General features: G+C 43.7%; 1 protein-coding gene across 8 annotated transcripts; it reads left to right on the forward strand.

Annotated features, from left to right (window-relative positions):
- Positions 1 to 14130: 14130 nt before the first annotated feature.
- Positions 14131 to 58341, forward strand: fign (fidgetin). 8 transcript variants are annotated; one of them, XR_014123444.1, is made up of 5 exons: positions 14131 to 14274; positions 15232 to 15266; positions 37422 to 37530; positions 39261 to 39304; positions 39911 to 40013. XR_014123444.1 is itself a non-coding variant. In XM_081713574.1 (4 exons), exon 4 carries the CDS (start codon positions 50364 to 50366, stop codon positions 52539 to 52541), a length of 2178 nt encoding a protein of 725 aa, XP_081569700.1. In that variant the 5' UTR covers positions 14131 to 14274; positions 15232 to 15266; positions 42159 to 44034; positions 50356 to 50363; the 3' UTR covers positions 52542 to 58341. The 8 variants fall into 8 exon arrangements, 2 of the variants coding, with proteins under 2 accessions (XP_081569700.1, XP_035391766.1); XR_004777091.2 differs by lacking the exon at positions 37422 to 37530; XM_081713574.1 differs by lacking the exons at positions 37422 to 37530; positions 39261 to 39304; positions 39911 to 40013 and adding exons at positions 42159 to 44034; positions 50356 to 58341.
- Positions 58342 to 72089: the final 13748 nt, after the last annotated feature.

Consider the following 72089-nt stretch of genomic DNA (forward strand, 5'->3'; position numbering starts at 1 on the left):
CACACACACACACACACACACACACACACAAATACACATACATACATGCCACACAAATTGTCATACGCAGTGAACACTAAATGCCCCTGGCTCAGTACAACACAATCATTGAGGTTTCCAAGCGGATCTGACAGAGGAGGTGCTCAGTGCTCAATGTTGCATATTTAGAGAAGAAAAGGAAGGTTTTTCTGGCACTCTGATCCAAATAGCTTTTGGCTATGTGTGTGTGTGTGTGTGTGTGTGTGTGTGTGTGTGTGTGTGTGTGTGTGTTTGTGTGTGTGTGTGTGTGTATTTTGACAAATTAAAATATTGTGTTGTATTGGCTTTGTAGCCCACCACTTTGGATTTGAAATGATACAGCAACCATGAAAGTAAAAAACAGATTCACATATTTTGTTTATATTTATGACAATTAATATATCCATAAGTAATCTGCTATATTTAGCACTTGATTGGAATTCCTTTTCATTCAGTGCCAGCATGATGTCTGTGACTACAGTAATGCTATGTACTACCTGGAATGCAGGCATTTTCAGTCACTCCTTGTGGCAGGTGCTTGCGTTGAGTACATCTGGTCTTCTGCCTGACATGTATGCATGCATGTTGGCGTTCAAGTCAGCTGACTGATATGGCGAGTAAAGAACTCTCCATGTTTGGCCTACACCTCTATAAGCTTTGCATGCACTTGTTAGGAAGATGTAACCTGACATTCTGTTGTTGAGGATCATTGGTGATTTGCATCCTGTGCTAAACTGTCTAGAGGTCACAGGTGTATTCTGCTCCTTATGTCTTTTGAATAACCTAGGTATACCAATTAGCTTTCAATTAGCCTGTAATTAATGTTTTTTTTTACTGTTTCATTCTTTTTTTTTTTGTATTTTATTATATTATATTTTATTTATTGCTATTATGTCTTTCTAGAAAACACTTTCTAAACAGTTCTTAAAGTAAAAGTTGGTAAGATTGAGCAAAGTGGACTAGCTTGGAACAGTGCAACCATAGGCCCCTCCCCTTCCCTCTCCAGCCCCGCCTCCAAAGCCCCTCCCAGCATAGGAGGTTCTGCACGTTGTGAAATGTCATTGCTGGCCAACAAGCAGAAATAAATCTTTTAGACCTGAAAAATAATCTACAGTAATATATATTCTGTATAAGATCAAGCACACACTTAAAGAGCTAGATGTTTCTTTGATAACAGAAACTAATAAATAGTGCTAAATATTCAAGAAACCACTTATGGGAACGTTTAGCTGTGAGAGCACAGACACACATAAATACCAGGAAATACACCAAACCGAGACGGCTGTCTGGGAGCTTTACAAGGATATGTTCACCAACATCCAAATAAAACAATGCTAGCCATTAGTCTTAGCATGAGAAACAAGTTAATGGTAGAGTATCTGTTTCGTGTACTACTGTCAGGTCATAGTGACAGTTTTAGCAAATATGGCAAGAAGTTATTTCATTAAGGGTTAACTATTGCTGCTTTATCAAAGCCCTATTTAAATAAATCATGTTACTATTGTTGTTTTTGTTGTTTCTGCTTTACACTGTTTAACATTTTATTTTTCTTTATGATAAAATGTATTCTTTAGATCTCTACTAAGAGGGTCTTCTGCGTATTATATGACATTGCCAAACTCACCACTGTGTTATTTCTTCTTATCAATGTATCAAACAGTTGCTTTTAACACCTTGTGTTTTGGCTTTGTCTTTATTGATTTATCCTGAGGTTTTTTAACTCTCATATAGTCCTGCTTTACTGGCATTAACATGACTTTGGTCATCATGTTAAGACAATAGCAACAGACAAGAGGCAAATGTAACATCTAGAATCAACTCTAAATCTTTTGTTAGCTCTCTTATACTTGAACTAATTATGCAAGGACACAGAGCAGAGCCAATAACAATCAAACAGCTAACTGTCCAATTACATAGTCTTCTGGTATGAGGGTTTGTATAAGGTCTGTGATTCTTGTGAAGTTTCACCCAATATAGATATAAAGGACCTTGAATTATAGGCAACATTTTGCACTTTGAACTCATAATTATTGTTTATTTAAAGTCCAGTGTGCTGGAGTAAAGATGTGTCACTGTCCAGTTAATGAATATATGTACAGCACATGAAATACACTATGCACAATGCTTATCTCCATCATATCATATCTGGTATGGGTAGAATTATAGCAAAATGACCATTTGTTAGTGAATAACTTTGTGCTGTTGCCAATATGATGGATGAGCCATAGTTCTCTGTAACTGTCTGTGCACTGGTGTGCAGCTGTCTAGGTTTGGGGTCAGCTGCTTCTCAGCAGAGAGAGATTTTAAAGAGAGCACTGAATGACTTCTGCTTAGGCTCAGTGGGGGAAACACTGTTTTTTTTGTGTGTGTGTTTGTGTGTGTGTGTGTGTGTGAGAGAGAGAGAGAGAGAGAGAGAGAGAGAGAGAGAGAGAGAGAGTCAGTGTGAAACACAATTCGGGAGGAATGCATGTCTCTCCATACTCATGCACGGGTGCTCTGGGGGCCAGCAGGGATGATAATGGAAGCAGTGGCGGCTGTGGCCGTATTGATTGCTCAGGCCACTAGTTTATTGTTCTAAGGAGTGACCGGCAACAACCCGCAGGGGCCCAGCTCTTCCCGGCTCCGGGGCCGCGTGTGCGCGGGACGCTTGAGCCGGCTGTGTAATTGTTTGTGGTGTTGGCTGGGCTGATGTTGGAACCCCACAGGGAGACAGGTTGCTTCAGCCTGTGACCTTTTCTCTACTGAGTCCAGGCCTGATCCACAGATTGAGTGGAGAACATATCAATGTAGCCCTCTCCGTCTGCTCTCCAATTAACACACACACTCATAGGTACACACACACTCACACATAGAGGCTCTGTCCCCGGGTTCAGGGCAAGATAGCGGAGCAGGAATACAATAGATCAGCTAATAGCTAATCATGGTTCTCAGCTCCCGGAAGCAAGAAGGAATGAGACCTGTGTTTATCCTGTCTGTCTTTTAATTGGGCTTGAACTGGATATTGCGGATTTGCAGTACAGACAGGTGCAGGAAAGATTTTGTTCTTTTCTTTCCGTGTGTGTGTGTGTGTGTGTGTGTGTGTGTGTGTGTGTGTGTGTGTGTGTGTGTGTGTGTGTGTGTGTGTGATTTAGGAATTTCTGTCCCATTTATTTTCCATTGTATGATCTCGAAGAATAAAAAATACTAAGATTATCAAAAAGTTGTAGTGCTGATTTATTTATTTAGTTATTTATTGAGAAAGTAATACAATTATGGGACTAGTCACACAATTAACCAATGCCACAAAAATAATCTATAAATGATCTATAAATTAATAATGTGATTTTTGGATGATTATGAGTGTTCCAAGTTATTTCATCATAAGGTATATGTTACCTGCAGTGTAATTGGATGAGTTTTATTTCTATAAATAACAGTTATATACTACTACAGCTCATTTTCCAATTCGGTGTGGTCTGATATGAAGAGTAATGACTCGCTCTGTTTCTAACTGCTCTTTACCTCTGCTCTTTTGCTGACAACCATGTAAGCTGATAAGAGCCGACATTTCTCCTGTAGAAGTGTACGTCTCACTTGAGTGCATGCGTGTGTGCGTGCGCACATGTGTGTGTGTATGTGTGCGTGTGTGTGTGTGTGTGTGTGTGTGTGTTTGTGTGCGTGTGTTTGTGTGTGTGTGCGTGCCTGTGTTTTTTTCTCCCAATGCGAGTGTGCGCTGAGACCTGTAGCTCGTCTGGATCTCACCCACCAATAAATGTAGATATCCAGCCATCCTCAAATGAGCAAACACAATTTGGCAAATAGTACAAAATGAAATTGCACGTCGCAGGCTGTGCAGTCGTCCTCGGGCTTTCCCAAGAGGCATCTCCCCCGGGTCCCCCAAGGAGCCGGGGAGTTCGGCTTCATCCCCGCGCGCATTATCCGTGAGCGAGCGAACTCTATTTGGGAATTGGTAAAGCACGCGAAGAGAAAGAGAGAGAGAAATGAACAGCACGGCAAATTCCATTTCACATCTGAAGTGGCAGAGCTGCAGAGAGATCATTTGGTTTGGAGTGAGTAAACACAGAGGACTCCATTGCCTGCAATGACGCGGGTAAGTGTGTGTGTGTGTGTGTGTGTGTGTGTGTGTGTGCGCGCGCACAGGTGTGTGTGCATGTTCGTGAGACAGAGAGGAAACGGTGAGCAGGAAGTATAAGAGTTATGTGAGGAAATCCAGTGTGGCAGAAAACAAGCATTTTCAGTTCAAATGGAAGAAGTCTGTTCATGTGTCTGCTCCTCCATTTCATCCTGCTGCATTAGAGAGAGACCAGCACCGCTCACTGTCTGGTTTTATCAAGACCAAAAATAATACTGTTTTGCACACGTACACGCACACACACACATTCAGACATGACACATGCATGCCAAACCTTTCTCTATAATGCAAAAGAAACAGGAGGCTCGTGTGATTTCTATGTCTGTGCCTAAGCACAATATACTGTCCTGATAAACATACATGTAACAGAGGAACTAGATAAAAGCACTGCAGGTGAAACTCTGTCTCCATCTATAGCTGATTTAATCACATGATACATACACTGATTAATGGAGACACAAAGAGATCAAAGCAATCATACATTCTTATGTATGTTCACAAAGAGAGCAAAACATGTGAATATATATGTACTTGCAGTAGTAGCTTAAAATGGACATAAAAGGATTTGTGGCTGATTTATGTTGGATTATGTCTCAGAACAAGTTGCTCCATGTATCGCAAACAATTGCATTGCAAAACCTCAAACAATGCCTTGTGTAGGGCATTATTGGTTTTCTTCATAAAAGACATCTATATTTTCAAACGGTCATTTCATGCCCGACATCGCCTTATTCGAATTACACATCTGATATTTAAATCAATGTGATTTACATATCATCACTCAAGTCATTTCAGTATGCTATAACCCCCCCCTGCTCCAAGTCCCCAGTAAATCTCATCTATAAAATGTTTCTTTTGCTGTGTACTAATCGGCCTGTTTGAATGCCCAGTGATTGACCACGTTAGTGTTAGTGGAGAGTCTTAATCGTGGTGGTGGTGGAGGTTTAGCCGGTGATTCACTGCTTCCTTTTTCCCCTTGGAGAGCCGACTAACTCTTCCCAACCCCATTATTTTAGCCAGAGCCATTCTAGGCTGTAAACTTTCATTGCTGGAAGATTTTAGTCTGCACCTACGGAAAACTTCTTTAAGTATTTTTATTAGGAATTGATGGCAGACATGTGACCTTTTCTGAAGCACAAAAAAGATATGGAAATGTCAATGAGCAAACAAATATTTTATGAGTATTCGAGTGTTCATACTTGTAGCGTGCTTAAATTGATATGGTTAGATACAGTTAACTATTTAGATATTATTATTATTATTATTATTATTATCATCATCATCATCTTTATTTATGTATTTATGTATATATTTATTTCTATTTTTACTTTTATTTATTTTTTGTTTGTTTAAGGTGGTTATTTTTTCATCTTTGGTGTCTTATGATAACTTGTTACGATACATAACAGAATTATGGGCCAGACATGTTTTACTGCAGCAGTGCAGCTCTGTAGGAGGCATGTGGAGTGTAGCTATGGGCCTTCCCTTCACATGGTCCTTGCTTTCCCAGACATGCTCCTGGTCTGAGCAGGGCAGGAAAGAGAAAAGCGCTAATTGAATGACCTTGGTATGGGGCGGCTTTTCACAAAGAGACCCACTCCAGCATCGGAAGTTGCAAGAGGGAAGGAAAACTGTGTCTTAGTGGGTTTTTCAGAATTCCGCACTTTGATCATGTCTCCATGAATACTGACAACTATTTTGTGGTTAACAGTCGTGACATTATTCAGGGCTCCTTCTGGACAGGTTTAAATATTACAAGCCACTCTGAACATGTCTGAAACTCACAAAAGAGTTGTGGCTGAACACACATATGTAGCTCACCTGGCCAAGAATCAGGCTTCAGACCACAGCAAAATCTGGCTGCATGTTCACAAGGCTTGTTTTTCTTCACACAAAAAGGAAAAAGAAAAAAAAAAGTTATGAAAAACACAAATATTTCAAAAGAAGGAATTAGAATTAGATGAAACTGCACTTTTCCATTGTATGACACTAATTACTCCAAACTCTTCAGCATAGCTCAAAGCCGGCATCTTTCCCAGTGCGGTTCTGTTTGTTTTCTTTCTCTCTCTGTCAGCCCATTAAATAAATAATGCTGTTCCTGTCTGCATTCCTGGTGTGTGCTTTTCTGGGCACCTCTGGGGGTGTATATCTGTGAGATATAGGATATATATTTTTTCTGAGATTAAGAGATGAGCGGGGAGGAAGGGGAGGGGGAGGAGGAGGAGGAGGAGGAGGAGGAGGAGAAGGAGAGGGTGAAGGCCTGGCTCCTGCTGTCCGACAGAGCAGGGCTGAAATGGCAGATCCATCAAAGCAGTGGAGCCTGTCTCACCTGGGGTGGGCTTGCTCACACTCCACTGAGAGTCCGCAGCAGAGAGAGAGAGAGAGAGAGAGAGAGAGAGAGAGCTGTATTTGTGAGCTTGAATGTGAGAAAAACACCTGTGTGTGTATTGCAGAGACTGAAGGAGAATGAGAGAGAGAGAGAGAGAGAGAGAGAGAGGAGGGGGTGTAGCGTGCTGTCCGTTGGCACGCGGCCAGACTACACTCAACAGCATTGTCCTTCACCTTCCCCAGCAGCAGCCTGACGTGCAATTACAATAACTTTACACTGACCACTTGGAAAACGTGCCAATAACAAGCGCTTTTGTACTGCCCATGAAAGCGCTAAAACTTTAATAGGTTTGGTCTTAAAACTATGGTATGTAGATTTACGCTACTTAAGAATTGTGAAATTTAACCTGCAAAATATTTTTTTCTGTTTCATTTTTCAATACTTTGCAACCAAAATTGTCCTCTGAAAAATGAACCCCAGGTTCTGAGTAACCAATCAATACTGAATCAATGACGTTGCAGGGGTAATTCCTGCAATGACTTGTAATGTTCCTGATACACATTACATATCCACATTTGGATCTTCGTGTGTCGCTACATAGTTGTAATGAAATTTAAATAACATTTCTGTACGTTTATCTTCAATAAATAGCTGTGCAAAAAAAAACAAACTGCAATAGCTTTCCTTTACTACCCACCTCAGATTATCACACTGCCTTTCAAACAGACTTGGGCCTCAGGTAAAAAACTGAAGTGAGCTATATGTGATTTGCTGTCAAAATAATATACACACTCCGCATTTCTGAAATATCAAGTCCAATTTGCATTTGATCTCAGTGTTTGCAATGAAAAACATCACCTACTAAAACCAAGACCATCACCATCCATCTGTGTGGGAGTACATTGACTTTAAAGGACTTACTCCAACCCTGCACCTCTTCTGTGCTTAGTTCCTATATGAAAAGCAAATATGCTTGCCTACAGACTAAACAAAACTAATTACTATTATTAACAATAATTAATCATGTTAGAAATTCTAATGGTGATTCACTATCGGCATTGCAATTTGGTCCAAACCTTAATCCATGTCCAGGAAACCGGTCCAAAGAATACTTGTCTTAATAATAAAATACTTACTTAATAATAATTCATCATTATAATAGAAATTCCAATGGTGATTCACCATCGGCATTGCGATTTGGTCTAAACCTTAACCCATGTTCATACACTCGTGTGTGTGACACAGTCATGAGCAAAATGTGTGGCCACTTCAAACATCTGAAGCTGAATATCCTGCTTTCTGCAAAGTCACACCAAAAAATTCATTTTGTATTTAACATTCATGCTCGATACTATGGGAAAGTGACAATTGCTTATCTCCATGGCGATCAATAATGGCTGTGGGTTCAGGGTGTGGAGGGTGTACGACTCTAATACAGAGAGGATGTCATTATTATTTTCTTTCTCCTAATGATGGTCATTATGCATGGCTACTGATTGAATTTCATTTGTTACCTGCATTTGAGCCGGAGTAGAATAATTACCATTTAAGTGTCTCCATTAAAATTCATACATGAATTTCATGGCCAGACCTCCTGTTAAAAATAACTAGAGTATTCTTTGCATGTCAAATGAACTGCATTTCAACCCAAGCCTGATTTAAATACTTGATTAAAGAATACCCTGTCCACACTAATTATGATTTCTAAGAAGATGCTTGATGATCAACTGAAAACAACTTGTAGCTCCCATGTCCTCGCATTCTTATTTAATATTTAATTAAAATGGATCTGCTGGTAAAACACAATCAATATCTAGCTTTCGGTCTAAATTGCATTTCCAACCTCCTGAGCCTCATTCAAAATAAACATTGCTATTTCATTATGACCAACATCGTCCAGAAGCCTTGTTCTCTTCATGGTCACTGCGTTGTGCTGGTTAAATTCAATAGTTATCAGAATGTAAGATGCCAGAGTTACAGAACAGTGTGGGGGGGGAGGTTAATAAAAGCTCAGGCAGGTTCTGTGGGCAAGCAGAATATGGTCCATTCAGTATGGACAATTTAACAATGAGGGCCATTGAGGTACTATGGTGACACTCGAGAGTAAAAGTTCTTAAAGGATTCTTGACGGGGTTATGAGGTTCAGGATGCGAGTGTGTATGCATCAAACAACTCCTTTTCTGCTTTTTCTTCTGCACAACAATGACCCTTTGAAGTTTTAGGAGTCATCCAGTTATGTATAAAGGTAAACATATAATGTAAAGTTAGTGATATAACGGTATACTTAAAGAAATCTAGTGGCTATGGGCACACAAAGGTGTAGGTTCATGGCTCATGGAATAAACTAGTGTCCTCCAGAACTATTGGCACCCTTAGTAAGGATGAGCAAAAAAGACCAGTGAAAAAAGAGTTTTGTTTGCCTGTTTCATTTTACAGGATAGGAGTGATCTAGCCATTTCCTTACAACAATCAATGGAGAAAAAAACACACATATCACAATCAATTGGAAACCCTCCCTTTTCCAACATAACAGCACTAAATTTTCTCTTATGATGGCTTGAAACTGAGTTGTTTGAAACTTCCATTTCATCTTCAAGGTTTATAGCTATTGTCTGTTTTGTGATGGTAGAAGACCTCTGATTTTCATTTAATTTGCATATTCTCTGATGTTTTCCATGTCGTTGGATGAGTACAGGTTTTTAAGGCTGCATGTCACACCAGTGAACCCAGAAGCCATCGTTACCTGCTCAAGAGTTCTTAAAGATTTGGGTGTGTTTCGAAGGTAAGCCATGAATAAGAATATATTAAATGTGTATTAAATATATATTCAAATGAATTTCTAGTTGCTGTGTTGGCAAAAATGTTTTTAATAAGAGTTTAAATAATGAATCTGAATAATTTCACTTCCTTGAGATTTGATATTTTCACTGAAAGACCAAGCTGCCAATCATTAAAGGTTTTTTTTCCTAGCCTCTTTTGCCCATCTTTACCAAGGGTAAATCTGAAGGGCAATGAAATATTAAATGTCGAAACCACATAGTCTCATCCTCTATGCTCTGTCATTGCACAGATTACAGAACCCATTAAGGCCAGGTATTTCCATTCTTTATGTCCTTAACTAAATACAAACTAGATACAGGTGTATCTACCAGCAAACAACATGGCTCAAGCTGGGCCTTCTTCCTATGAGACTGCAGCATTGCAGAAAGACTTTAAGCTGTTCTAGGGTATCAGTGTATCGGTTAATGCAAATCCTGGTAGTGTTGATTTTAAACTCAGCCGAGGAACAGAAAATTATGTAGTGCTGAACCGAATCAGAATGCCTGTGGACAGGTATAATAGCCACTCTGAGTTTGTGTGTGGGCTGGATATAGTGTGGACACTCTCCCAAGATCTCTGCCACCTTTATGAATCTATGCTCTTTTATCCCCTCACTGGATGTCTTCAGTACCAACAAGAACATGCCACTTCTTGTTTCTCATTTCATTGGACTCTGCTGCCGTGCACGTCCGCCCAAGTGGAATTAACTGTGTTTGTGTTGCAGGTAAATAAGGCATGCAGGGCCTTAATACAGCCAGAAGCCCAGCTGTGGCCGAGAGCCTACCCCACGGAGCGAGGCGAGGACGAGAGAGTGGGAGCTATAGTAAGACCTAATCAATCAATGCCAGATTACAGCTAAAGCCACTTCCATACCCATTAAAGGAGGACAAATGCAGAATTGCAACTGAACAACTTCTAGTTTTAAGCCAACAGTGGGACTTCCTGGTTATTTATCAAAGTCATTGCTGGTGAGCCAGGCTGCCTGGCTGCGCGATTGTTGTTCTCAGTAGAGAGAGGCGAGCGAAGGAGCCTTGCTGAAAGGCCTGTTTATGCCCTCAGCTCTGCCGCTGTCAGCTGGCTGGAATTTACTGTAAATCACATTGCTTTTATTGCAAGATTTAGTAGCTTATCCTCGGCGGGCTCCATTCACTTCGAGCTTGTCCCCATTAGGATGTTAGCCTCAGACCATAAAGGGATTCAGCTACACATCATCATACAATGTGAAACCAAACCTTTCATTTCTCTGCCTCACCCTGCTGTCGTCCCCTCCTGCCCTCCTTTGCCATCTTTCTTTTCACCGTTTCCTTGTCTCTTCTCTCGCTGTATTTTCTCTGTCTCCTTCTCTCTCTTTCCCCCCTTTTCTCTTTTTTTTTCTACATCCTCCTCTTTTGCCGCCTGCCTTTCATTTCTCCTTTACGCCAATTCTTTGGCAATCGCTGAGTCCTACGGCCAGAGACTCCGAGGTGGCTACGGCCTCCCCTCTCTGAACTGTTTCAGTCAGTGTTGCTTTTCTTTCTATTAATGGACCTTGGCTGTGTTTTTTATACAGATCTGTCAGAATGTAACAGTGCTGAAGCGCTTGCTTTTTTAGGCACAAAATGTTATGACTGGTTTTACCTCTCAGATGAAAGAAGCTACAGCATTTCCAATTACTGACTACAAACTCTAAGTGATATAAAACTGGACGTTGCCCTGGAGACCAATAGATTAATATTTTATTTCTGGAATGAGTAATGTGAAAATTCTTCCTCTGAATACACAGAAATATAAAAATCAACAAATGAGGGAAAAAGAGAAACTGTTGCAATTATCTGAGGCCTACTAATACATGCATACCATTGCTTTTATACCCTGCAGATTTAACAACACGGTTGCACAACTAAAACATGCTTCATAAAATCTAGAAGGAAAATCAGAACTGCATTTTTCCCCGCTCCTGTGGTGTTTATAATGGCACATCCTTTACATATTAAACTATATATATTTGATATTGTGACTACAAAATCAGATCCAAGCTTGTTGCATGATTAAAATACAACTGATGCTTCCAAGAAAGAGAATGTCAGAGAGAGAATTCAAATGTAGAACTTTTTTTTTTTTTCTCTCCATGGTGTGCTGTAGATATTATACTAAAACCAAATTAAACAGTGCAAATCACACATTGGGCTTTGTGAAAACATGCTGCCTGTTTGTTTGGTTTTTCTGGGGTGGTTGGGTTTTTTTTGTTTTGTTTTTGTTTTCCAAAGTGTGGGTTTTCCATATGAGAAAAAAATCCCTTAGTCCAAGCCCAGATGAAGTGATGGGGATGACAGAGTCCGCAGGCAGAAGGTTAAAAAACAGTGCATCACGTGACTGGGCAAAACCCTAACCTTGTTCCTGAGGAAACGGACAGTTTCGGTTGTGGCGAGGGTGTGTGTGTGTGTGTGTGTGTGTGTGTGCGCGTGTGTGTGTTGGAGTTGAGGGGGACAACCATGGCAACACATTCCTATCAAATTAGAGCCTGATGCAGTGTGTACACAGCCCTGATCATTACTACTTAACTGGTTAATCAGTTGAAATCCATTTAGATAAATGCTGTTCTTAATCACAGCTTTGGGATGCAACTCAAGAACAAACATTTAGTGTTTAATGTTCACTTTTCAGGCTTATGCCATTTCCATATTCAATGTGAAATATGTATCTCAAGTACCAGGAACCAGGTGTGATTACTCTGAAAATATGAATGGCTAAATTTGATCATGTTACAGTCATTTTTTCGATTTACATACACTGATTTTATTCACCTAGGTTTTCCCTTAGGTCTGGTAAACTGTTATACCCAACATCTTCCCTAATTTCAGTTTTTTGTGTTTTCTTTTCAGGCTAGAAATATTTCAGACAAACAGACAAAAAGAATAACTTCACATCTAAACATGAGCTGTTTGTGTGAGTGTGTGCAATGTCCTTATCATCCACCACAAACCTTCACACACGTGCACACACACACGCACACGCACACGCACACACACACACACACACATTCTGTCTGAATATGATTGTGGGTGTGTGTGTCTGCGTGTGCGCGTGTGTTTGTGCGTGTCCGGATGATGTGTGTGTTGACGTGCCGTAGCAAGAGTTCAGGGAGGCAGCTGAGAAAAATAATTTAGAATGTCCTGCCTGCTGACACAAGGACAAAAGGCACAGGGAGAACTTTCTCATATGTGGCCACGAGACAATGGCGGCGGCTCAGGCTGCCACTACACAGCGGTTGTTTTCTTGCTGACCTCTCGTCCTCAGAGTGATGGCTGGAGGCGTCGGACAGCCGGCTGCTCCTGCATCCACCTCTCCAGCGCTGCCGCGGCCCCGCACACACCTAGAGGCATTCCGCCGCTGATGAGCAACATTTTCCACCACCGCCAACATCTCGAGCAGGAGATTAATAACTGTCCTGATTGCATCTTGTGTGCTGGTTGTCCTCTCTTGCTGACTCGTTCCTGTTGTCTCATTCTATGGCTTTTTCTCCTTCTGCCTTTCACTGCTTCTCTCTCTCTCTCTCTCTCTCTCGCTCTCTCTCTCCCTCTTGTACAGACTAGTTTACTGCTTGCTGTCGACTTGATTTCACAGGGTAGCCTAAACACCCTGCCATACATCCGCTCTCCCATTCATTACCTCCACATCGCTCTCTCCCCTTTCCCAAAAAGCAAGGTGTGATGGGACTCAATTAAATCAAGATTAGCTACAGGAGCAAAAGAAGATGGAGCCCAGGGCCCGATCGGAGCAGCCGGGCTCCTTCGCTCATACCCAGGACCTGTGCAGTAATTATTACCTTGGAGTAAGGTGGGCAGTCGTTTGTTAGGGAGCCCAAGTGGACCAGCACTGGGTGCCCACGGGCAGGAGTTCTCCCCAGAGTTGAAGGCTGCACTGGAAATGGCCAGTGAGCTCGCTAGGGAGGGGTCAGGGCCAGATCAATGCATCACTCCAAGGCTCCTGCACATAGAGTGGAACAGGCACGGGGGAACGCGGGTGACACTCTTCACAGCATGTGTCTAAACTCACCTTCTCACCTTCTCCAGCTTTCACCGAGAGGTGTGTGGCAGTCAAAGCAAAACTCCGAACTTCAGCCAGCTAGACAGATAAGACAGATGTATGAATGTGCCCTGCAGTGACGTATGAGGTTTCCTCCACCACTGTCGAAGCGATGGATAAACCTGAGCATGATCATAACATTTGCGATTAGATGTCAAGTAAGCATGGTATGAATATCATAAAATGGTTATTAGAGTAGTTCAGTGATGAAAGATTTCTCGAGACATCTCCTGTGGTCTGAGCTATGAGCCAAGACCGCTTCACTGTGAGTAGCTCCACCGCGCATTTTTAATCTATTACTAAATTGTTACTACATTTGTTTGTAGTTCAGGCATCATTATTGTCACATTTTGGAAGTACATATCAGGCACTAATAAATTGTGACACAACAGACGATGATATATCACAATATTTCTTTTGGCTTACACCGAAAATTACATTGTTTTTAAAATACATAGGCTCAATTCAATGAAAACATTTCAGCATCAGAGTTCTGAACTGAGTTGCTCTATGCAATTAATCTGTTTATACATATTAACTCATAATTCAAAATAAATGCAACCTCTAAAAATGGGAAACGCCGTAGCCGCTTATAGACGAGTTTTTTCTTTTTTTAACTCACTTCACGGAAACCTGTGTTTAAGTAAACCTCGCCGTGACCCGGGCAGCCTGCTTTGAATTTGGCTCTCTGGCAGAGCGCATGCGCAATTTGCAGCGTGTTGGCTTCTGTACAGCAGCTGTTTAGGGTTTGAAATTCCAACATGGCAGAGCCAGTGGTCAGTCTTCCCCTTACTAACTTGGAATGGTTTCAAATCGCAAGCATCTGCGCTTAACCCGCACGACCATTCATCAGCGAACCTGTCGGATCGATGTTGCTCTAACCTCTGAGGTGATCCTGTCACACACACAGGTAAGAGTTAATCCTGCTATTCCAACGATATTAACAGTCTAAAAAGCATCGGAGCTGCTGGACTACGGAAGAGCGCTTGCTTTATCGCATAGCATGCCTCTGAGTCGCTCCCATGCACCATCCAAAAACTGCAGATCCGTATCCGAGTCCGGAATTGAATTTGATATAAAATAGGTTTGCGTAGATTGTGGAAGGCAAAACGCGCACCTGGGTGGGTGAAGTTGGATATCGCCGAGTGATAGTTGGATTGTACTCATTATCATAGCATTAGGTCTTTGATGAGAAAGTAAGAGACGGGTGCGGTTAGAATTGTTTCAAAGTAACTTTTTCTGGCAAAAGGCTGGTCAGTGCATGTAATATTATTCCCTGAAAAGTTTTCCGTTTTTCTCATGCCAATTTGGCATTTTGTGTTACATGACTGTTTAAGGGCAGCGGTCGGCATCAGAGTGTAATCTGTTTTTAAAGCTAAGGACGTTATGCTGAGGGAGTAGTAGTTCATAGCATAATTTGATGTCGGTTGAAGGCGATCACTAATCTATCTCTATCCCCGGTAGTTTTAACCAGACGGTGGAGCAAACTGACATGAGCTTGCTGTCGTGGTCATGTGTTTTTATCCGACCAGTCTCTCCCACTCTCCGTCGCGCTCTCTCTCTCTCTCTCTCTCTCTCTCTCTCTCTCTCTCTCTCTCTCTCTCTCTCTCTCTCTCTCTCTCTCTCTCTCTCTCTCTCTCTCTATCTAAGCGTCTCTCCTCTTACATGTTATCCAAGAGCTTTTGTTGGTTTTGCCTTTTGCTTAATTATATGCATGTAGGTTAAATGAATACCTGACGAAAAGGCCCCCGTTTCACGGCGGTGAAATTCGAGAGCGCGGAGGAAAAGTGGCTGTATTGAAAACCGACCTTTGGAATTTCTCCTCGTGAAAATTCCGATTCTGTTTTTTCCCCTTTCCTTGTTTTAGCCCGGCAGAGATGATCAGTACCACCGGTGTGTATGGTAGGTTTATGTTTGTGTCATTTCAGTAGACTAGCATGTCTTTAGATTTCCTCAGGTCGCATGACTGATTTAAATAACGAAAATAATGTGTGTTTATTGAAACACTAGTGATAGATACCTGTTTGAATGTTTTTCCAATCGCAGATTTTAGGACTGAAAACTATTTGCAAAGTGAGCTTTACATTATTTTTATAAACTTGTAGCGTTAGTGAATTACTCAAAAATATAGACATAATAATAATAATAGCCCAGTAAGTAATATGACATTCATCACATTAATCATAATGTAGTTTGTATGTTTTCATGTGCGGTTGTAGGAGTCCAGTTTCAGTTGGGGACGTTAAATACATTTCGGAATGTCATTTTTTATTCTTTATTTTTTTGCCTTGACAAGTTGGCATGCGTCTTTAGCGTTCTCACTATGCACACAATGACGATTAAGGGCACATAGTAACCGGAAAAAGCAGAAAAACTCAACTCTCCAGATTTGGAGATGGAATGAATAGAAGCCTCTTTCAACTCATTGTCATTATAAAGCCGGCAGGCCTGCAGTCGTATTACACTTCACTAATCCTTATGAATTTGGAGAAACAAAAACAGAAAATGATTGTTTACTGCAAGTTTGTGTAAATAAGTTGTTGTACTTGCTTATTTGAAATAAGCAACAGTGTAATGTGTGTGTGTGTGTGTGTGTGTGTGTGTGTGTGTGTGCGCGTGCATTTTGTGACAGACAACTTTCCTAGCTTTTCTTTTTAGATAGCAGTCATTAGATATTAGAAACTCTCTGGGCAGCACCAACCTGCAGCCAGTGTTAGAAAAGGTCCCTGTGCGGCTGCATTCGCATATCCGAGGCAGAGAAAAGTTAGCAACAATTTCCTGAATGTGGCACATGCATTATTCAGCCTAGCAATGGCGCTTCATCCATCACCAGTGCAGAGCAACACTGCAAAGCCTTTTGTAAAGAGCAGGTTACAGTATGCACGACTGTGTGGTTCTACATCTCACAGAATTTCAGATGAATTCTCCTGTTTCCTTAAAATCTTGCTTTATGGAGGTAACGTTCATTTCTGTGTGATTTTCTTTCTTGCTTGATGCCTGTTTCACCATTTAATATGTCACACTTGGACGTTTTAGTATGACAGGAAGTCAATATTGTTCTATTTAGAGTTACAATACTGTTATAACAGTAATATTTAGTGTTTTAATTTTTCAGTTGAATAAAGTCATGAATCTGATTAGCAATTTCGTTAAAAGTTGTTGGAGTAATTGTGGAGAGTGTTTTGCTGATATCATCTGTCTAATCTTTTTTTTTTTAACATGTATAGGTTAAAACCATTCAATTGTCCTGAAAGCATATTATTGCTAGGTGATAATGAAAAAGTGATGTGCACATACATAGCATTTACATTTTGTTATTTAACCACACAATTAAAATAATCAGGCATAAACTCAAGGGTGTTTGCCGGTCCTCTTCAATAGGGAAATGTACATTTACATTTACATTTTGTATGCTGAAGTGTTTTGCTGCGGTGCATTTTCATTAAAGTAAGCATCAGCTTTTTTTTCCCCAGCCATTAGATGTATGATACCTGTGCTAGTAAGACAGATGCATGGTTAGTTTTCGTGAGTGTTAGTTGAGAAGGTCTGCTGGCCTAATTTAAGGTGTGTTAAATGTGTAAAGGTTCCCTGGCTGTCCAGCCTTGTGATGTGGGCGTGTAACCAGAGAGGGTTGCGTTTTGGATAGATGTTTGGATGGTTTGAGGCTTTTGTAGTTGTAGCACCGTGGGGCAGGTCAGTGGGACGTGGATGGTCCGAGCAGGGCTGTTTATTTTACACCTCTGGGGGGTGGAGCCACCGTGCTCTGCGAGGTCAGGCACAGTCCTGATTTATCCCCGGGTCCTGCCTTTATCAGCACGTTAAGCAGAGCGTGCGCTTGATTGGGCGGGCGGGCGTGCGCCCGCGTGTGTTGACATGAAACCTCATGTTGAGTTTTACGGTGTGCTTGATGACAGATGCTAACCCCTCCCCCTTCCACCACCCTCTTTGCTTGATGTGTCTTGTGTTGACATGCTCGAGCAGGCGGCCTTGGGAATACACACCTATGGAATACACACTGCTGCAGCGAGCACAGCTAGCCTTGCTGCTGCTCCGCTAGCGTGTTGATGGTTGTGTTGCAGGACATACTGAGAATGTGCCAGCAGGTGCTGTGGAGACTCTCACACACCGCTTTTCTTCGTTAGAATTTAATGACCTACTAAAAATCAGTTGTTCATTTATCGCAATGAGGTATTTTCTTTGGTGTTTCAAATGTGATGGACATTTTGAGAAGTGGTTTAGGAGTGGGTTTTTTAACAGGCTTTGTTTAAAGTAAAAAATACACCTTCCCTCGTGACTAGCAGGAGTGCCATTTCTGCTTGACAGAGACAAACGGCAGATCATGTCTAAGATGTTATAAGACTCACATCAGGTTTTAATGATCCCACTATAAATTCACAATAGAAAGAAAACCCCTCTCGGCAGCCGCACGATATAGTTATTCTATATTATACTCTGCTTTTGCCCTATATAGCATGCTTGAATGCTTGAGTATCTGCATTATTTTACATTCAAAATCTGTTGCATTTTTTTAGGAAATTATTATTGGAACTGGTACAAATGTAATATTTTTGAATATGGATGTTTTTATATATTTGTCCCCCTTAGTTGTACTATTTGTATTCTATTTTGCAGTTGCACTTATACACATTCATGTTTGCCCATCAACAACTGGTGGACTTTGATGGTGAATGTTGTAGTGGACAGTTGTGTTCATCTTTAGGTTATATATTGATACATAATGTAATATTCTAATTTATATTCTGATTGTGAATATTTGACAGGACTGTGTATAATTGTTGTGGTCAAAAGGAAATTTGCCTTTTTTTTCCCAAGTGTGAATAACGAGTATGAATATGAATATTAGACTTCACTACCACACACACACACACACACACACACACACACACACACACACAGACCCAAAGACATTCACATACACACCCACATACAAAAATAGCTTTTTATTAAACCCTTGTTTGGTTTAAAGCTGTTTCACAAATTTTTTTTTTGTGGGAATGTGTCCTCCTGTTGTTTTCAGTCCCGAGAAAAGTAGACAGAAACCAGAGGCGGAATTTTTTACGTTTCACCTGATCCCTTTGACACTTGAGTAAGGTGACATACACATAAACGGTGTTGGGTTAACACTTTCCAGAGTCAAATTTACATCTGTAGGAGTTAATGTAATGCTTGTGATTTTGTGTACCTGCATCTTAGGACTCATTTGCTGGTAGTTTGGTTAAAAGAAATGGAGAAAAGGCAGCAGTATGTCTGTGCTCGGCGAGCAAGCACCGTCTTTCCTCTCGGGATTGTTTGTATAAATGAGACTGACAGTTTTTATCTCAATCTAATGGTGACAATTAAAAGAAGCTTGAGACTAAGGCTGCTTGCTGCTGGACGAGCACCTTGGGAGATCTTGGGGGCTGTTTCAAATTGATGAAACACTCATCCGCACAGACGGATACATTTGTCAGTCTCTGTAACAAATCTTATTCGCCCCCACTCCCCTCCCATCCCCATTCCAGACAAAGCCCAGCTCAAATGAAATCAGTACCGGGTTGTCATCTTTAAGCAAATATGTTAAGTGTTGTCTTGTGTGCTTTTCATCTGAAAACGAAGGAAAAACCCCTAGGGAGAGAGACTCATGCAAATACAAATCCCATTTCTACAACAGGAGGGCCCCTCTCTCACTCCCCTGCCCGTCTCTCTCTCTCTCTCTCTCTCTCTCTCTCTCGCTGTGTTTCTCTCTCCCATGGCAGCTGGCTGTGTTATCTTTGTGCGTTTCTGAGTGCGCTGTCAGTCCTCTCGCTGATCTAAGTTGGGCCGCATTAGAAAGTGGTTGCAGCTGTCTGTTGCTATACTGAGAGATGTGTGCTCTGCAGCAAAGATGAAGGACCTCGAATCCTTGACATGTTCCCTCTGCTTCCCCCTCCCCCAGACTCCCTCGCGCACACACACACACACACACACACACACACACACACGTGCGCACACGCACACACACGCATACACACACGTGTGCACGCACGCACGCGCACACACACACACACACGTGTGCACGTACGCACGCGCACACGCACACACACACGTGTGCACGCGCACACACACACACACACACACACGTGTGCACGCACGCACGCGCACACACACACACACGTGTGCACGTACGCACACGCACACACACGCACACATACACGTGTGCACGCACGCACGCGCACACACACACACTTTAGCTCATTTGGACACATGCTGTCTGTCAGCTCTCAGCGAATTTTTTTTATTTTTGGTGCCTCACACAATCCTCTCTGCGATTGACAGCCTATGGGGGTATGTTTTCTGTTTTTTTTAAAAAAAAAAAATGCATATTGTCCATTATCTGTGCTGCGTTCACATGCTCCTGCTATGCTTGCCACGCTGTTCTGCTGTCCAAGCAGAGATTATCTCCAGAGTCATGGAGCAGAGTAGAATTTCTCCGCATGCTTCAGGCCCTCTGCCGTTCTGGGAGAATGATGCATGAGCACTGAGCGGTAGTTAGCAAACAGTGGCAAACAAACTGTCAGTTAGGCGCTGTAATTAAACAGATCAAACCAATTGGTTATGAAGTGTTATGAATTTTAGAAGCATTTGACTAAGCAATTTAGTTCCAATTGTGCTACTTAAACTGATAAGAGCCTGCTTAAAAAGATAAGAATATCAGCTTATTTTTGATTGATCAAACATTGTCTTTGTACTATAAGAGTATTGTAAATGCTGCACAAATGCATCCTAGAATGATGAGGAGCTAATGTCAACAGGGCTTGTTCTTCTACCTCTAGATCAGAATGTTTAATCAGTGCCGAATGTGATATTTCACAGAAACATGAACACAATACTTTGTGCACTCGAACATAAACAGAATCCTGTGCATTCAAGCTCATCTCAGGGCGCCAGTCTGTGAATAAAGGTCTACTCTGATTTGTTGATTGGTCTTTTTTTAGCTCGTTACTCAGCATTGATCACTGTGGCTGGTAGTGTAATTTTAATTCACATTTTCAAGCAATAACTTCACTTATCCTTATTTTTTTTTCTTTAGCTCTACTCATACTTTTGGTGAGATTTTGTGGGCTTCCCATGTAAAATGCTGTGTGTGTGTGTGTGTGTGTGTGTGTTGTTACATTTTTCGATCAACAGCTTGATCCATAGCTGCATGGCAGTCTAGGGAGAGAAGCACTGAAATCCATAGCAGTAACCATGATTGACAGATTGCCATAAATATGTTGCTGTGCACACTAGACTTCCATTCATTACAACGCATCGCCAAGGCAACACAACCTGACAGCATCATAACCACAGCAATCATGTTAAGCTGACATCAGGATTTGAGCTGCTCACATTCCAGTTTGGGATTTTCCTGCTTTCCACGATGGATCGCATCAAACCGATGATGAGGACAAAGGATGTCAGAAATAGATGGTGTGGCATTTTATTTAGGAATAATGGAGCATTGTTAGCCAAGTTATATTCGGTCTGAAAGTCTGAAACTGTCAAAGTGCGACAGCTTTCTCAGTGGTACATGCCTCAGCATCATCAACAGACACAACGTGTTATTTAATTTCATAATGTTTATACCGATGGACCGGGCAAAGAATGAACAAGCCAGCGGGCTTTTATGGATTTTGCGCACAGGGAGAAGTTGTTAGTGCGGTTCTTGACATAAGTGAGGTAGACCATTAAAACCAAGCATAACCAAAGTCCTTAGCTCTGGTCCCTCCTTTTTTCCCTTCTGGCAGCCCATACAGTGAGCTGCTCCTCACTGGATCTATCTCCCTGCCCATAAAGCACAGAGACAGTGGAGAGAGTCTGTTGGGGATTGGTTTAGAATAGCCAATCCCCAGGTGGGCAAAAATAGGTGTAGGAGTGATACGTTTAATCTGGCCTTCTCTAAGATATCCCCCCTGCATCATCAGTAATTAGCATACCCCCAGTGGCAGGAGCTGAGACAGCTACCTAAATCACAGATGTCTTCATTTCCCCCGTTTACATTCTAATTAGGCGTTACAAACTTTTTGATTCTTAATGGTCTTTATGAAGGGAGATTTTATCCCTTTTACTTCAAGAGGAAGCAAGCAGACACGCAGAGAGAATGAGGGAGAGAAAGAGAACGTCTGTCAGGAGACGGAGCTTTAATTCCTTTTCCTCTTTACACAGCTCTCCTCTTGGAGATGCATCATTTTTTAAATAATTCTAAGCTGAAAATAATTATTTTTGCACTGGCCTAGAGAACAGGCCTAGTGCTTTTTGAATATGTTTTTGATGCATGGCCCGAGAAGCCACGTGTTGTGCCAATGATGAATTCGCGGGTACTATTGTTTTGTGAATTAGATTTTGGAATGACATTGGCAGCTAACCATGAAATTTTGTGATGGCACAAGAGTGAAATCAAAGCTTTTTTTCCTGGCCTGATCAGGAAGCAGTCCAAAAACAGGGTTTCTTTTAACCCTTGTCTTGTGCCGGTTGTCGCCATTTAAAGTAATTCCTGGCATGTTGTGGAAATTTCACCGGTGTTTGTTGCTTGCTTAGGGCTCCCCCTGAATTGTGAAATCGAATGACTCGTTCACAGGTCCACCAAGACCTGGCCCACTGCAGAGCAACTGTTGCTATAGAGTGCGGCACGTCAGAGGTGCAGGTGCATTGGCCGTGGCAGTCTCTCTCTGCAGGAATATGTGCTCTTATCGTCGAGGAGCCTTGAAAAACGAGACGCGTGTTTTCGGCCCTCCTTCAAGGCGTTTTGCCGTGCGCTCCCGAAAGCATTTCCGTGGCTACTGAAGTGTGTGGAAACGTAAGAATACAAGAAATGAGAAATAACGAAATGATCACAACGTTGTCTGGAACAAATGTGGTCTAGTGTTGACGCAAGCACCTTGTTTTAATTTAGTTCTATTTATTTATTGTTGGCTGTCTTCCTTGGTCACATAATGTTCATTGCATCCTTGCATTTGTTTCTGTGTTCCATCTTCTATGTATGGAAAAAAAAAATTGAGATTGATGTAAAATTGTCAGACAGCTCGTCTCTTATTGCCTAAAGGGTACCCTGCAAAAAGTCACCTGGTTTCTTCCAACAAGCGGCGCTTGCTTTTATTGCAGGGGGCTAAAACCACTTTTCTGCTGTTCATTTATGTGATGTTTCTTGACATTTAAATTCATGGAAGGCCTTGTAAATTACACTAAGCCAGGAAAAAAAAAAAAAAAAAATGTGGCTGCAGAAGATCACAGCCATTCCAAGCTTAGCTTTGAGAGTGAATTATATCATCTAATGAGAACATAACATTGTAATTAATGTATTGAAATTAGCCTCTGAGAAAAATTGTCCATTGATATGCATGACAGAAAACATTCATGTGCTTGAATGAGAGTGCCAATATTTTGGCTTCCTTTTTCCTCATTCCTCATTGGCAGAGGCAAAAAAGAAAAGCGGAATCCTTCAGGAATGATGAATTGAGTCATCACGTTCAGCGGCTAATTGTCTCAAATTGATATTTTGATGTACTACTAAAGATCACATAAAAGCAGTCAGATCTTAATTAGGACGATGATCATAGGGAGATGCGCGCGATTGCCCGCCCCGCTCCACTCCGCGCGCCGCCACGCTAACTTCCCACCGCTCCATTCATCCTGGACGGGGCCGGAGGGCTGACAGGCTGGCGAGGTGCCAGGGATTGACGGAGAGAGGCTCTGGGGCGCGGGGGAGAGGTGCCGCGCGCCGCCCGTCTGAAGGGGGTGCAGGCCCAGTGGAGGGCCAGAGAAGCTGGAAAGGGCGGGGCAGAGAAAGCTGCTGGTAAACCGCCATGTAGGTTTATGGTGTAAGGCCTTCTGACGGAGGCATGCCGGAAGCTTCCGGGAGCCTCGCAGAGAGATCAGCGCTTAACGTCTACGCTCGGACGCGCGAGAGCTCTTGGAGTGGGGGCTACACCCGGCTAGAGCTCCGGGGCTGCTGTCAGGATCTTTAGACCAGCGTGTCTAGGTTTCTGGGTGCTGTCCTAGGCAATTTATGCTCCAAATTAAAAGAGAGGAATGGAGAAGACAGCTTTATGATATCCGCATAACCTTCCTATTTGATCGTAAAATAGTTCTTGTTTCACTGAAATAAGTGACGCTCGGGCAGGTTTGCATGTTGAATATTTAAACGCCTCCTGCTAACAGGCCGTGGCCGTGTGCCGAGTGGAGTGCCGCTGGTGGTGGAGTCCTAGCAGCGAGCTGTGGCCGCACCAGAGTTCCTGCCTGCCTGGTCTAGCTGGCAGCTCAGACTGGAGCCTTCTGAACGTCGGCTGGTGGGGCGAGGGCCCAGTGCTAATGATGGGCCGTAATGTAATTATCTCATCTCATCCGTCTGCGGAGCAGCACTTTTCAGCTGTCGCGCTCACCGGCACGCGGCCGACCCCGGCTCACCCCGGCTTTTTACTGCCCTCCTCCTCTCTCGCTCCCTCTCTCTCTCTCTCTCTCTCTCTCTCTCTCTCTCTCTCTCTCTCTCTCTCGCTCTCTCGCACGCTCGCATTCCCTCCTGCTTCCACGCCGCGGCTTAATATTCAGCCTCCGCTGTGCTCCCCGCGCCGGTGGGTCCTGTCCGTGTTTGTGTCAGGATCCGGAAAGGTACTTTTCAGGTTAGGTGTGTGGACCCCCCCCCCCGCCCCCCGAGGCTCTGTGATTGTTACGTCGCAGAAGGTGCTTCTGAAGGAGCCTTAAGAAGCAGGCATTGTGCCAGGAGCGTATCCTGTCATGTGGGCGGTCACTGACTTTAGTGACAGTCATGGAGCAGGAAGTGACTTGCATGTTTGACTTCAGCTTTGTTGAAGAGAGAAGGATCTCTAGACCAGCATTTCTGCCGCCACAAGGCTTCACTTCTTCACCTCTCCTCACCATGTAACATCTCACACCTACTCCTTATTTTTAATCTGATACTCCCCAGGATAATCCACCAGTTGTTTATAGACGCTTCTAATTATAGAACCTCTGAGATGCTTTGAACCATTTACTATTCAGGAATTTTTAAAACAGTTACCATTTATTACAGTGAGATGTAGTTTGCATCTTCACAGAATTTACATTTAACCCTGGCTACCTGGTTTACTGATTAAATACCCCGTTGCTCATGTGAGGACCAATGGAAATATTTGCTCGACGCTATTTGCATCTGCTAAAATCCCCATAAATTATTAAAGCAAATTTGCATAAGAGAACGCTGTATAAGCGTCGCGTGTGCCCGTGTCGGAGGAGTGTTCCTCATGCATGTCCTCCAACTGAAGTAATTAGAAAGTAAATGTGCATTTGATGAATTTAATTGTTGAAACTGCCCTGCATGCATTTTTTGTGTATGATTATGCATTCATATTATATGAGCAGCAGGGATGAAACGCTGGCCGTTGCGTGCCCTGTCCACCTCGGTCCACTCCTACTTTAGTGCCAGATGAGCTTTGTCAGCCAGGGGACATTTCACCGTCCTACAAGGGATCAGTTGCATTCATGCGAGCTGTGGATTTCTTTTCCTTATTTTCTGAAGCATATACTCATTAATTGTTACTAAACAAAAGGCTATTGGTTTGTGAGTCAGTTGATTAATTATGGCCACGTTTAGGGCTTCGAGCCCCAGCCGTGGAGGGCTGTAATGATCATTCCCTGGGGTCCTGGATGTGTTTTTATTTTTCAGAATGTCAGAAGAACTGCCCCCACCCTTCCCCACTGCCCCCTCCTTGCTCCACCACCTCTCCATCCCTCCCTCCATCTCTCCCCCCTGATCCTTTTCTCGTTCCGTTTCCTCTTGTCACTCCACTCTTTCTCTCTTTTTTTTTACTGCGTTTAAAGAAGTCCTGAAACTGACCCTGTTTCCAATTTGATTTCAAATGAGCCTGAAGGTTTCTCTTAATGAGATTCTCATCCAAACCACTATATAATGTCTGTACAGTATGGCTAAATATAATCATAAAATGTGTGTGTGTGTGTGTGTGTGTGTGTGTGTGTCATATACATGCATATACATAGAGTTAGAGTGAGTGAGTGAGTGAGTGATTGACAAAGGAAAGCCGTACTGCAGTAGGAAAACCATGAAAGCTTTAATGGAAAGCACGGATCAGAGTATGGGTTACTGGGTTACTCCAGCACAGCCATGCTCAGTAGGCTACCACACTTGTATACTTGGAGGTGATGTTTCAGCGTTCCTGTGCGAGCTACTTTACACTGCGGAGGCGGAGTGTAAACATTTCCTTGCCTCTGAGGTCAATGAAGAACATGGTCATTAAATACTTGCTGCTGTGATTGTTACAAGCTGCGTGTCTAGTACAAGTGATTGTTTGATTTTAAAGATATAAACACATACCAGAAGTTGTCATTTTAAAAAATAGCCTTGAAATAAAAATCAGTTTAAAAAAAGGAGTTTATTTTTGTTTTATATCATTTTATTGCCTGCCTTACAGCAGCTTACTGATCTTAGCTTTCTCTCCTTTTTTTTGTTCCTTAATGTTTTCTCATTGTGTTCTTGCAATTCAATCTTGTGCTATAGCTGTCTGAAACTTCCTTTTCATAATTACTGAAAATTGAAGACAGAGAAGGTGCATTATAGGCAGTTGTGTGTGTGTGTGTGTGTGTGTGTGTGTGTGTGTGTGTGTGTGTGTGAGTGTGTGTGAGTGTGTGTGAGTGTGTGTGTGTGTGTGTGTGTGTGTGTGTGTGTGTGTGTGTGTGTGTGTGTGGTTTTCCTTCAAGAGATGTCTAAAAATTTCCTTTGGTAGTCATAGTTTGTGTAAACCGATAAGATAAAGAAAAGGGGGCATCATTTTTATCAGTCATTTGTACAGGGCACATAATGTACATTGTTGGTCTAGTGTTGCCCCTTAAATTGCCCAGTCTCCTTTAAGAATAAGCTTGTTTAGAATGTGGCCTGCTTGACAGTGCCTTTAAGTGTCCACATGGAATTAGATTAATTTAAACGAGAAAGAGCAAATGGGGGGGAAAGCAAGCGTTCATAAGGAGTCCAGCCTCATCCCCGAGGTTTATGAGGGCTGACGCCTCCGTTGTGCTAATTATCAGCGGAACGCCATGGGGAGTAATGTTGACTCTGCACCATCCAAAATAGCATCTCCACAAGAGAGCGATGCTCCACACCTCTGAGCTCAGCTGCTCTTCTCTGGCCTTGAGAGCAAGAGACAGAGCGAGAGGGAGAGAGAGAAGAGACTGAGAAGAGACAGAGAAAGACTGAGGAGAGGAAAGAGAGACTGAGAAGATATAGAGAGACTGAGGAGAAAGAGACTGAGAAGAGACAGACAAGCGAGAGAGGGGGGGAGAGAGAAGGAGAGAGAGGCCATGATCTGAATCACTGCTGTGAATTGCTCACAGTTTAAAAGATTTCATATTTCAAGTAAACAATGAGCCTGAGTAACTGAGTGCTTGGCTGAAAGATGAGGGGCAGACCTCGCTCTACACTCTCCTTTTCCCCACTGCTAGCTTAGGTTTTGGGTTTGAGTTCTGGCCCACAGAAGTAGCTTTTTCCTTCATTCCAACCCAGTGCGAAATTTCATTCCCCACATATTTTTAATGTTCCCAAAAGCCTTTTGCCTCTTTGTTTCCATTATTCATTTCAAAGTTATGTGGCTGGGAGGCCAGGGGGGGTGAAAAATAATTTTGTGTCTGACGAAATTTATGTGGAGCCAAGTCAGCGCTTTATGCAAAAAAAAAAAAAAAAAAACCTCACTCTGCTTCGAGAGACTGTGGGGGTTGTGCAGGAGGCCAGAACATGCTCGCGTGTGTGTGTGTGTGTGTGTGTGTGTGTGTGTGTGTGTGTGTGTGTGTGTGTGTGCGTGCGCACATGCGTGTATGTGTGTGTGCGTGCGTGTGTGTGTGTGTATGTGTGTGTGTGTGGCAGGCTTTTGTGTGTGTGTGTGTGTGTGCGCGCATGCGTGTGTGTGTGCGTGTTTGTGTGCAGGCCTGTCATGCTGTCACCGAGTCCTAATGCCTCTCTCGAGGGGTACCTGGAGGAGAGCCGTACCCAGCCGGGCTGCCTTTAGCGGGGCGCCGCGGTGACACCGGCTTCCCACCGAGACTGAAGGTGTCACCGCATGTATGTAAACCAGTGACAGATGACTGCAGACACACAGGCTGCGGGATCGAGCGTGGAGGGAAACTCTGCTTCTCATCTCCCTTCACTTGCAACTAGAGCACTGACAGAGCGAAACAAAACAGTGAAGCCCTGTGCCTTCCTCACACACACACACACACACACACACACACACAAGCTTGCAGCGCAGCCCCGATTACAAGCCGATTTTGACTACAATCTTGCTTAGAGGCATGTAGATTTGCAGCCGTGTTGTGAGAAAAGGGACCTGGCAGTAATTGCAAACGAATGAGGATTTGGCGAGTACGGGCCTCGGGCGTTTTTTCTGGGCCAAAGGTCACAGCGGTCAGTGTTACACTCTCCTCAGCCTTACTTCAACCTGCTCTCTCTGGAAATAGAACCTGCAACATCACACCGTCGCCAGCACCTCGCAATACAACCTCTCCGTTGCCCCTAGGCTGTGCGTGCGTGCGTGCGTGCGTGCGCATATGCGTGAGTGAGCACTGTCAGTCTCCGCTCTCCACGTAAGAAGCGAGTGCTTAGATTGAAACCTCAAACCAAAAAAAAAGATATTTTAACTTTAATGAGATGTAGTATTGTAATATCTCTGACCCATAATCTTATGTTATTCTAAAAACTGGCCAAAGATAACCTCTTGGACACGTTTAAATTTCAAATAAAAATTTTTTTTTGAAGATTAATCTGAAGTATCTATTAGCAAATGGCTCCTGAAGCATTTGCACACCAGCCTCGCTTTTCTGAGATGCGATAAAAAGAGGCCCCATTGTGTTTAAGGAAGAAAGATAACACTGTGGACACTGTCCAGGCATGACAGAGACCACCATTCACGTGATGAAGGCTAGCATAATGATGAGCGCTAAAAAAAGAAATTCTACACTCTTAAGACCACATTACAGTTCTCTGGATTCGTATTGTGCATGTGAACAGCTGCTTCATTTAAATTATTGGTTAATTTGCCATTAATTTGCTTCATTTGGTTGTCTTTCAGTCTCTGTTTATTACATTTTGATAGATTTTTTAATATTGTTCACCACTCCTCCAAACTGGGCTTCAGAATCTTGTAAGAAGATTATTCTGTTTTCACAGGTCTGTTTGACAGGCTGTGTCAGATGAACTCCTCACTCCTCACAGGCTCAGTGGACCTCTAAAAAATAGAATTTATAAGTATAACATATAAGTTGCATAACATAACCAAAAAGAAATTGGTTAAATATTTTGTATACAGGTCTATGCCTCTCCCTTTCTATTATCAGAATACTGATTGTTGTTTTATGTTGCCAGGGACATCTCTGCATCTCTGTTTGTGTGTGTGTGTGTGTGTGTGTGTGTGTGTGTGTGTGTGTGTGTGTGTCTGTTTGTGTATGTGTAGTTTTTTTGTTTTTTTTTCTTAACAGGTCACGTTATTTTTAGTGGCTTGCAGTGCAAGGAAACGATTCTCATTTGAGCAGCGGCTGACCCCAGGTTGTGTATATTGATGAGTGGGATTTGTTCCTTAATAGAATTGTATCTAATTAATTAGCTTATAATTGGGAGAATACAGAACATGCAAATCCAGCACATTCAGATTCAATCACTACTTAACTGCATAAATAATTGTACATTCATTTGGTCTTAATGGAAGGTGGCCATTCTTGAAGGCCTTTTGTAGTTTATTTGAGCTGATAATCAGTAGCGAAGTGAATGCGTGTTTGTGTGTGTGTGTGTGTGCGCATGTGTGTGTGTGTTAAAACCAGTTTAGTAACCGCACATCTTTTAACATTTCATTACACTGTGTAAAGACAAAGTATTACTTTCTTTGTGTAAATGTATTTGTATGTAGTCTGCTGACTGCACCCTGGGGAGGAGGTAAGGCACCTGTTACATTCGGCCATTTGCTTTCTCTTCTCTTAATCACAACAAACCAATTCTTTTTCTTTTCGTTATCTTCTTTTTTGTTTCTAACCCATGTTTTGTTTCTAAGCCACCTCCAGTGCCTGGTCCTCACGGTTCGCTCCCCACAGTCTGGCTGTCCTTCAGGACTTACTCCGTCTAAAAGCTCTCACTTTACTGGCATTAATAGAGGCTGTGAGGCGACCCAGCGTGCTGGGGACCTGTTTGGCTTCCCCCCAGCACCCTGTCTGGGGTAAAGAGCCATAGGCCGAGCGACTCTGTTCGTGATCCGTTTCATGCACAGCAAGAAAAACTGCTTGATAAGAAGTGGGCCCACTAAATAAATAAATGAATAAATATTTTCAGTTCAGTATTTATCCACTCTGAAGTGCAGTTGTGCTGTTAAGCGGAGGTTCGGACCGTGGGCTGTGATCAGAGCCCTGCCAGGAATGCACGCTGACGCTGCCTTTGTGGCTCTTAAATAGAGCCGAAAGTGGGGTGCAAATGAACGCTATTAATATTTATTAACACTCTGGACCAGGAGGTTAAAAGCAGCATTTTTGTTTGGCCGTTTGATTTATTGTGCTGTTGATGGGCTACGCAGACAAGGGGATGAAGGTTGGTCACTCTCTGACGTACTGGTAATAGGGATACATGTGTCCATGCCGTTCTGAAAACGTCACATTTCGTTATGCACATGAGTTGGATACTTAACTTGATACTTAAGGTGATTTGTAATTGATTACATTTATCAGATGCTGCACTTTTAAAACTAAGTTATATTAAAAGATGCTTCTTGCTGCAGGAAAAACAATAGTCGTTTTAATATTATAAAATGTGTGTGTGCGTGTGTGCATGTGTATGCGTGCATGTGTGTGTGTGTGTGTGTGTGTGGTGTTGGTCAGCATGCATGCTACATGTGCTTCTGAGCATCGGCTCTGAAATAGATCTTTTCTGTCTCGTCACATCGATGCAGGATGACGGATGAATCCAGACTGCAAGGTATCACTCTCAGAGAGAGCGAGAGAGAGAGAGAGAGAGAGCGAGCGAGCAAGAGAGAGAGAGAGAGAGAGATGGATCAGTATATTCCAGAGACCTGTCGCTCAGATGAGTGGTTCTGCTGGAGATCCAGCATGTCGCTGGGCCTGCTGAACACGCTGAGCTGGAGGACACTCCAGGAGAGACCCACATGTGACAGGACAAGACTTGTGAAAGCTATAGAATTTGACCACCTACGAAGCATTGCCACTCCTCTAAATGACATCGGTATTCTGAGACTGCATAGAGCGGTGAATGGAACTTCTGTTTGAACCGCTGCTAATGGGCAGCTCCTTAAGTCTTTTTACATGTGCTGGTTATAAAAAAAGCATTAATTAAATGCTGCATCGGTAAGCTTAAAGGGTGATCTTGGATGATAAAACACTTGGTTGATAAAGCACTTGGTAGCTTATCCAGACCGCTGTGGTGAGACCCACCTCACCACAACCCTGTCTGTAGCATATTGTTGGACAGCAGCTCCGAGCTCAGATCTGTATTCCCTGACGTCTACAACGTGCTCCTCTGTTCACGCCAGGCTACACCGTGCCAATGGTTGATCCGATTTCCCATAACACCCCCCCTCCGCTCAGCAAAGCGTACCACCCCCCCCCCCCCCAACAAACCCCACGAGGCAGCGTTCCCTCACTCCAGTAACTTTGTCACAGTGCAGGCTACAGATTTCTATTTCATATTGACCAAAGATTGCTTCAGTTGCCTCATTCCACCTTTTGAGCGGCCCGTGTTCCTCGCCTGACCTTCCCCAACCACTGCAGTCGATAGTGACCGCCCAGCACCACACAGACTCCAGACGGCGCGCTGCTATTTACAGCCAGGCGTCGTGCTGGCCTTCCCTTTTGTCTCTCTGCTCTCAACGCCCAGCCGTTCAATTAAAGCATTATCGGGATTCTTAATTGCAGTTTATTTGTACAGTACTTGAAACCCAACGTGCAGGCAGCCCACCAAAACACATTCAGCTTTTGTTACTCACTTGCTTACTATTTTAACCTGGAATCTGTTTTGTCAGGTGTGTCCTGCCATGATTACACTGAGAAAAAAAGAAATAAATGAGACGTGCACAGGTCCCTCGCTGCACATTCGCACCAAACGTGTCCTACTTGTTAATCCACTGTAAGCAGGCTTGAGTGTTAATGGGAAGAAAGCAGGGTGTCATTTTGATCTATGGCCACTGCCAGTAATTCTACTCTGCAAGCGTGTGCCTCCTGAACAAGCCTCGTCAGGCTGCACTAGCCAAGGGAGTGAAAAGAGCTCTGTTCACATAAGTGACAAGTGTCTGCTCCCAACGCCTACTAGTATATAGTGAAGAGCTCGCCTAGGACCTTGATGGGTGGCATCACAGAACATCCGCTTGGATATAAGCCTACATCTAAATTGTAAAATATGTAAATGACCCGTTTGCATTTGCATATATTGATCTTCCATAGTGTCACTTCTCCCACCGTTTTAGTAAAGTGAAACTTGTTCCATTAAAACTTGGTTAACTCCTACAGCACATCACGTGTGTCTTTTCTGTGATATATACAAGCTCTTACAAAGCTCATACGGTGAGTCTTACAAATCATATGAATGCAGTCAGGTTCTTCTTATCTGCTAGTTTGACTGATCAGTCGAGGGTGAAGTCGGTCAGTCCCTTGTTCATTCGTTCTTTGCTCTCTAGTGATCAGCAGATGACTGAGGGAGGCTAGCGGTCTGTAGCTTGGCCAGACCACTGAGGCCGTTTAAATTTCCTTTAGACATCCAATAGCCACAAAGCTCTGCATTTTTCATAAGCCCCAGGACCGTCCAGTCTCCACATCTTTCAGTTTTTATTAGTCTATATCATGGAAAATATTCTCTTAAATAATGATCACTTTTATTAAAAAAGACTAAATTAGATTTAATTCAGAGACCAATCTATAAGTAAATCAACTTATTGGATTTGAAACTAAACAGTGACATTAAAGTGCAGAATGTCAGCTTTAATTTGAAGGTATTTACATCTATATTGGGTGAGCCATATTGGAATCACAACCCTTCTTATACATAGTCCCACCTTTTTAGGATACCATACATAATTGGACAACTGAATTCGCTCGTTTCTTGGCTAGTTGTGTGTTCTTGCATAATTACTTTATGCGGAAGAGTTCCACATTATATATGTCAGATTCAACTATTTAGTTAAGGTTGTTAAGAAGCAGGAAGAATGCACTGGTAATCTTAGCAATATCAGATAATCTGGCAAACAAAGGGAGACCACAGCAGTACATAAACGAAGAATCAATAACACCGTTCAGGTTGTAGGCATAGACATTTCGGTGACTACCACAAAGAGATGAATATGCCAGCATGATATATTTGCTACAAGACACAGACCAGCTGTGTGACTCAAGAATAGAAAGGCCTAGTTACACATTGCTAAAAAAAAAAGACATAAAAGGTGGATTTGTGAGCCAGCCTTGTGGACAGATTAACGTGCACCAGGATGATTGGGATTAGAAAAATGTGGAGGAAGAAAGGAACTGCTCATGATGTGAAGCATGCCATCGCATCTGAAGCATTCTGGAACAATCTAAAGCATGCTACCTCATCTAAAACACGGTGGTGTGGGTATGTACAGCTGCAAGTGGAACCAGCTCATTTGTTCTTTATTGATGACAGGACTTGCAGGTGTATTGCTGACGGTGTGACTGCTGTCTGTCGGAATTATACAGAAGCCTCTGATCTGAGTGCTCAGATCTGAATGAATGCCTTGTAGCACAGTGGAATGCACTTAACCTTGCAGCATGACAATGACCTGAAGCACATTACTAAAGCAACTATGGAATTTTTTCAGGTCCAAGGAACGGAATGTTCTCGACTGGCCGAGTCAGCCACCTGACCCGAGCCCCAGTGAGCATGCATGTCCTGGAACTGGAATACAACAAGCCCCTGAAATAAGTAGGAACTGAAAATGGCTGCATTACATGGCTAGTATGTGGATTTGCAACCATGAGAATTTGGTTTAAGATGATGTTAATTTATCCAATTACTTTTGGCCTTTATAGAAAAAAAGGGCTATATTATTTTACTGTGGTTTACCTGGCGTAAGATAGAAATAAGATAGATAGAATTAAAATTGATATTCTATACTATAGCTTTATTGTCAAGGTTACAGTTTAAATCCAAAACTGCAAAAAAAATTAAAGGTAGGCTGGACTGTACAGACAGACAACATTTAAGTTGCACATGCTCAATTAGAATGTCAGAAACCCAACAAGTCTCCCCCAGAGTTGCTCTCTACACTATTCAACACCTTAAGCTCATTGTTCAAGTGTTGCAGAAATACAGTGTTTTCTCGAATGCAGCACTCAGGAACTGCTTGGTTTTCCAAGACCAAAGCCTTCTCTCGGCACGGATTACAGTCATGGCTTACATAGCCACGCATTGCATTGTGTAGCACCTTAATAAGTTGCCACACCGTAGGCGTTAGAGATGTATTTCTTCATATCACAATGTTTTCTGGCAGTTTTACATTATACTGCTTGTATGTTGATATTTTCTTTTATATTTTCCTTTTTTTGAGGCCAGCCAGAAGGTTACTGAAAAATAGATGTAAGATGAGGTTGACGGTCCATACAAGCTTTACTCACCATACTTATCGATGTCATCAGGAAATTCTTTACATGGACTCTTACCAACTGCTAATAAACACAATGGGCCTTTTTTATTTCTGGTTATCTGTAGGTCGGAATAATGCAACGTAGTCTATATTAGTATGCCATATTATGACATTTAATAACTGATTCTATTTAATAAATAACATGCAATATATTATATTAGCATATCACCAAGGTCAATCATATGGATCTGAAACCTTCAGCTGAGTTTGTGCTGATAATCAAGAGATTATAGTGGGTCACACGCTTGCAGCATCTGCTGTGGCGCAATGGCTGCAGAGTTCATTTTGGGAAAAACATTTAAGTGGAGCATTTGTAATGTTTATTTAAATAGCAAGAGTTGCAGGTCTCGGTCCAGATGGCCATGTACTGTCTGGTTAGGAAGGAGCTGTGGCCCCTCCTCTCAACACGCCCTGCACCTGGAATTTAACTTTGAACTAAGGATTCCTCTCACCTACATTTGGACACATTAAAGAGAAAACCAGGATAAGGGACTGCTGGGTATTGTATGGCGGGGGGGAGGTGATAACCCTATGTTGGGTTGTTTCTTTCACTGCGGATGCTTGTGTCAGCGAGGCAGGCCGTTAATGGCCTTCGGTGCACACCACACAAGCTGCTTGGTAGCCTAATACAACTCCATTATTCGCTCCTCCTATTTTAACACCTGCAGGGACAGTTAGCTGACTCTCGTGAGATTTTGGAGGTGGGTGTTTGACCTGAATTGGTTAAGTGCATTAAGTGCATCTTTTGCATGTCTTGGATCTGAACTCAGCTGTGACCATCGTCGAGTGAGAGCTTTGAGTTTTCTCTAAGCTCCTTCAGTAGGAGTTTACAAAAAGTGCAGTGTGTCACTCGAATGGTTTTATTAATTACATCAACAACATATTAACGGGAATCGGATTATCAGATTCAGGGTTTGTTTTTCCACTTCACAGTCACTTTTGTTGCGGCGTGTGTAATGGAGGGTGAGTGTGAAGTAATCCTGGCCCTGAATCGGACCACTGAACGAGGTAATGTGCTCATTTGCAGTGGGCCGGGCCTTTTGGTTTGTCATTCCAAAGGTTCCTGCAGCTTTTGCATTTGCAGAGATGTGAAGAAAGGCATCAAATTGCACAACCTGACAAGTCAACTCAAATGGTTTGAAGAAGCCAATTCCCTTAAAAATTTGTATTGACTCAAACATTTGAGCATAAGTAATTTCATAAACTGAGAGTGAACCATACAGATATCTACTGTTGTGTAAAGCTATATAAATCAAGTAAATTATAGTAATTTCATTCACGCTAAACTTAAAATTAAGCAATCTGCCTACCTTATTAAAATGTAGTAATTATCACTACTGTCAGTTATGTAAGGTTAACTTCAAAGCTATCTTTATGAACACACATGAGTCAAGCTTATCACAGCAACCAACACAAAGAGAGAAGATTGGAGGAGCAAACCCCACCCCAATATGCAAATAAGTCATACCAATAGCCAGTTGTCTCTTTCATTCACTATATTTTCAGGTAGTAAATAGTGATTTCAATAATGTGTCTACAGTTTTCTAAACTTATGATTGTGAGATTATGAGTGTGATATAAACCTATGACATTAACTATAAATGACCTTGATTTTCAGTACACAGCTAAACACATATTAGTTCTCTCATTATGGTGCTAGGTTTTACCCCATAACAAAAAACATTTCTATTTGACTGTGCTGCGAACCGCAAAAGAATAAATATGAATGTGTACCTAGCATGGGGGATAAAACACTTCCAGAACATCACTGTTAACCAGTGAATAAATTATTCTATCACCTAGGCCCTCAGATAAATATTGCAAGCTCTGTGGTTTAATAACATGGAAAAGTAGTCTGATAATAAATAGTTTAACATATTTAATCTTGAAAAGCAATCCATTACCTGACCTTTTTAATAGCCCATAAAGTAAAATAAGATGAATTAGTGAATATAATACATTTGAATATGTTCACCTTCATTCAAAGATGAAAATTCTTACATCAAAATAAATTTATTTATTGATCATTTCATCTTTGAGTTCATTTAACAATATTAACTTATTTATTTTATTAAGCTGTGCTGTTTCTACCATGTAAACACATGGGTCACTATCCCAGCTCATCTCACCAAAGCAATCCTGGATTTATGTAACAGAGAAAATCTTGCTGATATGTTTGAGTCGTGATGCATATGTTGAACTTGCTATATTGTTACTGCTGTTGGTGAAAGAGTTATTGATCTCTGTCTAGATGGCCCCATAGTTACATGTACACTTGAAAAATCAGTGAAAGCACCTGTCTTTTTTATATGCTAGAGCTCTGTTTGTTTCGCTTGTAAGTGTCTCTGGATAAAAGTGTTTCTTAAATCAAGAAGTGTAAATACAGGACCCGGGAACTCTTTTGTCTCTCCGCCCGTCCCTCATCTGTTTGTCTAGTGGTCTTTTGGGGGGCAGCAGGTTGGATGGGACTATGAAGCCAGCAGGTTGGCGTGGTGCTCAGCCATCCTCTGGGAGGGGTGGGGGAGGTGGGCAGGTTGTGGCTTTGGGACCGGGCCCTTCGGCGAGGGAGTGGGGTTTGGTCAATGAGGCTTCATGTGGCGAGGTCACCATCCTGGACTCCTCTCCTTTGAAGTGTGTAAGTGAGCCCTAGAGACATGGAGTGCACAAGCGAGAGAAAAAGAGAGAGAGAGAGAGAGAGAGAGAGAGAAAGAGAGAGAGAGAGAGAGGGAGGGAGAGAGAGGGAGAGAGAGAGAGAGAGGGAGAGGGAGGGAGAGGGAGGGAGAGAGGATCTTCAGACCAAGTTTACTGTCACCCACGCCACCACTCTCAGCCAGATCAAACAGCAGTCCTGGGCCATGGGATTCCACTGAGGAGCTACTGTGGAAATGCAGTCTCACCCAGCTACACACACACACACACACACACACACACACACATTGGATTCCTGGATAGTTCTGCACTGGAGCTGAAATGGCACACTCACATACAGACACACACATGTGTTTGACCACACTGGATTGTACCACTGCCATTGATAAAACGGCCTCCACACACTGCACGCCTGAGTGAGTGTGTGTGTGTGTGTGTGTGTGTGTGTGTGTGTGTGTGTGTGTGTGTGTGTGTGTGTGTGTGTGAGAGAGAGAGAGAGAGCTGGAAGGAATATTTGACGCTATCTCTCTCTAGCCCCACTGCAGGCCTTTCCGACAGCCGTGACTGTGTTTAGTGTGCTTCAGAGCTCTCGAGAGGCCAGACGGGCTCACTAGTTTTTTGGCCCCTGGTGTCATGCCTTAATGAGCATCGCTTGGACAGAACAATGGCGCTCCACATATGCCCAGGACCCCGTGAATTATTGCTTTGCATAAGAAAATGCCAAATGTGAAACACTTGTCTCTTTCGCCAGCCGAGCGCTAGGCAGACAGAACGCCATCATGGGCTATTAGGCTTCCCAGACAGCTCTGTCAACACCAGCGGCTCTTCCGCGCTGAAATCATCTGTGATTATGTGGAAAGGTTGGAACGTTTAAATTTGCATATGAATGATGGCATGCAAGTACATTTAACAATGTAATGGAGAATTTAGTGTGATGTGATGTGTATTATTATATTTGTTCGCTGAAAAAAAATAATAAAACAGGCTGTAGATTTTTTTTTCTTCCTCTTTCGGAAATGGTTTTGTGCCATTCCAGAGCAGGCACGGGAATATGTGCTTGACTGCACAGTGTGCCCACTACATGCAGGCTTTGCACTACATGCAGGTAGTGGGGCACGTTCTGGCCTTGCCTCCATTCTTCCTGCCAAACACATTTTTTTGAAGTATGTTTTTTTTGGAAGTTAAAATTTGTAAAAAATGTAATTAAATAAAAAAAAAAATGTGTAAACTACTCTGATATTATCTCCTCGATAGGTGCTGTTTTGGAGATTTAAACTTTTCCATTACTAATTTTTCAGTCAAACCCAGAGAGGGTGGTTAAAATATTTTTACATTTGTCATTTTTAGTCAACACTATTAAGAGCACCGTCCGTCGGGCAGTCAAGTGTATGTTGATGCATCAGCTATCCATACTTACTGTGATTAGAAAAATGTATATTTTGCTGTTATATAAATGTTATATAAAGGGCATTTTCTGGTTTTGCTCATCATCCATTAAGCAAATGCTTTATCTTCCTGCAATTTGTAGCTAACGGAAACCTGATTTAATTTAGACAGGTGGCATTTAATGCAGCACTGCTACACACACAATTCTGGGATAAAAACTCAGGCATGTACCAACACAAATACTGATATCTGTGTAAGGCCCAGATCTTCATCCTTCTTTAACATGTCATCCACGAAACAGCAAGGTGCCAATTATATATGACCATGTTTGTTTTCGTGTGTGTGTGTGTGTGTGTGTGTGTGTGTGTGTGCGTGTGTGTGTGGTGGAGTTTACATATCATAACAGTACTCAGTTGAGCGTAAACATTTAAATCTGGCTCAGTAAAAGCTACAGAAGCCCTCATGACACCTCCAGATACATTATTCAACACATCGACTGTAGTGAGAGTTTGAGTGCGGGCCAGCTTACTTTCATATGCACCAGCTGAACACAAGCTGCCTGCTCTGATCTGCAGACAAACTCGAGCCAGTGCTAGAAGCCTGCTAGCCAAAGCGAGTTCAGCCTCATACAAGTCTCACTGACAGATCGCTTTCACACTCCCTTTCTGTGCTCACGGCTAAGAAGGCTCCTGTGCGCGCGTCTCCGCCAGTGGCCAAGCCTCAGCGTGGTAGATTTAGCAGAACGCTACCACTGTTGTTTTTTAAGAACAGAGCAAAATGTCCTTTTGTGCCACGGAACTTTGTGGAATGACCGTCAGTGTTTGGGGAAAGTCTTGAAGTTTAGAACTATTCATGTCAGCGCGGTACGATGCTGAAGTATGAAAGGCATTATGCATTAGTGATTTGCATAATGTTGCTGATTCATTAAGTACTTGAGCACTTCAGTAGGGCTCTTCTGTATAGAGGCGGTTCATTTTATCTATAGAGGCTGTTCATCTCTATTAAACACCCTCAGAGATGGAGAAATCCAACTCTGACACCTACGTACTGCTTAACAAACTTAACATACGTACTCGTGGTACTGCACTCTACTACATACACGTGTGTGTGTGTGTGTGTGTGTGTGAGAGTGTGTGTGTGTGTGTGTGTGTGTGTACAACTGATAAAAGACCTTTGTCAAGTGTCCTGTTTCTTCGTCTTACAGCATATTTGCATCCAGGTATCCACCCAGCTGAGCTGGAGAAGCATGTAAGTGGAAGTCTTATAAAACTGTTGGCATGAGATCACAATTTTTACATAAAATGAAACACTCATCTCCCTATTTAAAAGTCAAGATGATGTTTATACTACAGAACACTGCTTTTAGGAAACTAGGCCCTTATTTAAGTTAATAATTAATAAAATAATAATTTGAGAACATGTTTCTTTTTTAGACTTTAGCTGCAATGTTTCAACTGGGACAGTTAGTTTTCAGATCTAAGATACACAAATATATATATGTTTAATTGGTATAGTTTCTAAACATGGATAAATGGGTACATCAATCTAATGCAAATGTTAAAGGTGCATGAGTAGTAAAATGTACACTGTTTTTCATTAAAGTAATAAAAACAAATATATTATCTCTAATTAGACATTGATCCAAAGATAGCAATATAGCAGTGTTCTTCTTTATAGTAATAAAATAGGGTTGCTGAGCAAAAAAGAACATTAAAATGAAGCACTTTTTTATTATTGCGCATTTGCTATTAGAGAAGTCTTGTTAAAACATCTTGTTAAACATTTAATCAGTTATTATCAGTCATTAGGGTAGGCCTTTATTCCTACTTCTTTGTTATTTAAATGTTTTAACAGAGGTCTTTCAACATGGAATGGGACTTGGGCAGCCGACAAAGGCGAATCCATGCTTACTTCCCTCTATAAAGGACCAAATAAAGATATGTTTTTATTCAAAGTACTTCTGACCATTCTCTGTCCTTGAAACACACTCTTCACTTCATCATTTCTGTTTCTTTTATTGAAATTAAATTATCAAGTTTTTGGAAATTAAGTTTTAAAGCATGGAATTCATTCACTAAATTGAAAGGTTTGATAAATGGCATAAAGGAACCTCATGCCTGTAGTCAATAAGCTATAGATACAAAGAAAGGCTTTAAGGTCAAGTGATGTCCACAACACTGCGCCTCCCATGGTACTTTGGTTATGTACAAAAGCAATGTTTTGCTGAGTAGCTTTCTGATTCTAATGACTTCTTCATCCAAGATTGTCCCTACACCCTACACATTTTCTCTGAGACTTTCTTGTACATTCACCTCTCTTCTGAACCGCTTAATCTGAGCAACGGTCATTTATGGGGGCCGGAGTCTTATCCGGCAGTGCAGGACGCAAGGGAGGAACCAACCCCGGTCAGGTACCAGTGCAACACAGGGCCCGACGTCTCGTACGTTACTTCCTGATTCATTTACTTTATTTTCTAATTACTGTGAATGAGCTTGAGAGGGTTTCTCACTTTCCCTTCTGCTCTTTCTCTCTGAAATATCAATAATGACCGTCGTCATACACAAGTATGCTAATTATCCCTTGGGTGAAAATATTGACCAGTAGGAATTTGAGGCCTTTTATGTTATGTATGCTTGGCACTTCCCAGAATTACAGACATGCTATGTTTGTTAGACACATTTCAGGCATGTTTTTTACCATGAACAAATTGGATCATATTTAGAGAGCTGTGATACCTCATGTTTAACCATTAACCAGTTAGAACATCATTTCTACCTGGGGACTATGTATGACAAGGCAGTTACTGAATAATAATCATGATGATGATGATTGAAGATTATGATGGTGATGAAGATGATGATTCTTGTTGTCATGGTCGTTGCTGTTCTTGATTGTGTAATGTGTGCGTGTGGGTGGTTTGTATCCATCATCTTGAGCTAACAGTATTAGGAAGCTTTTCCAGCTGGACAACAGTGAATTGCCTGAGCACCTCCAGTATATGTTTAATTGTGCCTCTGACCTCCAGCATGTTTTTATGGCATCTTAATTTCAGACTGTGCATTGATAGGCAATCAGTTGGAAATACTGCACTTCAGAGACTGAAAGCTCGAACCAGCTTCATTAGGGTCCACACACACTCCATATGCGTGGGTCTGTGTGTGCGTGCTCCAACGCTCACCCTGGTTTGCCCAGTCAGTTCCATGTGAGATACACAGAAAAACACAGAGGAGGGTGGGGTCGAAGTCACTCATGGGCTCTCTTACCTCACTTCTGCTAATGACCTTTAAAAATCCATTTTGGATTACGTAGGAACGTCTTTGTGCTGTGCGTCTGATGGACCACCCTTCACGAAACGAGGGTCTTGAAAATTATTATTGGAAGCAATATAAGATAATGGATTGTCATTATTCTCCCTGCTGTCATGTTCGCGTATATTGTCTGCTCTTGAAATATGATGCATCCGCCGTACTTACCATCCACTTAATATCAGAAAGCGTAGCATGTGTAATGATTTATAATTACCTCAGTGTAATGTGCGTCGTGGTGCGGTTATTGGCTAAATAATTAGCTCATTGTGTTTGGACTGATGGATGACAGAGGAGAAGGAGAGGGGTTAGTGTTCGGGGGGTTGGAAACCGGTAAATAACATTATTCTGCAGAGAACAAGAAGACAAATTTAGATTTGATGTAGACTTGTACTCGACGTGATGGATAAAACAAAGCAGCCTCTGCTGTTGCCAGTATAAGATAACTAATGAGCACCTTTAAAGATAATAATGTAGCTCCCACACCGAACACTGTTCACATCAGACAATAGACTTGGAGAGATTAGAACATAGTTCTCACAGAGAGGCAGATATATAGATAAATGTATTGGTTTACACACACACACACACACACACACACACACACACACACACACACACACACAGACATACATATATAGAGAGAGATAGAGTTAGCTGTATTCATACAGGCATTGATTGAGTGATTGACTGGGTGATTGATTGATTGGTTGATTAAGTTTAAATCCTCCTGGTTTGGATTCTGGGTGTGTTTAAAGGACATTAGCTCTCTCCAACTCCCATGTTCCCGTTAACAGAGAGGGTGCTGGAGGAGATGGAAGGACAATAAGAAGACAGACATCCAGATGAGTGGGAGCCGCGGCGAGGAGCAGAGGAGCAGAAGGAGACCCGAGCGTCAGATCAGTGGAGCAGACGGCTGCTGTGAGGGGCGTAATCGGTGTTTAGCAGATTGAAATGATTACAGCTCTGTCACAGCGGGCCGTGCACACCGCACCGCGCAGTCTCTCCTCAACACAATCATGAATATTATGGCGAGTTACAAAAGAATGGCCTCGTCTCCGGAAATTGACTGCTTGACTGACATGGCAACCGCGTTAAAGATAAGAGCCCTGTATAAATTCACCCACCCCCTTCGCCCCTATCGCGTGGCGGCACGCACTGTCCCCGCTCTTGCTCTCGATGACGGCCGTTTATTTTTGCAAAAATTTTCCCCTTCCTAACACCGCCAGGTTCGCACGCCTTTCGAGAGCGACCGCGAGCCGCGTTCCGAGCAGCTCCGACGAGAGGCGCGCTCGCAGGCGGCGAGTTAAGTTGTAGAGCGCTGACAGTGGTGCTCTGAGACAAAAACAGATGGCACATTAGAAGTAAAGCACCTTATTAACCTCCTCCAGTTTCCCCTTTTCCCGTAGAGCAGCGTGTGGACGCTTCTGACTGACAGCTTGAGTGAGCTCGCAGAGTGGTTGGGGATTCTAAACTAAGGCAGATGCTCGCGAGATTGAAACATGTTGTTAAGCCTGGTAAAGTCCACAGTAGATCCACGCTGTGAAATGTGGGCTAGCCTGTCTAGTTGGTTTCTTTTCCAGTGGATTTATTCCCAGGCTTGCATTGGAGTGGGATGAAAGCGCTTTTACTTTCTTTTTTTAGCTTGTTGTTTTAGACTCTTAGCTCGGTTTTGCTTCTGGCTGTCGAATTTGGAGGTATCGCTTTACTTTGGGGTTTGTACAGCAGAAGAAACCATCTCATCATCACACTCTTCAGACACATGCATCGCCACGATAGAGACGACCGTCCCCCTTTGGTCCTGCGGGTCATGTATAATACAGGAGGCCTCATCAGAACACAGTACGCGTCACACCTGTACTTTGTGTGAGAAGAGAGGCAATCACTGGTCCATTTCAGTTCTGTAGGATGTCTTATCCCATGTTAACTTTACCCATCGTGTGTTTTCATTCGATCGAATGATTAAAAATGCAGGTGAAATCAAATTAGAGAGGCACGACAAATCAGATTTCTTGTCGGCTCAGCCGAGTTGGCCACCCCAGTCGTCACTCCTGGTAACGCTGTGCTGCACAGAGGTAAACAGCACTGCTGATGCAAGAGGACTTTTTAAAGCACTGCCTGCCTTTCTTCATACAAATACTGGCTCTGCAAACGCAGCCATCGGGATAGAGAAGCCCCGAAGCTGTGATGCTCTGTGAGACAAAGTCACTGCTTAGCATTGTGTGTGAATATACACGTCCCCGGGGCCCTTCAAGAATCGTCTCCTTCATGTATGTTCGCCATGCTGTCTAGTGTACTTTGTGTATTTTGAATTGTTCACTTGTAGCTACCTGTACCAAAAGATTTGATGTATGTTTTTGACTTTTACTTATATAGCACAGATTAGTCTTTAACTGCTACTTGAGACAGAGATGCAGAATTGTTATTTTAGCCGCTTGTTTATTACTTTCATCGCAGACAGCTGAAAGATGTCACTTAACCACTGTGCAGCACAGCTAGACTAAAGTTTGTTAAAACTGGCTTTGACCGATTTACTATTAGTTTTAATGTTTTCGGTGTAATCGCTATAATCAGATGGCGCTTTTTTTGTGCAGGCAAGCTCTGCAAACAAGGCTGGCGCACTTTTTAGGAAGAAGGTTTGTGAGGTCCCACTTTACAGGAAATGAATACAAGGTGTGTGAAAACAAACTGCAGAGACCAAACCCGCCTTGACTCAGTAGCAATTACACATGTCTTGTATTGTAATGAGCCTATAGTAAAATAGCCTTGTTTGTCTCCAGCTGAAACTGAGCCAAGACCAGGTGTAGACAGCAATTGAGGACTTAGCACTTGCCCAGATGTTCTCGCTAGCGGTGTTAGTCTGGAGGGCAGTAGGCTAGTGTAGCACTAAAATGAACCCAGAAAGCTGTGGACACATAACATAGCACAGTAAAGACGTGCGCTTCTCACGTAAGTGATCTTACCTCCTTCACGTGAGCATGTGTCCCTGCTGCTGTATGTAGACCTCCTAATGTGAAACTCATCTAAACTACCCCATTGAGAGCATTTAAGGATGTTTATATTATCATAATTCCCCTTTCAGAGGGTTGTTCAGGATCACAATTAGCCAAGTCACTAAATGATGTGGACATCATCCTCTGACATGCATTTAAAGCTAATTAGTTGATTAATTGTGTTTTGAATGCTTAATTAAATTGTGCTAGCCTGGAGGCTGGCTGTGTAGGTGTGTAGTTTTGTTTTGTTTTTTGATTGTTTGTTTGTTTTTTAACTTTGTTGTGTGGTCACACATTAGAGCGCATGATTTCTGCTCTGTCATCTCCAGCGGGGAGACGTAACCTGTGCTGTACAGAAAAAAAGGACATTGCCTGAATTTCTTGGTTAAATTAGGAGCTTAATGTTGACCTCCGGTCTTCCAGACCCAGCGCAGTGAGTGGGACATGGATTTCCAAATTGACTTTAAACGGTTTTAAGTTGATATGTAAGATGAATGGCCTTCTGTTGCCATAACGATTACCAGCAGAGATTGAATTAGAACTGTATCCCATCCCCCCACAGAGAAAGAGAGAGAGAGGGAGAGTGTGAGGAAAAGAGGAGAAAACACATCTCCACAGTGCATTAGGATAGAAATATGAGCTTGTTTTTATTTATAAATATAATTAATGTCTGTCCACAGTATTCACACGCTTGTCATGTTGGGTGTGCTGTGTGCACATTATGAAAGGAAGAGGCTCTCATAATTATGTTTACATCCACAGATAAAAATCCCAGGGCTCTAATGATCAGTAATTATAAATATTTTTCTGAGTTTCTCTGAGTGCAGCCATGTTCATTGTGCGCTGGGGAAAGCGGTTTGTGCGGCTTAATTATGACATTGTACATGACTAAACGCAGCCGTCTGTCTGAGCCCAGCTAAACACTTCCACTGGTATAATCATGCTCAGACCTGACTCTAAAGAGCTCATTACAGTTAGCTTTCTAAAGAGCGCTTTATTAAACACAGTTACCTAATAAGCATCTTTGGTGGTGCAAATTGGCCAAAATGGTAATGAGTCTGATTAGGCCACGTTTCAATTACGACAGCTTCCTCCTAAAGCTACCCAAAGACTACCCCACCTCCCACACATCAGAACCCCCTCCCAGCCCCACCCCTCGAAGCCACCAGCACCCTCCCGAAGGTGGGGGGGGGGGAGTTCAGAGCTTGGGAATTCTGCTTGAAGCCATTGCGTGTTCATACAGACACACACGCCGAAAGGAAAAAAAAAAAAAAGGAAGAGAAAACCACTCCGCCACCTCTGTGCTTCCTTTCAGCTGTGCAGTAATGACTAGAGAATTGTGTAAGCGGCAGTCCAATTTATGCTCTGGGAAATTGGATGGCCAGAGCGCGGGCGTGCCACTGTTTGCTTAAAATCGGCCAAGGCTAGCCAGATTAATAGCTCCCAAAAAGGTCAGCTTCTCTGTTTCATTGGCCATGATCACTGTGTCTGAAATTAAACAGTGCGTCGTAACACTGCTTCCTCTCCGGGGGTTTACTGTTGATCACTCTCGCTAATAACACACCTATTAGACGCCTGCGTAGACCATACATAATTACTGTCATGCACAGGAAAGACGGTACAAGATAGAAAAGGCGATGGAGTTGCAGGTCTTTAATTATTTGGACAAGCAATTAATGCTCAAGCTAGATATCTGATTTCAATTTCTGGTCCTGCGTTCTTCTCTTGCTTTTTAGGTTGTGTGGGTGCTGTGGAAGAATTTCCATAAATTCCATGGATAATTTAGTGCTACATAATTAGCCCATTGTACCTGGAATGAAACTGATGTCTCAATTTGTTTGTTTACTTTGCTCACCTGCCATTAGGCCGTAATGAGGAAGTCACGTAAGCATCAAAGCAGCCCCCACGCAGGCACACCCGTTGGCTTCTCCACTGGCCGTGCTTTGGCCCTCCGTCCTTAGCTGAGCAGACTCTGACAGCGGGTGTAATTTAAGATTTGCCAGGCGTACTGTAAAGGTAGCCTCACAGACACTGGTGAATTAAACAGAAGCCTTTGAGGAGTGGAATTTGAGCGGACGTCCTCTAACGAAATGAGCGCTAATTATGCCGACGACATCTCAGGCAGGAGCGCTAGTCATTTCTTGTTGTCTCTAATTTCGTTTTTAATGACAGAACATGTCAGTGCCTTCAGATGTTGCCTAAATGAACTAGTCCAGTGATGAGTCCATGTGTGGTGGAAATCTGGAAACACCCAGTGGCTCCCACCTCTATTAAAAAATTCTCTTTATTGCACAAATTGCTGGTATAATCTAACACAGCATTAATTTGACAGAGCATTTCATATAAACATAGCATGTGAATTACTAATTGGGAGCTGTGGTGAATGTAATTGGATCTGTTGCAACATATGACATGAATAGCATGGGCACTATAGCAACTGTTAAGCGCACCACATGACACATTTCACAGTCCTAGTAAAGCGTTTTCGCAGGGGCTTCGTGGATAAAGAGCCACAAAATGTGTTCTCCCCCAAACCAGTGGCAGGTTAGGACATATGGGAGCAGTAGGAGTGACATTTTTATATTTCCAACAGCAATAGGTTTGTCTGTGTGTTTGTGTTATTTATTGCTGTGTCACAGAGCTAGGAGCCAGCCCGAAGAAAGCATGCAGTGTGTGGAGAAGCTCACAGCTGATTTAGTGTAGTCCAAAACTAAACTGGAGATGATTCATCTCCTAGTCCCCACGTTTCCCTCTCGCTCTCCCTCGCTCTCTCATCTCTCTCTTCCTCCTTCTCATTCAGCATCTCTGATCTGTCCTTTTTATTCTTTTCCACGTCTTCCTTTTTGCTGGATTTCTCTCTCTCTCTCCTTTGTGTTTCTCTCGCTTTGCTTCATCGTTTAACCCTTCATACTTCCATCAGATTCATTATGTTTCGTTTTGTTTTTTCCGTCCTGGTACTGACTAGAATGGTCTCCCTTCATCAATCACAGGATCTGAGCACATTTACTCGAAAGTATTTAGCATGTATTCTGAAAGGTAAGCTTGGCCATAATCATACAAAGCCTAATACTGCCTAAAGGTGTCTCTGCTTTATTCGGCAGGAAGCCAGAAATATGTGTATAAATATTGTCACTTACACAGCATTATGTAGATTTAGCTGTACTGTAACATAGTAAATGTGCCCAGACCCGGTGTTACCCCAAAATGAAACCTTTTGATGTCTCATTCTAGACAACTTAAATGCTTTAAATGGTTGGAGGAAGACATCCGTCTTATTATTGTAGGAGCCTGGTAATTTGTTAGGCTTGTTAAATGACTACAGCTGAATCTGTTCTTTTGTTAGTGTGTGGTGTGTTTCATAAAACTCATTAGACTGAGATACTGGAGTATTGTTATGAATACTGCATTGTGCAGCACTGCAGCAACTTCCACTCCAAACATCTTGCTTTATTCTAACCAAAGTAAACGCGGTGTGTGTGTGTGTGTGTGTGTGTGTGAAAGTGGTACATGAAAGACAAGTAATAAATGTATTAACGAGGGGCTGTGCGAAGGCTCAAAGATAACTGAGCTGCCAAATTCCCAAGGTAATGTCTCCCAAGGTTCAACAGTGCTGGAGTACGTACCGAACAGTTTATAGTCTGCGCGGACAAATGAAAGCTCATCTTTAGACCAAGGAAAATATATGTCCTCCACTGAGTACACATTATTATTGGAAATAAATCTTTACATACAACTCGAATGGATTGCCGCGGGAATAGTGTGTGTCCCATAGCACTAACCAGACATGGCCTAATGCGACGTGCGCGAACAGGCGTAACAACCCCGCAAAATACAGCACAATAACAAATCAAAAGCACTTTTCCCGCGAAGTGCATAAAACGTGGCATTAATTTGCCAGTAATCTAAACGCGCGGTTCGTCGGAGCAATAGTATTGACTGGCGTCGTTGTTTGGAGTGCGGCGCTGGCTGCCGCTGTTATTGACGGGCAGACTGCCATGCCTGCCATGTTCCCCGCCACCGCTTTGTCTTCAGCCGTTCTTAGTCATTAGCCCGCAGGCCTGACAGCCTCGCCAGCCGTAGCGCCAGTCCCTTTGACTAAAACCTTGGAAATTAACACAATTAGCGCAGCGTCATCCTGCTAATTAGCGCGCGCGCGCGCGCGTGTGTGTGTGTGTGTGTGTGTGTGTGTGTGTGTGTGTGTGTGTGTGTGTGTGTGTGTGTGTGTGTGTGTGTGTGTGTGTGTGTGTGTGTGTGTGCCGGGGGGGAGTCTCATTCGTGCCGTTTGAACAGGCTGTCGCTTCTGCTGAGAACGGCTCTGTCGTGTACTGTCAGCAGGCTCTGAACTCCTGGAACGGAGCCTGAGATTTACACTGCAGGTTAGTGTCGCAGACACGCTACGAGCCCAGCCCTAGACTGAAAAAGCAGTGCAGAATTCAACAAAAGCCTTAGCCAGTCTAGCTGGGCTTCAGTGAGTGCTGTAGGTGCTAATTCAACATTGGGGATTTTGTTGTCTAATTCAGTGAAAACCTCCTCTCCTGTATTTTTTTTTTTTCGTGTCTCCCTACTGGTGAGACATGGTCTAGGTAGACTTAATAGCCCTGAACATATTGGTTTGTATGCACCGCGTCCGATTATTGTAATAGAGCTGTATTTGCCCAGTGCACTAGGACATTTTTCTGTATATGAGCTGTATTCACAGTATACTGACTATGGGCTGTAGGCTTCACTGCAACAGCTGGAATGAGATCTGAGGCTATATATGTATAGTGTCTTAGATAAAGGGTTTAGAGCGTAAAGGATTTTAGAACTGATTGTGGTTTATGGGGGGGTATAATGTTGATTTTTGTATTTGCAAATCATTGAAGGGGAGGGGGGTGTGTGTGAGAGAGAGTGTAATCTTAAAAGATTTATAGAAGAGGAAGCGGGATCAGTGAAGAAAGCTCTTAAACACTTCAATTCACTGTTGTCTTTTTGGGCAGTGTGGTTGTGTCTGCTTAGGTCTAGTGATCCCCGCTGAGCAATCGTGCGGCTACAGCAATAGGCCTATGCAATAACTGGGCTGACTTCCACTCTCATCAGTAGCAGTCTGTGGTGTGCGTGCGCGTGTGTGTGCGCCTGCGTGGGCATGTGTGCGTTTGCGCGCGCGCGTGTGAGATGACTGCCTGTGACGTCCCATTGGTTCTCAAGTAAATGTCTCTTTGATAATCCCATGCTGAGTGTAAGATGACAGCATATGTAACTACTTGTGTTTGCAGATGGAGTTTGGGATTAAAGTTGATGGTGGCTTTAGAGCCCTGGAGGCAATAAAAGAGAGAAGCTGGAAAGAGAGAAGAGAGAGAGCGAGCGGGAAAAAAAAAGGAGCGACAGAAACAGAGAGAGAGAGAGAGAGAGAGAGAGAGAGGGAGGGAGTGGAGAAAGAAAGAAAAGACAAGAGCGGCATGTTTTTTCTCCTTTTTTCCACACGCAGTTCTTCAGGAGGCAGCGGGCAGACAGAGAGCTGTTGGAATTCATGCCGTGCTGCGGGGTTTGTGGGATGAAGGCAGTGGAGCGCTGCCTGGGAGATTGCTTTGCTGCACTCCTCCGAGCAGATTTGAAACTGTCTGCGACTGCTTTAGATGAGAGTTGGATTATAGAGTGACCTGCGATGTCTGTGTCACTCCGCTGTGTGCAGGGTGCATTATACTGTGCTAACCAGGTGCTGGGTGCCCAAATCCGCACTGCTCCGGTGATAGTAACTGTCAGCAGGGCCTGTGATATGTAGCCTGCGCTCCTGAAGAGCTACCGAGGAGGAAATGGAATGTAATATTTTTTTTGTGTTGTTCTTGCTGTTTTTTCATCCCCCTCTTTCTGTTTAAAAGCAATCATGTATTGGATCATTGATTCTGCCGAGTTTCACAAAAAAAGAGGCCTTTGCTGATCCTGTGCTCTCCGAACATTATTCATCAAGTTTTTGACATTGGTGTTTTTGTGTTTGTTTGTTTGTTTTTGGGGGGGTGTTTAGGTTTAAAGATGCAGTGGACCCCAGAGCATGCACAGTGGGCGGAGCAGCACTTCGACATCTCCTCCACCACTCGCTCCCCCGCCCATAAGGCCGAGGCGTACCGCGGGCACCTGCAGCGGACCTACCAGTACGCGTGGGCCAACGACGACATCTCCGCCCTGACCGCGTCGAACCTCCTGAAGAAATACGCCGAGAAGTACTCGGGCATCCTGGAGGGACCGAGTGAGAGGGCGCTGCTCTGCTCATACTCGGAGGGCGGCCCGGGGCTCCTGAATGGCCGCAAGTCGGAAGGCGAGGCGTGGCAGGAGGGGATCTACCCGGTGAACTGCGCTGCTGACGTGCTGTCCGCCGGCAAGGCGGTGGTGCCCGCTGCCCTTCCCCCGGCGGAAGGCGCGGCCAGCGTGGGCAGCTCGGCAGGGGTGGCCAGCAGCCTGAGCGAGCCCAGCTACTCCAGCAGCGGCTGCGGGAGCCACACGCCCGCCGCCCTGCACTCGGGGATCCCCTCTCAGGAATTCGCCGGCGGCTACAATGGCACATACCTGCACACCACCTACAGCGGCGGGCAGAGCACCCCAGGTCTTGCCTCCCCACACCCCTCACCTCTGCACAGCAGCGGCCTCCTCCAACCAGCCCCGCCTCCCCCTCCACCTCCCCCGACGCTCGTGCCGAGCTACAACGCAGGCTCGCCCAACCTGTCTGGCTACAACTATCCTGCTGGCTATCCCCCCCAGGCCGCCGTTGCTCCGGGCTACAGCCCCGGGGGAGCCCATCCTCCCTCCGCCTACCTGCCCTCGGGCATTGCGGCTCCCACCCCGCTGCCCCCCTCCACCCTCCCCGGCTACTCCTACCAGTCCCACAGCCACGCGCCGATCGCACCCACGCCTTTGAACGGCAGCTCGGCCAACTCGCTGAAAAGGAAAGCGTTTTACATGGCGGGGCAGGGAGACATGGACTCCGGTTATGGAAATTTCAGCTACAGCCAGCAGCGCTCCACTCAAAGCCCCATGTACAGGCTGCCAGATAACAGCATCGCTGACTCCAGCAGAGGCAACGGATTTGACAGAAGCGCTGACGCCTCGGCTCTTCCGTTTAAGCCCACCAAGCAGGCCATGTCCTCCGAGCCGCAGCGCAAGTTCAGCGGCCAGCCGAGCAGGGCCATCACCCCTCCGTCCTACAGCTCCTCCAAAGGCTCCGTGCGGCCAGGTGAGCCGTTCGGCAAGTTCGGCGAGCACGGCGACGAGCAACAGCACCACCTGGCCCACCCGAGCGGACACCCGGCCGAGGAGCAGCTGAAGAACAGCGACGCGGCGCTGGTGGAGATGGTCAGCACCGAGGTCCTGCAGCAGATGCCGCCCGTGGACTGGGGCGACATCGCCGGCCTGGAACTGGCCAAGGCCACCATCAAGGAGGAGGTGCTGTGGCCCATCCTGAGGCCGGACATGTTCAGTGGCCTGGCGCCGTTACCCCGCACCGTACTGTTCTTCGGGCCGCAGGGCACGGGCCGGACTCTGCTGGCACGCTGCGTGGCCAGCCAGCTGGGCGCCGCCTTCCTGCAGCTCAGCGCGTCGGCGCTCGTCACCAAGTGGCTGGCCGAGGGCGAGAAGGTGGTGCAGGCCTCCTTCCTTGTGGCCCGCTGCCGGCAGCCGTCGGTGGTGTTCGTCAGCGACGTGGAGCTGCTGCTTTCGCCGCAGCTGGCCGAGGAGAGCTCCGCCAACCGGATCCGCAGTGAGCTGCTCCTGCAGCTGGACGGCGTGCTCGGCTCGCCCGAGGAACACGTCCTGGTCATCTGCTCCACCAGCAAGCCCGAGGAGATCGACGAGGCCGTGCGGAGGTACTTCGTGAAGAGGTTGCTCATCCCGCTGCCGGACAGCACCGCCCGGCACCAGCTCATCAGCCAGGTGCTGTCTCAGCACAACTACTGCCTCAGCGACAAAGAGGTGACGTTGTTGGTCCAGCGGACCGAGGGCTTCTCGGGCCTTGACGTGGTCCGGCTCTGCCAGGAGGCCATTGTCGGACCATTGCACAGCATGGCCAGTGCCGACCTCTCCACGATGATGCCAGGCCAGGTGAGGCCAATCTCGTACCAAGACTTTGAGAATGTCTTTTGCAAAGTCCAGCCCAGCATATCGCAGAAAGAACTGGACACGTACATTGAGTGGAATAAAATGTTTGGCTGTAGCCAGTGAGGGGGGGCGGGGGGGTTGGGGGGGGGGGCAGGGCATCATGGGGCGACCTTTCCTGCTCTAAGGGGAGGATACAATTCAGAATTCTTTGGGTGAGACGTGCGCTTTTGAAGGGTGGTTTTTGCAGACGCTAGTGACCCTTAAAAAGGAGCAGTAAGGACACTCCGATAGACATGTATGATGCATAGCTATGCTTAAGTCCATGCCTGGCCCTTTGCACATAGTCAGACAGAGAGACCCTCCACTCCTAGACTCGACACCACTGAAGCCAAGAGTCACTTACTGAGGTGCACTGTCACAGAGATGACCCCCGAGGACAAACTCCGTTAAGTGTGTAAATAACATTCTGCTGTTTTCGAGATTCTGTTGCTATCAAGTGCCTAAAGTGGTGCTTTATTATTTTATATTTTGATTGGTTTGCCTCACAATCTACATTGGTGGCATGTGCTAATATAGAAAGCTTTAACCTGAGACTAAAACAGACGTGTTCTGCTTTTTTGTCAATTCTGTCAAAAGAAAAAAGGAAAAACCAACAACAAAATTCCTCAACTGAGTCTGATCTGCAGACCCTGAGCATGCAGGAGAAAGCTGTTGTGGGATTTGTAATCTGGACCTTAATTTATAGACTTCATTTGCGTTTGATTTTCTTCAAAAACTCAGGAAAGTGATTGTGATTTGTACAGTACCTCAAAAGATTGTGTCAAAGCACTACATACTGCAGTTACCATTTGCATTTGGGTTTTCATTTGCATTAGATAAAAAGGTTCGCCTCAGTTGGTTAAGAAATGGCAAGGATTTGACTATGAATGTAACCAGAGCATTTCTGGAATGTTTGGGAAAAAAAAGAAAAGTTGAGGACTTTTTTTTTTCTTTCCTGTTCATCTTTTTCCTTCTTTTTTTTCACCCCCTAAATCTTGAAGAAAATGTTCCTGTGGTGAGTACTGCTTGAAGTAGAAAGCGGAAGTATGAAGAATTCTGAATTGTGTTCCGGTATCAGTTACAGCAACCCTGTCCTCATGCATAGCACAGTACTGACTCTGTAGTGTGAGCTCTTGTTAGATACGGACACGGTCTTTGTGCTGATGAGGTTTGTTTGAAGCCTTAGCCGCAAAGGACGAGATGCAGTGGACCACTATATTTGTATTTTGTAAAACTCATCGACGAACAGACTATTTGTGTACGTGTCTCTCCTTGTGGATCAGCAAAGACGGACATGTGGTGGGAGAACCAAAACGTACACAGAAAGCCCACCAGATATTCTCTTCAGCAGTCCAAATGCCTTTATGTTCCCGTATTGTTTTTGACTGTCCTGCTGCTGTGTGTCATCTGTGTAACAATCCTGACAGATCCTGTGTACCCTGTGTTCTTTTCCTACCTCAGTCTATTGCCGTTTCCTCTGCGAGCAGAAATTTAAGGTCGGCTTGGTGCGCTAACCTCTTCGGGCTCAACCCGGCTAGCAAGCCTGCTTAGAGAACTAGCCGCTTTCTTTCCTCCAGTCGAAAGGATCATCATTTGCTGCTCTGACACACCTGTGCAATCGTTCTGCTCACAGCACGTCGGGCACACCAGCCCCTCTGTACACACGGCCCGTGGGTTTTGTGTAGCACTCTGAGGGCGACGTTCTCCTGTCACCGGGCTTCTCTTCTGGTGGCAGCTAGTAGTTGCTCTTTTTTTTTTCCCCGCCGCTAACACTCAGCAGCTAGTCGTGTGCTTGGGCAGTAGCGCAGGGGGTTGAGGAGGCTTGCATATATTTACTGCACGTGAGGAGGAAGTAAGAGAAAGCCTCATGTTTTGAATGTATGTTTTTTGTTGTTTTGTTTTGGGGTTTTTTTTGTTTGGTTTTTTTTTTTGGTGTGTTTGTTTTGCTCACTTGTTTGCTTTTGCCTTTTTTTGCTGTTGTTGTTGTTGTTGGTGGTGATGTTTTTGGTTTGGTTTTTTTTCCTTGTTTTTTTCCGGGTTCGTTTGTTTACCCCGAGCATTTCGAGTTTGTCGTCTACTGAAGCACTAGCAGAGCGGTATGAGGCTGCCGGTGGAGGGCACTGAGACCCGCTGATGCTCTCTGAAGGACACCACCATCTGCCTTCTGCATCTCTGATACTCACGGGCCCTTACTGTTCCTCATCGCCATCACAGCCAAAACGCCACATGTCCTTTGGTGTTCGCTCCAATGTGCGTTCCTTCGGCACTGCAACCCTCCGCCACCCAGCACCACCCCCCACGTTGACAGGCGCTTGATTAGCCGCCGGATCCGCCAGTTCCTCCGCTCCATGTATATATGGCTCACGTCCCCTTATTATACGGTCTACATACATTTGGTCCTGTTTACGGTGTAAAGCAGCAGTTGGTGTACCATTTTTGCGTTCATGGAGTGATGTATGCACAACAGACTGAGGCGCCAAGCATGGTGTCATTGGTGTCTCTCCAGTAGATAACCTTTGGGTTTGATCCGGCCTGTAATTACATATTTTTGCTCTCATCTCGAAAAATAAGAAAATGTTAATGCGCAATTTGTCAAATGCACTTTTCACATTTTGAGTTAAAGCCCATCACACTGAAGCATCCTCTCCTGGCACCAAAGCAATCTCTGCCATTTTACTTCATCAATCCAAAACAAAAGCCTCTGTTTGACTGGCTTCTAAAAGTACATATAGCATACAACAGCAATTTTGCTTATGGTATTTTAATGGTGCAGACCTCAGCGTTCAAAATAATGTTATGTGTATACTTAAGCCAAATAGCACTCAGTCATATCGGGAATGACATCCCTCCATGTCATTATTTGTAACAGGCTAGAAGAGGACCACTGTGCTATGGAAGTGACCATTAGTGTTCACTTACATATGTCCCTGGTGAAAATTGGGAAGAATTGTCTTAGAACTTATTGTGTAAGCCCTTTATCACTGGTGAAGTCACTGGGAACAAATCTTTAGTTTAGGACTGCGTTAAGTGAAAAACGTAACTCTGAAGTACAAAAAAAGGTTTCAAGCACAGCCTTTTCTTCCTCCGAATAGGAACAAATACCCCAAATCACTTGAATCTTGCTTTTTGGATTTTGTTTTGCTTGCTGAGTGTGTTCCATTCCCCGTGTTCCTCAGCACTGTTCCAGATGTTGCTGTTGTGTCTGTTTTATATTCAAACATTGTTCTCTAAAACCATTTCTACCTCATTGCTACATACATACGTGTAGTACTTTATGTTCTGTTCTCTTTTTTGTTTTCAGTGTCATGTATTTGTATAAAAGAGGAAAAAAAAGAAAAAAGTAGAAAAACCTAAAAGTAGAAAAAAACCCTCCGCTTGTCCTTGAACCCGAGCAGTCTACCTCAGAAAGACTGTCCCTACACTGAGCAGTTTAGTAGCTGCACAAATAATCAGGCACACCAGTGTGTTGAGGCAAAGATATTGCACACTTACTTAAGATACAGACATAACTTTGAAACTCTGTGTACGTACATCTACATACACAACCACAATAGGTAAAGATATTGTGGACTGTATAGGTCTTCTCCAAGGTCTCTTAATGCAGATTCAGTTTTTGGATTATAATAAATCGCTTTACTCCTTTGTGAATTGTAGTGTGCATGTGAATGTGTGTGCACTTATTATTAAGTGTGTAAGTGTGCATTTTTATATTTGAAAATTCTATATGAAATGTAACTACATTTCATATACTGTATTTGTACACGAGATACACTTGCACATATGTGTACTTAATGTACATTTGCTATTGATATAACATTTTGAAACACACCACATACATGTTTATATGTGTGTGTATGTACAATATTGCCATAACTGCAGTCAACGTAAATGTATTTTCATGTATTCATAGGGACAAAGGACAATAAAAGATCATTAAAATGTTTTTTGAAATGGCAGTGTGTGCTTTTTTTCTACTGCATACCAGAAACATCAACATTTTTTAATGAGACTTGTGTCTGTAATTAGAACATTAAGACTGTGTTCCCCGTTCATTTAATGTGTTGAGCTTATTTAAATGTAACTCAATGCTACAGTGCTGAGGCATGAGAGAGATGAAATTCTTGAGAAAGACCTATACACTGCACAATCATTAAAAGAAATCCATTTGTTTTTACTGAACCTCTCTCAGAACAATTTAACTTCACTTTTCTCCAAAATCATGTATTTACTGTTGTGATAGTGAAACTGGGGAATAAAAAACAGCTGCGCTGTCATGTTTTTACAAGAGCAAAATGTTCATGCTGTAAAATTTCTTTTAATGCTGTCTATTTGCCATTAAAAATCAGCAGTAAATGTCTAGTGCATGCATACATATGTGCACACACATTGGGCTACAGTCAAGAACAAAAGCACTGAATGCTTATCGGTTGTTCATCGGGTGATGCTAACTGCGTAAGTCAACAGTCCAGTAGCTAATTAGGAGGAGCAGACAATCACGTTTACATTTGCCCGGTCATTTACATCAAACCTGCACAATGTCAAGAGTGGAGACGAGAGGCAGTACTTTTTTTTTTTCCAGTGGGCATATAGAAGTACAGTAGTCATAGATACATGGCACCCTGCTAATATGAAACTTTCTAAAGAAGGGGGTCTCAGTTATGTATTTGTAATATAATGGGCGGAGAGGCTTTAGCCTTATGGTCTAAAAACAGCCATAATGTGTAAGACTATGGGTCTGAGCCAAACTTATACCATTCCACTACTGCAACTATTGTGTGTGTGTGTGTGTGTGTGTGTATGTATGTGTGTGTGTGTGTGTAATATGTCATTTAAAGTCACATACACATGAAAAAGTATAAAGATTGTTAAGTTATAATAAAGTATTTTAGATGAGATTACATACAATTATTTCATCCATTTGTTTATTTGGTCTTAAAGACATTTCCTTTCACATGTCTAGAGAGCTCAGAAGTTCAGTGTAGTTTACTTATACTGTCAATTGCTTTAGTGTGAAGCATTCTAGTGGAGAAGAATTCCTTTCAGTGGCTTATTGGCTGTTGGTTACTGCGTCTAAGCAGTCTGCGGAAGCAGGGAGTGCAGTATACTTTCCTTTCGAACATAGCAGCTCAGTTCACACTTTGTTCTCCTAAATTCCCCGGGTACCTTTAACATATTCAAACGGCTGTTCAGTGTTATCTTTCCTCCTGTAAAGTGACCCTTATTGCTTTTCCCAAAACCCTTTCCTGTAGATCTTAAATACAGTTTGCATTATTCCAGGTTTATAAAATCTACTTTGGTCTCATTGTGAATAAGACATTAATGCTCCGGATTTTCCACGTGGAAGGCATAATTATGTAGCTGATGGTTTATGCGTGGGATGCTTCTGTACAATTAACATTGGGAACTGGGTGCATTTGGTGCCATCGCCATTTCATTTGTGATCAACTGTGTGTCATTTCCACGGCTGTGCACATTAAAAGAAGCCTTTCCTAATGGATGCAATTCAGCAGGGTTCCCCTTAGAGACACCGCCAACACACTCCAACAGAATCGCAAAGACAAAGGTTAGATCAGAGCCGCAGATGAAGGGGCGATGGTGGCGGTTTTTTCTTTCCTTTTCTTTTGTCAAGGTGTCTCCTCCTATATTTGTCATTTCTGTCTGAGGTCCTTAAATATAGCGGACGTGTAAGAACATACATTGCTCAAACACTTTTGGGGATGGATGCAAAAACGTATGTTTATAATGAATTATATGGGCTTGTATATGTAACACACAACTTCAACGCGTGCTCAATATTTATGGAATACAAATGTACTTTTTCCTCTTCGTCTGGCTGACTGTTTTTCTTTTCATTTCTAATGACTGGACGAGCAGCACAGTATTTATTAAATGTCAGTAATTCCTGATCTGCTCCTGAGTGCACAGTGTCTGTACCTTTCTTCGCCATGGGTCTCTCCTGCTACGCCATGTGCTGACTCATTCAGCATTTGCTCCTGATTGACAGGCTTTCAGAGCATCAGAGAAGACGGGTCATTTATAGCACAACAGAGGTGACATAGAAAGGCATGCTGAAGGCATTTTTTCTGTGTGTAGGAGTAAATACATTACAAGGTCACATTTAGGTTGCATAGTCTAAGGGTCAATAAAATACTTCGGTGTTCGCGCGTGCATGTGTGTGTGTGTGTGTGTGTGTATGGCAAAATAGTTGTGATCAATTTAAAATGTAAATCTTATTTGATTGAGGAATAATGTGATATTGTTATCAACAGGTTTTGTTATCTAGAGTAACTTGATTATTAATCATTCGTTTCCTACTAGCTTGAAGTCCAGCTCCCCCTCTGTTTGCTGCTGGGATTGCCACATGGAGCAAAACTTTATTTGGCAGGGTTTGCGTTTAGCTAAGGAGCTGTATATTCTGAACCTCAGATATCATGGTTAGATGGTATAATGAGGATTACTCTGAACAGTCTCTGTAATACTTAAGAAATTAGACTTTTTACACACACACAAAACTCTCGTTCTCTCTCTCTCTCTCTCTCTCTTTATATATATATATATATATATATATATATATATATATATATATATATATATATATATATATACACATATATACATACAGCGAGAGAGTTCTGTACAGACACAAAGATTACTTCTGTTCCTTTTTTATTTATTATCTGATTTGTTTCCATGTTTGTGTATACTTTGTGTGTGTGTGTGTGTGTGTGTGTGTGTGTGTGTGTGTGTGTGTGTGGTCTATAAATGGACCTTTGTGTTTCATTCTATTTTTGAACAAAAGCAATTTACCAACTGCAAAAAATAAAAAAAATCCACTACTGATAAGAAAAGAGGGAAAATAAAGTTGTGTCAAACAAATTACACTCGAGTTATTAGCGCCTAGTTTGTAAATATCAAAGATCCACTTGTCCCAGTGTACGCATCCTCATTAGCATTCTGATGAAAGTCGAGTGGATGTGTGTGAACTCGGGGGTTATCTGCGACGCCACAGTGCCTAGTGCCCACATCATACACACATACACACACACATGCTGTTACACACATCGCACCGTTCAAGAGGATGAGCCACAGACCTCTCTCAAATCACTTCCTTCATAACAATTAAAATATGCAAAGTGATAATTTTCCTTAAGTAGCCTTAAATGTGCAATCTATTTAAATGTGAGGGAAATTGCCTAAAGCTTGGGATGAGCGAGAGAGGGAGAGGGAGACAGAGAAAAAAAGAATAAATTATGCAAATAGCAGAAAGGACTCTTGAAAGCCTAATTTTTCTATAATAAGCATACTGTTTCATTTAATTTTTTGCCTCTTATTAAAAGTGACAGTTCTTTTGCACTGTCTGATGGCTATATCTGACACAAGCTGGTGGAAATGACTGCTGGCCTAAACGCTAAAGCATTTTCGCTAGCTTTTAGATGATGGTTACATTCACAAAGTAATTATGCGGCAGAGAGTCTAGAAATAAGCTTTAATTACATAGTAATCGCCTCTGATGGACACTGGGAAGTGTGAACACTGCCAGACTGCAATCCATCAATGCCAAACCCCTGGCCACTTTTAATTCTCCCTCATTTGCATCATAACCTCCGCACCAAGTTGCACAAATGCTGTTAAATGTTAATAGGACCTGTCTCTCTACTCCAAATGAATGCTTAAGCTATTCCCCCACTCTCCGCCTTTTCCTCATCCCTCTCTTTTCCGTCTCCATCGCTCCACTCCCCCGCCCTCCCGCGCGCTCTCTCTTTCTCTCTTTCTCTCCACCCCTCCATCTCGCGGTCAGCCCTCATCTCATCACCCTCTCAAGCCCATCTCCGAGGGGAGGCCGCGCATAGTGGGCACTGTATGTGCTAACTGGGGGGCACTATGCTCCGTTTTTATCCCACTACTCCTAACAAGCCACGCACACAATCCTGCGTGTAAGTGTCTTGTGTGCGTGCGTGTGCGCGTGCGTGCGCGTGAGTGCGTGTGCGTGTGAGTGTGAGTGCGCGTGCGTGTGCGCGTGCGTGCGTGTGAGTGTGTGTGTTTGAAACAGAGAGAGTGAGAGACATGTGTAGTATATGAGACAGCCAGACAGAGACTGTTCATTTATTCCATTTCGGGCTTTTTTAATTTTATTTTCTGTGTCACACAATGCAATCCATCCACATTGTTCTATTGTGAGGCCCTCGAGGGATGTCTAATGCCTGTCTCGGAGGACGGGGACAGAGGCCGGCCTTTATTGATTGCAGATTGTGACTGCTGCAGCCTGTCCTGCGAATATATTCACAAGCCCTCTCATTCTCTCCGTTTAAAACCCATACGTCTCATTATCTGTCTACCACCAGTAAACAATACCTATTATTACTGTGAATGGTGCACTAACAGGCTCTGCTATTTTTTGTTATTCCAACTTGCAGCAGGTTTTGGTTTCCCTGATAAAAGCAGGCAGCGAGTTTAACGTGCTTTCATCTTTCTCTTGTTCTCTCATTTTCTCAGACTCACTCACTCACTTGTCGTGAGGTGTTACCTGATTATTTTAATGAGATTTCATTCTGTGTATAGAATTCGCCTCCGACATTCTGCTGCAAATCTGCTGGAGAAAAAAAAAAGAGGTAAATATAAACAACTCACCGTTCCATAACAACAAACCTTGGCAGACAGTGAGAAAAGTTGGAGAATTATATATGCCTTCCACTCCTGTACACCTCTACAACCACCTACAAAAACAGGGCAGTGTGCTGAACAAAATTTGGAATATATATTGTAAATTATATACACAGACACACAGACACACACACACACTGTGTGTGTGTGTGTGTGTGTATATATATATATATATATATATATATATATATATATATATATATATAATTTATTTATTTGTAATGTGTTGCATCTCAAAATGATTGTATATGTATGTAAATCCAAAGAGAAAACACATTCACATCACACCCGGAGAGAGAGAGAGAGAGAGATGGAGAGAATGAGCCCACATGCAGGAACAACTAGCCTGGTTCATCTGCGCATTTAGAAATGCATTTAAAGCTCCCAAAATAATCAATAGTGAACAGTGGCTCTGAAACCCTCCTCACTGATGCAGCAGGAGTGAGAGGCCACTGGGGCTGCTGTCTGGCTTCAGGCACGACTCACTGACTACGTGTGTGTGTGTGTGTGTGTGTGTGTGTGTGTGTGTGTGTGTGTGTGTGTGTGTGTGTGTATGTGTGTGTGTGCGTGTGTGTGAGACTGAGGCCTCCAGCCAAGCCGGCACTACCCACCTCCAATTAGCGCTTAGCTGTGCTGCATAAAGTTCTAAAACACACAACTTTTACACCTCCCTCCATCTGTCCATCACGGAGGAGGAGAGGCGTCTGAGCGAGGGTCACAGGGTCAGACTGCTCAGGTTTTAGAAAGATGGGAATGGTGGGGGGGCGAGGGAGTGGGGGGGTCAGGGAAGAGCGGAAGGGATTTTAATGTATCACCTACCGTCTACCTGGCTGCTGCTAAGGGTCAGTGTGTTATTTCTCCCCATTTCACCACAGAAATGGAGCATTCCACTCCTCCCACCCTTCTCACTCTCTTTCCCTCTCTCTCTACCTTCTCTCTCTCTCTTTCTTATATATCCGTCTACCTGATAACGAGCATGCAGCCGTATGGTTCAGAGGTCATCTCCCACCACTTCTTTTAGCCTGTATTTACACCACATTTTGGAATGGGGGAAAGCATACGAGCCATGAAAATTTTACCCCAACACCACCCTCCAATCCACCCCCACCGCCACCATCAAATGGAACTTTCTAGACCATCATCCCTCATTGGCTCCACATTTTCACAAAGTGGCCAAAGTGTCATGTAGTTACCCTTTACCATGGTGAGAGCCAGCGCTGAGACCACTTTAATGATGTGCTGATCACAGCTGATACCTGTACTTCTGCCACTGTGCAATAAATATCCTCATTAATGTCAAGAAACCAAAGAATGGGCTGTTATTTAAAAGTTATGTCTTAATAATCCCTCTTTTTTCTTGATCTGAGTGGTGACACAATTTTCTATTCTAATTTGGTGGCAATTATCCTTTTTGAATCAATCCAAGTAACATTTTAATTACAACAATAAATTAAGACGTCAGAGTAGTACGGCACTAACACTGACAGTTTGGTTTTCTCATTAATACCTTAATTACTATTTGGAAATCCCTAATTGACTGTGATACTTAGCACTTCTTTTTATTGTAGGTCATCTCAAATATAGAAACGGGTCTAGCAAAGAGTCACGGTAGCTTTGGTTATTGTTTTTACCCCTTTTTAATTATTCTTTTCTGTTGTCAGTGGTTAAAATGCCACAGATGACATGCTGCACTCATGTTTCTTAACCCCGAACAGAAAACACACACACACAGTCAAAGCAGAGGGCAATAATTTGAAACATATAGCATCAGTCCCTGAATTTGATCTCTCTTCCCCTCAGCAAGCCTCTTCCATAACATCATTATCGATGGTGGATCTGTGGGCTTGTCTGACAGCCGCACGTTAGCCAGGCTCGGGGGAAATGCAAATTGATTCCTCGTCTGAAGTGGCATTTTTGAAGCCCCTGACACATTCGGCGCTGTGTCATTTTAGGCCTACTGAGCAGACTCACAGGGAAATGTCAGACTATATCTCTGTGTGTGTGTGTGTTTGCTGAGATGATCGCACCATTAAACAGGGAGCCCTGATATGAGAAGTTTTATTGCGCACGCCTCACACATTCTCATGTGCTCTGCACACACACACATGTGTTAAGTACATTTTTGCCAGAACTTTTACTACGAATTAAAAAAATATATATATTTTTTGGAAGTATAGGCATAATACAGCAAAAGACTTTTTTTTGTTATCCTAAGAACACAGACACTCTTAAAGTAATATGTTACTTGAAGGCTTCTAAAAAGAGAAAGGATGTCATTCACTAATACTGACGAGGGACTTTTATGTTGCTGTTACATTTAAAAAACATTTCCCTCAACCACTTTATTGCAGCCAAGGTACATTTTTCTGATGGCAGCCCATGCTAGTTGTAGGTCATGTGGATAGCACTATCACCAGCAAGGTACCTCTGTATGCATCTTAATTGAGGGTTTTGCAGAAATGAGTGAGTCTGGTTTATGAATTATTACAAGTCTATAATTTATTGACACAAAATGTGTAATTATCATCGACTATTGACCTTGCTTGGTCTTTTTTCTTTTGGGGGGGTAGAGGGAGGGGGCACTCTTTCTTCACCCCGAGCTTTTGCTCAAGTACTTATGACACTGTACATAATGCATTTTTACCTCTTATAAAAATGTGCCTGCTCCTAGAAACTCATGTTAAAGATCCAGGTCAAAGTTGTTATATATGAAAATAACCATTTAATCCTACTTTTATTTGTGTATCAGTGGTCTCTTCATTCTCCATTCTGTTCTGAAAAGGTGCCAAAAACCCCCATACAGACAATTTTTATCTTCATCGTCTGTCTACAAGTCCTACCACAGGTGAATGGATGTAGTTTAAAAAGGCGACATATTGTGGCTATGCTGATAGACCTTGTCTTAGAGTAGCAGGTGCAAACAAAAGCACTACTACAGGGAACAGAGTATTCTCTGTGTCTGTTCTGTCGGTGTGATAGAGTGAGGGGAGAATTAGGTGTAAGACTAAAAAGACTTTTTTTTAAAGAGGAAGGCAGAGGGAAATAGTGCCAAAATAAAAGCAAGCAGATGGGTAAAACGAAGGTCAAATTCAGTGAAGAAGTTCGTCAAAATGTGGGGACATGAGCAATCTGTAGAGTGTTAGTGGCCTTTTGCTGGACAAGCCGGGAAACATTTTAAAATTACAAGGGAAAAAAAGAGACTAGCAAGGGAATAAAACTGAGCGAGCCGCCAACACTGGACCAGGAATGACTGCCTGAAGTGATTTTGCTTCTTTGTTCCCACTCTACTTTCCTCCCCCTCTCTCTCACTCTCCTCTGTATCCCACACTCCCTCTCTTCCTCTCACCTTCACTCTCTCTCCCATTTCATTCCTCCTCTCCTTCCCTTGGCTTCCCGATTTCCTTTTTCCTATTTCCCTTATCCTTTTATCCTTTTGCACCTCTCTCTCTCTCTCTCTCTCTCTCTCTCTCTCTCTCTCTCTCTCTCTCTCTCCCATCCACCCTCTTCAGTCTGTTTTTTTTTTTTTTTTTTTTTTTTTTGCACTCACGCATGGATGGTTGCCAGATGAAGAGGAGAAGTGGATCTGGATGTAATGATTTCACAAACGGTTCCTGTTAAGCTCAATCATAACTCTGTTATGACTGATTCAGCTCCGGGCCTCTTTATACGACACAAATGAAGTCGTCCATCTTCTCCTGTATTGAGTCATCAATTTCCCTCGGCGATAAGCCTCGTTCGCAGCACCTAATCATCTGTCTGCTTGGTGCTGTCTCGTGGCCTGATCAAATGGCGCTTTTGAATACTGCTACAACAAGCGTGACAATCGAAGTCATCCATTAAGACTGAGGGGCTTCTATTATGGCTTGTGCTCACGTAGAGGTCCAGACTTCTCTTTGTACATGAACCGCTGGGCCGTAGTGTGTAGATCACCCAGTGGAGTTGTGTCTTTATTGATTACAGACACTTCCACGCTGAATTCCCCACTCAGAGTGAAGAGAGGATTTATTTTTTGGCTTGTCAAAATGCCCAGAGAGCTACTGCAAAGTGTGCGCTACAGGTGCGGCTTCACACGCACGCACACACATGCGTACACACTCTCTCTCTCTCTCACACACACACACGCACTCAGAAATGCACGCATGAACATACACTTGTTTTCATTTACTGGCAGGGCAACAAAACCAAGCCACTGGTTTCTTTGATGCACCTATATAGACAATGATTAAAAATAAAGGATGTAATAGCTAACACATAGGTATGACCCTTTCACTGACCACAACAAAAAGGTTTGTGGCCAAGTAGATATTGTGTATATAAAATACACTTGGGTACAAACACGTTCTGTACTATAATGATATTTAGATTTAGGGTTGCAATAATTGGTATTATATATTAATATTCTGAAAAGACAACACTGTTTCTGAGCAACTGTCAAAGGAATTTAAGAACCTGCGGAAGGTCCAGAGAGGTGATTGTGGTGTGACTGGTGTGAATAAGGTGATTGAGAAGAAAGGTCCCAAGAGATACGCAATCAAAGGGATCAAAGGGAATCAGGTGATCAGGAGGAAAGATCGAGAGAGAGGTGATTTGGGGGAATCAGGTGATCAGAAGGAAAGATCCTTAGAGAAAGGCAATTGTGGGGATCAGTGGGAATCAAATGATCATGATGGAATGTCCTGAGAGAGAGGTAATCCGGTACTCAGTAGGGAAGGCCCTGAGAGAGGCGATCAGGGAGGAAATGTTGCCTTTGCAATTCTCCAGGCTGTACCACAAATTAAGTTCACTTTTATTGAATCTAAGTGGGGAATAGCAGAGAAGCACGGAGTCTTCCGCAACCCCCCACCCCAAGCCAGCCGGCCCCTTTCCCAACTCCCCAGGCCCGTAAATCTACGCTGAACCGTTTTGTTTACCGTCAAACTTTCCCCATGAGCACAGAGGCCAGTGTTGTGCCGGGGCTTTCCAGGGCTGTAAAGTGGCAGCAAAGCGATCGTTACTCACTGTTCCGGAGCAGCAGGAGTCGGCGGTTGGTTGATATTTTCCCCATGCTTTTCATTAATTGAGTATTGATGGGGATTGGAGAGCTATTATGTGCCATTGATCTCTAGTTAGTTATGCGGTTCCCTGCTGCATGAACACGGGCTGACAGAGGAACACTGGAAATGGGATGTTTAATGTTCACTATGTAATTCAATATTATGGAACTGATGTTATTACCGATGTCTGCCAGAAAAAGGGGGGAAAAATCTTGCTCACTTATCTGCCTGAATCCAGCTACGTCTAAATAGATTCTATCCTGTTCTATTCTGATCGTACTTTCTCGTCATGAAATGTTCCCATTCATGAATGATGAATATATATTTTTAGAAATACCAAAGCGAGACTATGTGATCTCAAGTTCAGCAAATTCCCACTCCAGCCCTCAAATGGTTACCTCCTAGAACTCTTTAGAATGTCCTTTGCTTAATTCTTTCAGCAACCAGGCAGGAATCTGTAGGGAAACACACTATCATGGAGTTGATCCAGGGGCTCGTATTTACAAGAACTCTATGCCTGGTTATTAAGTGGAAGACTTAGAACCATATTCATGCTATTTAAATGTTTGTGCTCTTCCGTGTTGAGCATTGCTGATGAATTGCAGATGAGTTAAAACATGATGATACAGATTCATCTAAAGTAGGAGGAGTGTGTATAGTTATGGAAAAATGTGCCGTTTCAATCCATATATGCAAATGCAGGGCTTCTCATCAGTAGTGATTATGTATTATTTGGATGTAGGTGTGGGGAGGAGAGCGAAAAAACTGGTTCTTTCTGCTGGTGGGTAAAATCTATTGATTGAAAATTCACACAGCTCTGAAGTGATAAATATTCATTACAGAATCTGATTTTGAAATGGTGATCAACATTCGGATGGATCGCTTTCCTTGCCTCACTGTCGATGGGCTCGGGCTCAACTCGCCCACAGCTTTACAGAGCTTTTACCTTTGCTCCTTATTTCTAGCCACTCGGCCGAGAGAGTGTGTCGAGTGTCTTCCGTGTGTTTCGGGAAGCACCGAACAGTTAAACCGCCCCCGCCCCCGATCCGTGGCGAGGACATCTTATGACAGACACTAATAAGATCCTTCTCCCCTTGCAAGATTCAAAGTGAAAGACTCCCTCAATCCACGCAGGCACATTCAAAGGCCGGCAGCTCGCTCCACTTCATTATCATTCCCAGGTTATCCACAGCCAAGCGAATCTGGAGCGCAAATGAATTAGTGAGAATTAAGGAGCCTCACTGCCCTGAACCCTCTCCAAATCTCTGCTAAGATGAAAGGTACACAGCCGCGGTCTCGAGCGCACCGGAGGCTCCTGGGGCTTGAGCTCCTTCCCGGGACCTCGACATCTCCTCCCTCCCTCTTCGCCTCCTCGCCGTCCTCTCTGGTGCTGCGGCGACGGCGCAGGCAGTTAATGTTGCCTAGCGTCTGCTGACCGCGGGGCTGGGCCATGGGGGAGAGTGGGCCTTTTATGCGGGGCGGCAGGACCACACCTCCGATCACCGCCGATTAATTACAGAGCAGGAGGCGCGGAGGTGGTGGCGGCCGCGGGTCCGCTCCACCTCTCCCCGCCGCCTGCCCGCCCTCCTGGTCGTCCGGCCGGCCCGCCTCGCTCCCATCCCGGCCCCTGTCAGTCGCTGTTCAATTTGGGTTCTCAGGGTAGCCCGTGGCCTCTTCTGTTCTGCAGTCTCAGATGGAACTGTCACCTAATGCACAGAGACCTTTTATACAAACCACATGCCTTCTTCTGGCCGAGAAAACACACCAGCGCACAATTATGCCGTGTTTCTTAAGTGTTTTCTCTTTATGTGCAGTTGCATGCGAATGACTGGAGATTTCCTTTGTCCTGCATGAAGTAAGCCGAGTATTTTGATTTTTTTTTGCTGCATTTCGTGCTTCAGCTTCTGAACAATAGCACTGACCTTGGGACATGACTGGCTTGTCATCGAAAAAAAAAGAAAAAAATCATACTCCAAAAAAAGAGGCTCTCCAGCGCGTGTGCTGTGCTATGCCCTCAATGTATAGATTCTCTTGCCGTTTTGTCTTGTTGCCAGCTGCAGATGTCATGCGTGCATGCAACTTTTTGTCTCTGTCAGGCAGAATAAAGCGGGGGGCCGAGGGGGGGTGCACCCAAGAAAGTGTCTGGATCTTTTTCCCCTCCTCGCCCTCATTGCGGCCCCCTCTGTCTCTCTCTGCTGCTAGCCCAGCTTGGCAACAGACTGCTGCATCGGCCTTTCTGCCTGAGCTCATTCACCATCACGCGCTGCCCTTGTGCTGGACATCACATGACCAGTCAACCCCCTGAGGAGCGCTCGAGTTTCAGCCTCAGTGTTTCAACATCCCCTGGTCCACTCCCGCGACAACGCACAGGACATCTGCCTGTCTGAGAGAGAGAGAGAGAGAGAGAGAGAGAGAGAGAGAGAGAGAGAGAGCGAGCGAGCCACTCACCGGCGTCTCTGTCCATCTGTCAGTGGATCATATTGTCCTGTCACATCATCCACAGCTTATTATACCATCCAAAACAACCGGAGAGAGAGAGGTTGAGGAAGGGAAAGGTTTCAATGGATTTCAGATGCAGTTTTGTTTTTGCCAGTTTGCCCTGCAGATACATGTAACGGGTTTTAACGGGTTTCTCCACCAATGTTTATGCTGTAATGATTATCGCATAATCTAATTATGTCTGCATTCCACAAACCCCTGGCCGGTCGATGAGAGGCGCAGTAATCGATAAAGAGGAATTTGCATAAAAATCTATTTTGCAGCCTCTGCGGTGGATGGCAGGTGAGCGCTCTTGGGATGGCCATCCCTCTGGCTCACGGGCCTGGGGCAGCCGAGGTGAACTGTCCTGACCCCTCCCCCATAGCCCCCAGCCCTTCAAGTCTGGAATTTATTCTCTCATAAGAGATTTCTACTGAAACTGCTGATAACTGGATGTGCTCATTACAGGTCATTATTGTTGATGTTTATGCTGTGGAGCCAGCCCACTCAATTCTTTAACAGCCTGTGCTTGCGAAACAAAATTACACAGACTATCCCAGCAAGCACCCACAACACATCACGTTCCTAGTATAGTAGAGTAAAAGCTACTTCCTGAACCTTGCTCTGCTTTGCACGGGGGGGGTGTTTTCTGATTGCATACGTGTGTGTGTGTGTGTACGTGCGTGTATGTGCATATGCCTGTATATGTGCATGCTTGCATGCGTGCATGCATGCTGGTGTGCGTATGTATGCGTGCGCGTGCGTGCAGACTCCAGGACAGTTCCAAAGGCATCCTCGCAGGGCTGGCTCCTGGCTGGAAGCCACGGCGCACGTTGCCGTGCGGGTCCCCTGCTCCGGCTGCTCCGAACCTCCTGCTCAGAGCGCGAGGTGAAGGGGAAACGATCACACTCTCCTTGTCAGCTGCAAGGGTAATTACTGCTGGCTGAAATTACTCAACATTTGTTTATTAGCTCCCCAGAGCCCACTGTAAATAGATTGTCCGTTATAGTCGGATCGCATTAGAGCGTGAGCCGCTCCTCGGAAAGGCCCCCCTGCCTCCTGTTCGCTGGGAGCCATTCGGCTGCTGCTCACTTATTGAGCACCCGGCAACCGGCGGCCATGTTCAACATGATTGCTTTCCATTAGCCGCGTTGGATCTAATACGTCATCCCGTGCTCTTAAATTGCCACAGCGCATCACCTTCATTAGGAGCAGCAGACTGGGCCCGAGAAAGACCCGGCTAAAGCAGATTAGCGAGAAAGGCGTGTGCCTTGCGAGACGAGCGCAGGCCACGTTCAGATAAGGGAGAATTCTCCGTAAATGTTTAGCGCAGCTTCAAAGACCGCAGCAATGGGGAAAAAAGGTTATATGGGTTGTGCATCAACTGCTGTCCTCAAGCAAGTCTTTGTCAATTCTAATCTTGCCGCGACTCAAGGATCAGGCCTGGTGTTTCTAGTTAGCAGAGATTCCTACATATTTTCTGTCAGTTAATGGTCACGGGTGCTCGGGAAGAAGCCGTGCGCCTGTGCGCCGGGTGATGGAGGGGCGAGAGGAGCCAAGGTCCGTGCCTGCATTCATTTTGTTGGATAGTTCCTGTCAAAGATGACATTCTGAAACACTTGACCCACAAAAATGAATTCTCGGCCAGAGCCCCAGCGACAGCGGCGGCCAATTCATTCTCCCGAAACGTGTGGAGATAAAAAGCAGGGGAATGCAATAGTGCTATCAAAGGAAGAGCGAGTGGGGGGGGGGGGAGTAAATCTGTGTTTGAAGGTGTGAAAGCCATACATAAGTAGCGCTTTGTAGGGAAATGGCCGGAGCAGCAGAGACAAACTGATACGTTTCCAGGTTGATGATGAAGAGGGGGGGATATTGTTGGCGTTTATGGAGGGAGACATTTAGCTGTGAAAACGCACTAAAACATGTGTAGTGGAGTTGGTGACAGGTTGAGATGTGCTGCATGGAAGGCAGACTAATAAAAGTCCACCTCTCTCTCTCTCTCTCTCTCTCTCTCTCTCTCTCTCTCTCTCTCTCCCTGCCCCATCCCTCCTCGCGCCTCCTGTATGGCTCTAATAACAGCCACCACTGCACAGCCTGTGTGCAAATAGGGGCTCGGAGATGCCAGGCATTCATCACCGCCCTCCTGAGCCACATTACGCCATCCTAATAGCCACTCTCCGCTTCATTATGATATTAATTTTCAGCGTTTTCTGAAGTGATTTCATCTGTAATGTCACAGAGCCTTGCTGCTTTGGAGGCAACCTGTTTTCACCTCCCGACTATATGACTGTTCTTTACAGTCGCCCCCTGTATGCTGCTCCAGGGGGGGAGGCCCGATAATACAGTCTCGACAAATCTGCTGCACTTCTCCCTTCCACATCCTCAGTGACTCCCTCTCTCCTTCTTTCCATCCTCCCATCCATGCCCCCCCCCCCCCCCACACACACACACACACACACATACACACTTATATCTTCACCTCCCCTCCTCTCCTCTCTCCTCTCAAGAGTCTGGGCAGTCCTGCCAACTCTATGCTCATCTGACCAGATCAGCAGATGGTCAGCTACGCTCGGGGTCTGAGGAACACGTTACAACGCAAACATTAGATGTCATTTTGCATTTTTAAATACACCCCACCCTTCTGGCCCACCCACTGCCGACCCCCACCTGCAGAATGTCAGAGGCAGATAGCGAGGAGGAGCAGTCATGGGTGCACAGCCCTCTATAATAGATTTATTTTGAAATGCCATCTTACAAAGAGCATGTGGGAACCTCTGCTAAATGAGGACAGATAAGCAAATCAGGAGCAGTCATGTGTTTGACTATAGGTGGCTTTACAGAATACACAAGTAGCCATTTTTACACTGTGTTATCTATTGTGGCGCAGTAATTTCACATTCATATGCCTGAATGTGTATGTTAATTTGGGGGGTTAATGTTAAACCCATCTTTTAGAGATTGCAGTTGGTTTATTTTTGGCTTGATATACAAGTGGTTATGAGCTACTAATAGATAAAAAAGAGAAAAGGTTTTAGTGGTACCAAAATGAAAAATCTGATATTTTTTTATGTCAAGTATGAAGCATGAGTGTCCGTCATGTAGTTATATGTGTGCGTTCAGTGCATATGCGTGTGTGTGTGTGTGTGGAGGGGGGTGTGTTGCCCTCATTCAGAAGGCCAGCTGGGATGTTTCAGTGAATTCTGTCAGCGCTGCAGCCAGTCAGGTGCTTGTTTTCTTCTTTTCTTTCTTACACTTCACAACACTTGACACGGTGACCTTTTCCTTACCAAATAACCCCTTCATTTCATCAAATCAAAAACATTAAATATATAGATATTTTGAAATAATAAAAACTATGACTATTTTTTAATCTTGCATCTGTCTAGTTGCCTCTGAATTCAAACATGCGGGTCATGTTTGCAACACATGCAGCCAAACCTGCCAAAATATCAGCCTGCTT

This window comes from Electrophorus electricus, chromosome 4 (genome assembly GCF_041902795.1).
Source record: "Electrophorus electricus isolate QZ-2024a chromosome 4, ASM4190279v1, whole genome shotgun sequence".
Classification (NCBI taxonomy): domain Eukaryota; kingdom Metazoa; phylum Chordata; class Actinopteri; order Gymnotiformes; family Gymnotidae; genus Electrophorus; species Electrophorus electricus.

What these genes read in the sequence shown, in the direction of transcription:
- fign (XM_081713574.1), top strand. Translation starts at nt 50,364, where the DNA reads ATGCAGTGGACCCCAGAGCATGCACAGTGGGCGGAGCAGCACTTCGAC.